We start from the raw sequence: 71,883 nt of genomic DNA on the forward strand, positions 1-71,883 counted from the left end.
CCATTGCGGCTGGCATGTGTGCCGGCATCTGGGGCAGGGTGGGGGTCCAGCCGTCCCCCGGGAGGGGGGGACCGGGTCACATGTGTGTGGGGGGTAGGGGGGTTAGTGCCAGGGGCACAGTGCTGCCCCCTCCCCCTAGCCGCTCTGAGGAGATCGTGCAGTTTTTTTCTGCACTGGCCTCCAGTCCGAGCCACCACCCGACGGCGCTGCCAGCAGCACCCACCTCCTCCCAGGCACGGCACCGGTGGCGCCTGAGGACCTCCCTCCCAGGCCGGGGTACAGCACCAGCCGCCTCTCCTCCATGGAGTCAAGGAGGGTCTCCGCCTCCAGTTCTTCACCGCGGAAGCGCGGCGCCGCTCTCTTTGCGGCCACGTTGGCTGCGATGCTTGTGTGTGGGAGGGGGAGAATCCCTTAAGTGCGGCTGCAGCTGTGCGGCAACCACGGAACCAGCGAATCTGCCGCTGTTCTGCTTCCAGAGTGTGGCATTTCGCGTGATGCTCGTGCTAGCCCCTTTAGAGTGGCTGAATAGCCTCACCTGTGGGCCCAATTTCGCCGTCGACATACTCCACCGTTTTCACGATGGCGTCAACACCTAGTCTCCAGGATGGAGAATCCAGCCCCACATCGCTGTGTCACTCTAGTGACTCAGTTGCTGGGCAGTAGGACCTCATTCAGAACCTCCATTTCAGAGGTTAACAAATGGTTTGATCAGATAGTTAGCCTGACAGACCCAGGGACACACTGAAGATCACATCATCCTGCCAGAGGTGCTGTTCTACGTAGAGTGAAGTAATTACACTGTCACTAAAAACGGCTCATTGCCTTTGGACATACGACTCTCAATGTAGTTAATGTCTATCTAATCAAATGTTTTGATTCAAATAAAGGTTGCGCAAACATCATTAGCCAGTGCCTGAATTGATTGTACAGCAGTACTCTGTGCCTATGAGATCTCAATTTCCTCTCAGTTTTACAGATTTGTTTGCAATTCTACTAATTGTGAATTTCGTTTTTTTAATTTATAGTATCTAATAATTTTTTTTCAATTAAGGTGCAATCTAGCGTGGCCAATCCATCTACCCTCTGCATCTTTGGACTGTGGGGATGAGATCCACACAGATACGGGAGAATGTTTAGGGGCTGGTTTAGCACAGTGGCTGATGATGTACCATCAATGACCATGCGACAAATGGTGAACTATTGTGGCTGTATTGTGCTAGATGTAAAGCCTCCTGCAGCTGGGCCCAAGAATGGTGGCAGTGCAGGAGAGCGTACACATTTATACGGAGCCTGCTGGGTGGAGCCAGCAGGCCGGGATTTACTGTAATAACTGGAGTACAATGGCAATCTACCATAATACATGTAATGTATGTTCAGTGGTTTACCACATTCACCCCCTGTTTAAAAAAAAGAGTCCAGCGGGGGTGAAGTGAAGTTACAGGTCGAGTCTGTAGGGGGCTTTGACCTTCCGCCGCGATCACCTCAGCCTCGGCTGTGGTGTGGGCACCGATGCGAGTACCTGCGACTCCGGGAGCGTGTTGTCCTCTCCTTCTTCACCCAGTAGCTCAGCTGGTGGGGGGACGGGCGCCGTGGGGGCAGGGGTGGCGGTGATAGTCGCTGGTGGGGGGGGGGGGGGGGACGGTGCGGGGGGGGGGTGGCGGTGGCCGCCCCCGGAGGGGGAGGAGACGGTACTAGGTCGGGGGTGGTGGTGATGGTGGATGGAGAACCAGCGGGTGCCAGGGCCCGGAGGGAGACTGTGTCCTGCCACCTGTCCTGGTGTGCCACATAGGCGTACTGTGGGGTCACATGGAGGAGGAGGACTTTTTCGACGAGGGGGTCCGATTTAAGGCTCCTCGCATGCTTCCGGAGGAGGACGGGCCCAGGATCTGTCAGCCAGGTTGGGAGCGAGACCCCGGAGGTGGACTTCCTGGGGAAGGCAAACACACGTTTGTGAGGGGTCTCATTGGTAGCAGTGCACAGGAGCGACCGGGTAGAGTGGAGCGATTCGGGGAGGACCTCCTGCCAGCGGGAGACTGGGAGACTCCGAAGGGCCAGCAGGACAGCCTTCCAGACCGTCGCATTCTCCCTCTCCACATGTCCGTTTCCCCGGGGGTTGTAGCTGGTCATTCTGCTCGAGGCAATTCCTTTGCTGAGCAGGAACTGACTCAGCTCATCACTCATGAACGAGGAGCCCCGATCACTGTGGATGTAGGTGGGGAAACCGAATAAGGTGAAGATATTGTGTAGGGCCTTGATGACAGTGGCAGAAGTCATGTCAGGGCATGGGATGGCGAAAGGGAAACGGGAGTACTCGTCAACGATGTTGAGGAAGGACTTCCGGTTGCGGCAGGGATGAGCTAGCCGCATGTTTCGGCGGCTCCAGCTCTGACGGAACTTCGGGCTCTTTTAAGAGCCCCAACGGGGACTTTGACGGCCGAAAAACCCGGTGCGAGGCTCGAGGGAAGGGAGTCCCCCCGAACGACGGAGGGAAAAACCGGCGGCGGCGGCTGCAGCCCGAAGAATCTGCAACCAGAAGGTCAGAGGGAATGGAACAAAATGGCGGCGAAGAAACCGCAGGTGACATGGGGGCCTGAGCAGGACGAGGTGGTGAGACGGTGCGTGGACCTGCTGAAGAAGGAGGTAATGACCCTGAGGTACCCTCAATAATGATGCTTAGAGATTAAACTGTAAAGAAGGCTTTATTAGGCTAATAACTATGCTACAGATTTGGACGAGAGCTGACTGCTATACAGACCATGAGGCAGGCCTTTATGTATGGCTCCCAGATGGGCGGAGCCAGAGGCGGAGTCCCCAGGGTTCCAAGCCTGGTCTTAAAGGGGACATCACCTTACATGATGATAAGGCATTAACCGTTCATCACATTCACCCCCTGTTTAAAAAGGAGTCCGGCGGGGGTGAAGTGCCATCATAGGTCCATCCGTCTCGGCGGCCGGATCGTCCTCCTCGATCTCCTCAGTTCGGGCGGTGGTGCGGCAGGCACGGACGTCCCGGTTGAGGGCACATCCGGGAGCACAGCGGTCGGAGCTTCGGTCCGGGTCGGGGCAGAGGAACTAGGCAGGGCCGGGGGTAGCGGAGCCTGCACCGGCGGGATGTGTAAAGGGGGGGCGCCCGGTAGGAGCTCACCAACGGGTGGTAGGGCCGGAAGGGGGTGTGTTGTAGGGGGCGACGGGTCCTGCAGGGGAGCGGCGCGGGAAGGGGCGTCTGTGGTGGAGGATCGAGCGGGCGCCAGATCCCGGAGGGAAACCGTATCTTGCCTGCCGTCGGAGTACTCCACGTAGGCGTAACTGGGGTTGGCGTGGAGCAGTCAGACCTTTTCAACTAGGGGGTCCGTTTTATGCTCCTCGCGTGCCTCCGGAGAAGAACAGGTCCCGGAGCCGTCAGCCAAGGTGGAAGCGAGACCCCGGAGGTAGACTTCCTGGGGAAGAGAAACAATCGCTCATGAGGGGTCTCATTTGTGGCCGTGCAGAGGAGTGACCTAATGGAGTGTAGGGCATCGGGTAGGACCTCCTGCCAGCGGGTGGTTGGGAGATTTCTCGACCGCAGGGCCAGAAGGACAGCCTTCCACACGGTCGCGTTCTCCCTCTCCACCTGCCCGTTTCCCCGTGGGTTATAGCTGGTCGTTCTGCTCGAGGCGATGCCTTTGCTGAGCAGATACTGACGCAGTTCATCGCTCATGAACGATGTACCCCGGTCGCTGTGGATATAAGCAGGGAAACCGAACAGGGTGAAGATGCTGTGCAGTGCCTTAATCACCGTGGCTGAGGTCATGTCGGTGCAGGGAATGGCGAATGGGAAACGGGAGAACTCATCGATGACGGTGAGGAAATAGGCATAACGGTTGGTGGACGGGAGGGGCCCCTTGAAGTCCATGCTCAGTCGTTCAAAGGGGCCCGAGGCCTTCACGAGCCGAACCTTGTCTGGCCGATAGAAGTGCGGTTTGCACTCCGCACAGACCTGGCAGGCCCTGACCATGGCCTTGACCTCCTTGGTTGAGTAAGGTAGGTTGCGGGACTTGATGAAATGGACGAGCCGGGTAACCCCCGGGTGGCAGAGGTCATTGTGGATGGCTTGCAGGCGGTCCTCCTGCACGTTGGCGCATGTGCCGCGGGACAGGGCATCTGGAGGCTCGTTGAGCTCCCCTGGACGATACTTGATATCGTACGAGTAGGTGGAGAGTTCGATCCTCCACCTCAAAATTTTATCGTTTTTTATTTTGCCCCGTTGCGTGTTATCGAACATATAGGCGACCGACCGTTGGTCGGTGACGAGGGTAAACCTCCTACCGGCGAGGTAGTGTCTCCAGCACCGCACAGCCTCCACAATGGCTTGTGCCTCCTTTTCGACTGCAGTGTCGAACCTCGGAGGCGGTGAGGGTTCGGGAGAAGAACGCTACTGGTCTGCCTCCTTGATTGAGGGTAGCAGCCAGGGCGATGTCTGATGCATCGCTCTCTACCTGGAAAGGGATGGTTTCGTCCACCGCGTGCATGGCGGCCTTGATGATGTCGGCCTTGATGCGGTTGAAGGCCAATTGAGCCTCAGCCAAGAGGGGAAAAGTGGTGGTCTTTAGGAGTGGGCGGGCTTTGTCCGCATACTTGGGGACCCACTGGGCGTAATAGGAGAAAAGCCCCAAGCACCGTTTGAGGGCCTTGAGGCTGCGGGGGAGAGGGAGTTCCTTAAGGGGGCGCATGCGGTCGGGGTCGGGACCTAGGACCCCGTCTTCCATGACATAGCCGAGGATGGCCAGCCGGGTGGTGTGGAAAACGCATTTGCCCTCGTTATAGGTCAGGTTAAGGGCTCGGGCGGTCTGGAGGAACTTTTTGAGGTTAGCATCATGGTCCTGCTGATCATGGCCGCAGATGGTGACATTGTCCAAGTACGGGAATGTAGCCCGCAAACCGTACTGGTCCACCATTTGGTCCATCGCCCTTTGAAAGACGGAGACCCCATTTGTGACACCAAAGGGGACCATGAGGAAGTGGAAGAGCCGGCCGGCTGCTTCGAAGGCAGTATAGAGGCGGTCTTTTGGTCGGATGGGGAGCTGGTGGTAGGCAGATTTGAGGTCGACCGTGGAAAAGACTCGGTATTGGGCGATCCGATTTACCATTTCCGCGATGCGAGGAAGGGGGTACGCATCAAGCTGCGTGAATCGGTTTATGGTCTGGCTATAATCCACGACCATCCGTTTCTTCTCCCCGGACCGGACTACCACCACTTGCGCTCTCCAAGGGCTGTTGCTAGCCTCGATGACCCCCCTCTCCCAGTAAACGCTGGACCTCTGACTTGATAAAAGCCATATCTTGGGCACTGTAGCGCCGGCTCCCGGTGGCGACGGGCTTACAGTCGGGAGTGAGGTTAGCGAATAGCGAGGGGGGTGCGATTTTCAGTGTCGCAAGGCAGCACACCGTGAGGGGGGGCAAGGGTCCGCCGAACTTCAGTGTCAGGTTTCGGTGGCTGCACTGGAAATCCAGTCCGAGCAGCAGGGGGGCACAGAGGTGAGGGAGGATATAAAATTTGAAACGGGTGTATTTGGCACCCTGGATCGAGAGATCCGCAATACAGTACCCCGTGATTTGTACCGAGTGGGACCCAGATGCGAGGGCTATGGTTTGGGATGTGGGATGGGTGCGTAGGGAGCAGCGCCTTACCGTTTCAGGGTGGATAAAGCTCTCCGTGCTCCCGGAGTCGAAGAGGCATGCAGTGTCGTGCCCGTCGACCTGGACCTGCATCATGGAGTTCTGCAGGTGTTTTGGCCGAGTTTGATCGAGGGTGATCGCACCCAGTCGCGGGTAGTCGGAGTCGTAAAATGGCCGCTGCCGTTGGTCGCACGTGTCGGGTCGAGAAGATGGCCGCCGACCAGATGGCCGCTCCCATGATTCGCACGAGGCTGATGACGCGTCAGAAGAGGACGTGTCGGGTCGGTGCGCAGCAGCATTGCGAGGCCTGCGGGCCTGAGAGCCTGATTTTCCGGCCGGCTGTTCTTTGTTTTTCTGGCCCCTGGGTCTGGCCAGGCAGACCCTCGCAAAGTGCCCTTTCTTCCCGCAGTCGCTGCAGATCGCGGAGCGGGCTGGGCAGCGTGGGCGTGGGTGCTGGCCCTGCCCGCAGAAGTAGCAAGGTGTGCCCCCATGGTGAGCGGGTCGCCGCGTGGCACAGGCCTGTAATACGGGCGAGTCTGAGGAAGTCCGGGGGGGGCTGGCAGAGTCCGCGGGGTACGTACCCAAGTTATGTCGGGCCACCTCCAGCGAGGAGGCGAGCGTTAGCGTCTCCTGGAGGACTTTTGCCCCGTTTTCGAGCAGTCGCTGCCGGATGTAGGTCGAGCGGATGCCGGACACGAAAGAATCTCTGATGTGCAGGTTCATATGGAATTCCCCTGTCACATCCTGATGGTCACAGTCCCTGGCCAGCGCGGTGAGTTTCTCAACAAACTCGTCGAGCGATTCCCCCGAGCGCTGCCGGCAGGTAGAGAGCAGATGCCGGGCGTGCACCTCATTGACGGGTTTGACAAACCGCTTGCGCAGCAACTCAATCGCTTCCTCATAAATCGTCGCCTTTTCGAGCGTGGCGGAGATTCTGTGACTCACCCGGGCGTGGAGTAGACGCAGCTTGCGTGGCCCCAGGATGGGAGTCTCTGCGGAGTCCAGGTAGGCCTCGAAGCACCGCAGCCAGTATTTAAAAATTTCCTTTGCCTCCGGCGTTCGTGCTTCCAGATTGAGCTTCTCTGGTTTTAGGCCTGCATCCATCCTGAATCTAGTTTAGCCTAATAAATTGAGGTACCCTCAATAATGATGCTTAGAGATTAAACTGTAAAGAAGGCTTTATTAGGCTAATAACTATGCTACAGATTTGGACGAGAGCTGACTGCTATACAGACCATGAGGCAGGCCTTTATGTATGGCTCCCAGATGGGCGGAGCCAGAGGCGGAGTCCCCAAGGTTCCAAGCCTGGTCTTAAAGGGGACATCACCTTACATGATGATAAGGCAGTAACCGTTCATCACAGACCCCGTTGTTACAGGCAATTGAGGGGCTTAAGGAGACTTTAAAGACCCAGGAGACTGAACTTCGCGTGGTGGAGCAGAAGGTGTCAGGTATTGAGGACGAGGTCCTGGGCCTGGCGGTCAAGACTCAGACGCACGAGGCACTTCATAAAAAGTGTGCTGACAGGATTGAGGCCCTTGAAAATGGAGCGCGAAGGAAGAACCTTAGGATACTAGGTCTCCCGGAGGGTGTGGAAGGAGTGGACTGTGGAGCGTACGCAAGTAAGATGCTGAGCTCACTGATGGGTGCTGAGGCCCCTGCGGGCCCCATGGAGGTGGAGTGGGCAAATCGGATCCCGGCGAGAAGACCAAAAGCGGGAGAACCACCGAGGGCGATAATCGTGCGATTCTACCGCCTTAAGGACAGAGAAGAGGTCCTGAGATGGGCTAAAAAGGTGTGGAGTAGTAGATGGGAGAATGCGGTGGTAAGGATCTACCAGGATTGGAGTGCGGAGGTGGCGAGAAGGAGGGCGAGCTTCAACCGAGCCAAAGAGGTTTTGCACAAAAGGAAGGTGAAGTTTGGGATGCTGCAGCCGGCAAGACTATGGGTCACGCATCAGGAGAGACACTACTATTTCGAGACGGCGGAGGAAGCATGGTCCTTCATCAATGAAGAGAAACTGGACCGGAACTGAGGGACTGATGCTGCAGGGAACTGTTATTGTTGTTATTGTTGGTTTTTGTTAATGGGATGGTGAAAGTTAATCGAGAAGTAAACAGGGAAGGGGGGGACACTGGGGAAATGTGGGCACCGGTGAGGGGGGAGAGGCGGGACATAGTCGGAGAATGGGGAAGGAGAGGGGGAGGGGAAAGGGAGCTGCGCCATAAGAGGCGGGTCAGGTAAAGGGATGTTCCCGCGCCAGAAAGAATAAGGCGGGAAAACAGGCGCAAGGTGGGTGGGAGTACCCTCACACCGGGGGGGGTCGAGGAGCGAGCAGGAGTAGCCGGGGTCAGTTGAAGTCAGCTGACTTACGGAAGTGATATGGTGGGAGCAATCAAGCTAGATAGGGATCTAGCGGGGGGACGGGGGGGGGGGTACAACTGGGTTGCTGCTGCGGAAATCCAAAAGGAAATGGCTAAAGAGAGGGTGGTCGGGGGCGGAATGCGACGCTGGGGGAGCAAGCGGGAGCGCGGAGGCGGGATATGGGACTGGCCTAGAGAAGGTAATGGCTAGTCGACACGGGAGGGGGGCAGGTAGCCCCCCAGTGAGGCTGATCATGTGGAACGTGAGAGGCCTGAATGGACCGATAAAAAGGGCCCGAGAGCTCGCGCATTTGAAAGGACTAAGGGCAGACGTGGTTATGCTCCAAGAGACGCACCTAAAGGTGGCGGACCAAGTTAGGCTAAGGAAAGGATGGGTGGGACAGGTGTTCCACTCAGGACTGGACGCAAAGAACAGAGGGGTGGCCATTTTGGTGGGGAAACAGGTAGCATTTGAAGCAAAGACCATCGTAGCAGATAGTGGAGGTAGATATGTAATGGTGAGTGGTAGGCTGGAGGGAATGGAGGTCGTGTTGGCTAATGTGTATGCCCCAAATTGGGACGATGCGGGGTTCATGAGACGGATGCTGGGGCATATTCCGGACCTGGAGGCAGGAAATTTGATTTTAGGAGGGGACTTTAATACAGTGCTGGACCCGGGGCTAGATAGATCCAGCTCAAGGACCGGAAGAAGGCCGGCAGCGGCCAAGGTACTTAAGGGGTTTATGGACCAAATGGGGGGAGTGGATCCATGGCGATTTCTTAGACCCAGGGCTAGGGAGTATTCCTTCTTCTCCCACGTCCATAAAGTGTACTCCCGGATAGATTTTTTTGTTTTAGGAAGGTCGTTGATCTCTAGGGTGGAAGAAGCTGAATACTCAGCCATAGCGGTTTCGGATCATGCCCCACATTGGGTGGACCTGGAATTAGGAGAGGACAGGGAGCAGAGAACACTCTGGTGATTAGATGTGGGACTGATGGCGGATGAGGGAGTGTGTGCAAGAGTGAGGGGGTGTATCGAGAGATACCTGGAGGTCAATGACGACGGCGAGGTCCCTGTGGGAGTGGTCTGGGAAGCACTAAAAGCTGGTCAGAGGAGAGCTGATTTCTATTGGGGCCCACAAAAGGAAAACAGAGGCCAAGGAAAGGGATAGATTACTGGGGGAGATTTTAAGGGTGGACAGGGAATTTGCAGAGACCCCGGAGGAGGAGCTGTACAGGGAGAGGAGACGACTCCAGACCGAGTTTGACCTTCTGACGACCAGAAAGGTGGAGGTACTGTGGAGGAAGGCACAGGGGAGGAGGTATGAATATGGGGAAAAGGCTAGTCGCCTGTTGGCGCACCAACTGCGAAAGAGGGCAGCAGCGAGGGAGGTAGGAGGAATTAGGGATGAAAGGGGAGACACTGTGCGAAGGGCAGGAAAGATAAATGAGGTGTTTAAGACCTTTTATGAAGAACTGTATAGGCCTCAGCCCCCAGAGGGAGAGGAGGGGATGCGGCAGTTCCTGGACCAGTTGAGGTTCCCGAAAGTGGAGGAGCAGGCGGTGGCAGGCCTGGGCGCCGATTGAGGTGGACGAGGTTATTAAGGGACTGGGAAGCATGCAAGCAGGGAAGGCCCCGGGGCCGGACGGGTTCCCGGTGGAATTCTACAGAAAATATGTGGACTTGTTGGCCCCGTTGATGGCGAGGACGTTCAATGAGGCCAGGGAAGGGGGGACACTACCCCCGACAATGTCGGAGGCGACGATATCGCTAATTTTGAAGAGGGACAAAGATCCGATGCAGTGTGGGTCCTATAGACCTATTTCACTATTGAACGTGGACGCCAAACTGCTAGCAAAGGTGCTGGCATCGAGGATAGAGGACTGTGTCCCAGGGGTGGTGCACGAAGACCAGACAGGGTTCGTAAAAGGGAGACAATTGAATGTTAACGTGCGACGGCTATTAGGGGTGATAATGATGCCCTCAGTGGAGGGGGAGGCAGAGATAGTGGCAGCAATGGACGCAGAGAAGGCATTTGATAGGGTGGAGTGGGAGTATTTATGGGAAGTGTTAAGGAGGTTTGGGTTTGGGAACGGATTTATTCGCTGGGTTAGACTACTTTATGGGGCACCAACGGCAAGCGTAGTTACAGGTCGACATAGATCGGAGTATTTCCGATTATATAGGGGAACAAGACAGGGATGCCCGCTGTCTCCATTGTTGTTTGCGCTGGCAATTGAACCTCTGGCCATGGCGTTGAGAGACTCCAGGAAATGGAGAGGGGTGACTAGAGGGGGAGAAGAACACCGAGTCTCGTTATACGCGGATGACCTATTGCTATATGTGTCGGACCCAGCGGGGGGGATGATAGAGGTTATGCGAATCTTGAGGAAGTTCGGGAAATTTTCGGGGTATAGGTTAAACATGGGGAAGAGTGAATTATATGTGATACATCCAGGGGACCAGAGTAGAGAGATAGAAGGCTTACCGCTAAGGAAAGTGGAAAGAAACTTCCGATACTTGGGGATTCAGATCGCTAGGAGCTGGGGAACCTTGCACAGACTTAATCTGACACGGCTGGTAGAACAAATGGAGGAGGACTTTAAGAGGTGGGACATGCAGCCTTTATCGCTGGCGGGCAGGGTGCAAGCAATTAAGATGATGGTCCTCCCGAGGTTCTTATTTGTATTTCAATGTCTCCCTATTTTAATCACCAGGACCTTTTTAAATAAAATAGATAGGAGCATTACGTGCTTTGTGTGGGCAGGGAAAGTTCCGAGAGTAAGGAGGGGGTTCCTTCAGCGCAGTAGGGACAGAGGAGGACTGGCACTACCGAACTTGGGAGATTATTATTGGGCCGCCAATGTGGCAATGATACGTAGATGGATGATGGAGGGTGAGGGAGCGGCGTGGAAAAGGCTGGAGAGAAGGTTCTGTAAAGGGACGAGTCTAGAGGCGCTGGTGACGGCGCCGCTACCGTTCTCACCGAAAAAGTACACCACAAACCCGGTGGTGGCGGCAACACTGAACATATGGGGACAGTGGAGGCGACAGAGAGGGGTGCGGGGAGCCCTGGTGGGGTCCCCTATAAGGAACAACCATAGGTTCGCCCCAGGAAGAATGGATGGAGGATTTCAGAGCTGGTACCAGTTGGGAATTAGGAAGGTGGGAGATTTATTCATAGATGGGACTTTTGCGAGCTTGGGAGCACTGGAGGAAAAGTATAAGTTACCCCGGGGGAATTTCTTGAGATATATGCAGGTGAGGGCGTTTACTAGACAACAGGTGAGGGAATTTCCGCGGCTCCCGACACAGGGGATACAGGACAGGGTGCTTTCAGGGGTGTGGGTCGGAGAGGGCAAGGTGTCAGAGATTTATAGAGAGATGAGGGAAAAGGGGGAGGAGTCAGTGGGCGAACTAAAAAGAAAGTGGGAAGAAGAATTAGGGGAGGAGATAGAGGAGGGTATGTGGGCTGATGCCCTAAGCAGGGTAAATTCCTCTTCCTCATGCGCCAGGCTTAGCCTGATTCAATTTAAGGTGCTACATAGAGCACACATAATGGGGGCAAGATTGAGCAGGTTCTTTGGAGTGGAGGACAAATGTGGGAGGTGTGGCGGGAGCCCGGCAAACCACGCACATATGTTTTGGGCGTGCCCGGCACTGGAAGGGTATTGGAAGGGAGTGACGGGAGTGATTTCGCAGGTGGTGAAGGCCCGGGTCAAACCAGGCTGGGGGTTAGCTCTATTTGGAGTTGCGGAAGAGCCGGGAGTGCAGGAGGCGAAAGAGGCCGATGTCGTGGCCTTTGCGTCCCTCGTAGCCCGGCGCAGGATCCTACTCATGTGGAAGGAGGCAAAACCCCCCGGACTGGAGGCCTGGGTAAACGATATGGCGGGGTTCATTAAACTGGAGCAGATAAAGTTTGCCCTGAGAGGATCGGCTCAAGGGTTCACCAGGCGGTGGCAGCCATTTCTCGACTACCTAGGGGAACGTTAGAGGGAAGACAGATGACCAGCAGCAGCAACCCAGGGGGGAGGGGGGGGGGGGGGTAGGTGGGGGCAGGGGGGGGGGGAGGAGGCTTAGTTGAGTATAGGTCAATAGAGTACGAGGTTTTGTTACTTGTATATTATTATTATTATTATTATTGTTAAAAAGTTTTAAAAATTCTGTTTTGTTATTGTTATCGTTTCGCTTGTTTTGTAAGCGGGAAAAATGTTGCTCAGGGAAAAAAATTTTCAATAAAATATATATTTTTTTAAAAACGATGTTGAGGAAATACATGTTGCAGTCAGTGGAGGGGCCCTTTGAAATCGATGCTGAGGCGCTCAAAGGGACGGGAGGCCTTCACCAGGTGCGCTCTGTCCGGCCGGTAGAAGTGCGGTTTGCACTCCGCGCAGACCTGGCAGTCCCTGGTTACGGTCCTGACCTCCTCGATGGAGTAAGGCAGGTTGCAGGCCTTGATAAAGTGGAAGAACCGGGTGGCCCCCGGGTGACAGAGGTCGTTGTGGAGAGTCCAAAGAGAGCCTCTGAACGTTGGCTGAGGCCCGCCCCGCGATGCTCCGTCCCCGACCGGCAGACTTCCCGACGGTGTGGGTCACGTGAAGTCTCACCCGTCGGGAACTCAGCGTGGCGGCTGCGGACTCAGTCCAGCGCCGCCACAGTCAGGGGAGGGGCGATCTGCGGGCAGGGGGGGACATATTCGGGGCTGGGGCACTGTGATGGGGCGGTCCGGGGCGCACCAGCCAGCCAAAGCGGGGGCTATTTCGCAGGCATCCACCATGAAGCACAGCATGTCCGCTGCAGGCTGCCGCCGTGCGCGTGCATCCCACAGGCCCAACTCTCCAGGCCGTATCGGCAGCTAGAGCTAGCCTGCCCCCCGGAACAGGAAATGGGTGGCTGTTTCGCGCCAGTTTTCCTGGCGTAAAATGCAAACGTTTTCACGCTGGCGTGGGGACTTAGTCTCCAGAACAGAGAATCCAGCCCATGGCCTTTCATTAAGCAAACAAAAAACTCAGATCCTCTTCCAACCAGCTCCCACAGCAAAACACGTCTCCCCATTGATTAAGATCAGCGATGAGGTCCTGGAAAAAGAAAACAAAATTCATCGGGCGGGATTCTCCGAGCCCCGTGCCGGGCTGGAGAACCGCCACAACCGCGCCATGACGCCCCAACGCCGGCGCGCGATACTCCGAGAAACGCCGCCATTCGCGCCAGCGTGTTTGACGCGGCATTGGCCACGGACCGCTGGAATCGGCGGGGCCACCGATTCTCCGGCCCGGATGGGCGAGCGGCCGCGCGGATATGGCAGAGTCCCGCAGGCGCCGTTCACCCCTGGTCGCTGCCGGCGGGAACTCTGCGGGAAGGGTCAGGGGCGGCCTGTGGGGCGGGGGAAAGCGCTCCTTCACCGGGGGGGGGCCTCCGATGGGGTCTGGCCCCCGATCGGGGCCCACCGATCAGCGGCTGGCCTCTTCCCCCCCCCGGGCCTACTTTGTTACACGGCCGGCCCCTGAACACCGACGCCATGTTGAGTCGGGGCCGGCGCGCTGAAGAAGACCCTCGCACATGTGCGTGTTGGCGCGGCGCCCATTTGGTGCCGGGAAGGGAGGCTGGAGCGGCGTAAACCACTCCAGCGCTGTGCTGGCCCCCTGTGGGGGACAGAATCGGTCGTCCCCATGCCCGTTTTGCGCCCTCGTGAAACGTGCCGGCGTTCAAGACGGCGCGAACACTTGGTCTCTATTTTGGAGATTCGCCCCCATCATTCCCTGAAGCAACTGTTTCGAACTCAGTCATGGCTGGGGATTCCCAGTTTCACCACAGAAATGTAATAGCGATGTCTTCAAAGCATCCCTGAGGAAGTCAAACATGCCTGCCCACTCATGGGGGAGCTCTAGCTCTGACAGACCAAATTAATTTGGGATGGCTTCAAACACAGAGATACTTCATCAGGAATGTGCAAAATGAAGATGAGGCATCAGAAAGAGTGCACAGATTTCCAAATAACCCATCTCTCCAACCCATAAGACCATAAGGCATACGAGCAGAATTAGGACATTCGGCCCATCGAGTCTGCTCCGCCATTCCTCTGGAATAGGGAGAGAGAGGAGTTGAACATGTGGCTACAGGGATGGTGCAGGAGGGAGGGTTTCAGATTTCTGGATAATTGGGGCTCATTCTGGGGTCGGTGGGACCTTTACAAACGGGATGGTCTACACCTGGACCAGAGGGGTACCAATATTCTGGGGGGGAAATTTGCTAATGCTCTTCGGGAGGGTTTAAACTAGTTCAGCAGGGGCTTGGGAACCTGAATTGTAGCTCCAGTACACAGGAGGTTGAGAGTTGTGAGGGCATGAGTAAGGTTTCAAAGTTGCAGGAGTGTACCGGCAGGCAGGAAGGTGGTTTAAAGTGTGTCTTCTTCAATGCCAGGAGCATCCGGAATAAGGTCGGTGAACTTGCGGCATGGGTTGGTACCTGGGACTTCGATGTTGTGGCCATTTCGGAGACATAGATAGAGCAGGGACAGGAATGGTTGTTGCAGGTGCCGGGGTTTAGATATTTCAGTAAGCTCAGGGAAGGTGGTAAAAGAGGGGGAGGGGTGGCATTGTTAGTCAAGGACAGTATTACGGTGGCAGAAAGGACATTTGATGAGGACTCGTCTACTGAGGTAGTATGGGCTGAGGTTAGAAACAGGAAAGGAGAGGTCACCCTGTTAGGGGTTTTCTATAGGCCTCTGAAAAGTTCCAGAGATGTAGAGGAAAGGATTGCAAAGATGATTCTGGATAGGAGCGAAAGCAACAGGGTAGTTGTTATGGGGGACTTTAACTTTCCAAATATTGACTGGAAACGCTATAGTTCAAGTACATTAGATGGGTCCATTTTTGTCCAATGTGTGCAGGAGGGTTTCCTGACACAGTATGTAGATCAGCCAACGAGAGGCGAGGCCATATTTGATTTGGTACTGGGTAATGAACCAGGACAGGTGTTAGATTTGGAAGTAGGTGAGCACTTTGGTGATAGTGACCACAATTCGATTACGTTTATTTTAGTGATGGAAAGGGATAGGTACCGCAGGGCAAGAGTTATATCTGGGGGAAAGGCAATTATGATGCGATGAGGCAAGACGTAGGATGCATTCGATGGAGAGGAAAGCTGCAGGGGATGGGCACAATGGAAATGTGGAGCATGTTCATGGAACAGCTATTGCGTGTCCTTGATAAGTATGTACCTGTCAGGCAGGGAGGAAGTGGTCGAGCAAGGGATCCGTGGTTTACTAAAGCAGTCGAAACACTTGTCAAGAAGAAGAAGGAGGCTTATGTGAAGATGAGAAATGAAGGTTCAGTTAGGGCGCTCGAGAGTTATAAGTTAGCTAGGAAGGACCTAAAGAGAGAGCTGAGAAGAGCCAGGAGGCGACATGAGAAGTCGTTGGCAGGTAGGATCAAGGAATCGTGCAGTTCTGGTCACCCTATTATAGAAAGGATATTATTAAACTAGAAAGAGTGCAGAAAAGATTTACTAGGATGTTACCGGGACTTGATGGTTCGAGTTATTAGGAGAGGCTGGATAGACTGGGACTTTTTTCCCTGGAGCGTAGGAGGCTTAGGGGTGATCTTATAGAGGTCTATAAAATAATGAGGGGCATAGATAAGGTAGATAGTCAACATCTTTTCCCAAAGGTAGGGGAGTCTAAAACTAGAGGGCATAGGTTTAAGGTGAGAGGGGAGAGATTCAGGAGGGCCCAGAGGGGCAATTTCTTCACTCAGAGGGTAGTGAGTGTCTGGAATGTGCTGCCAGAGGTAATAGTAGAGGCGGGTACAATTGTGTCTTTTAAAAAGCATTTAGATAGTTACATGGGTAAGATGGGTATAGAGGGTTATGGGCCAAGTGCGGGCAACTGGGACTAGCTTAATGGTAAAAACTGGGCGGCATGGACTGGTTGGGCCGAAGGGCCTGTTTCCATGCTGTAAACTTCTATGATTCTATGATAACCCTAAAGCTTTCTATAGATGCGTCAGGAATAAAAGAATGACTAGGGTAAGAGTGGGGCCAGTCAAGGACAATAGTGGGAAGTTGTGCTTGGAGTCCGAGGAGATAGGAGAGGTGCTAAATGAATATTTTTCATCAGTATTCACACAGGAAAAAGACAATTTTCTCGAGGAGAATACTGAGATTCAGGCTACTAGACTAGAAGGGCTTGAGGTTCATAAGGAGGAGGTGTTAGCAATTCTGGAAAGTGTGAAAATAGATAAGTCCCCTGGACCGGATGGTATTTATCCTAGGATTCTCTGGGAAGCTAGGGAGGAGATTGCTGAGCCTTTGGCTTTGATCTTTAAGTCATCTTTGTCTACAGGAATAGTGCCAGAAGACTGGAGGATAGCAAATGTTGTCCCCTTGTTCAAGAAGGGGAGTAGATACAACCCCGGTAACTATAGACCAGTGAGCCTTACTTCTGTTGTGGGCAAAATCTTGGAAAGGCGTACGAGAGATAGGATGTATAATCATCTGGAAAGGAATAATTTGATAAGAGATAGTCAACACGGTTTTGTGAAGGGTAGGTCGTGCCTCACAAACCTTATTGAGTTCTTTGAGAAGGTGACCAAACAGGTGGCTGAGGGTAAAGCAGTTGATGTGGTGTATATGGAATTCAGTAAAGTGTTTGATAAGGTTCCCCACGGTAGGCTAATGCAGAAAATACGGAGGCATGGGATTCAGGGTGATTTAGCAGTTTGGATCAGAAATTGGCTAGCTGGAAGAAGACAAAGGGTGGTGGTTGATGGGAAATGTTCAGACTGGAGTCCAGTTACTAGTGGTGCACCACAAGGATCTGTTTTGGGGCCACTGCTGTTTGTCATTTTTATAAATGAACTGGGGGAGGGGGTAGAAGGATGGGTGAGTAAATTTGCAGATGACACTAAAGTCGGTGGAGTTGTGGACAGTGCGGAAGGATGTTACAAGTTACAGAGGGACATAGATAAGCTGCAGCGCTGGGCTGAGAGGTGGCAAATGGAGTCTAATGCAGAAAAGTGTGAGGTGATGCATTTTGGAAGGAATAACAGGAAGACAGAGTACTGGGCTAATGGTAAGATTCTTGGCAGTGTGGATGAGCAGAGAGATCTCGGTGTCCATGTACATAGATCCCTGAAAGTTGCCACCCAGGTTGAGAGGTTTGTTAAGAAGGCATATGGTGTGTTAGCTTTTATTGGTAGAGGGATTGAGTTTCGGACCCATGATGTCATGTTTCAGCTGTACAAAACTCTGGTGCGGCCGCATTTGGAGTATTGCGTGCAATTCTGATCGTCGCATTATAGGAAGGATGTGGAAGCATTGAAAAGGGTGCAGAGGAGATTTACCAGAATGTTGCCTGGTATGGAGAGAAGATCTTATGAGGAAAGGCTGAGGGACTTGAGGCTGTTTTCATTAGAGAGAAGAAGGTTAAGAGGTGACTTAATTGAGGCATACAAGATGATCAGAGGATTGGATAGGCTGGACAGTGAGAGCCTTTTTCCTCGGGTGGTGATGTCTAGCACGAGGGGACATAGCTTTAAATTGAGGGGAGATAGATATAGGACAGATGTCAGAGGTAGGTTCTTTACTCAAAGAGTAGTAAGGGTGTGGAATGCCCTGCCTGCAACAGTAGTGGACTCGCCAACACTAAGGGCATTCAAATGGTCATTGGATAGACATATGGACTATTAGGGAATAGTGTAGATGGGCTTTAGAATGGTTTCACAGGTCTGCGCAACATCGAGGGCCGAAGGGCCTGTACTGCGCTGTAATGTTCTATGTTCTATGTTCTATTCAATCATGTCCGATATTTTTCTCATCCCCATTCTCCTGCCTTCTCCACATAACCCCTGATCTCTTTATTAACCCCTGATCCCTTTATTACCTCTTCATTCACCTGAGGAAGGAGCAGTGCTCCGAAAGCTAGTGTTTGAAACAAACCATTGAATACAGGAGTTGGGACGTCTTGTTGAAGTTGTACAAGACATTGGTACGGCCACACTTGGAATACTGTGTGCAGTTCTGGTCACCCTATTATAGAAAGGATATTATTAAACTGGAAAGAGTGCAGAAAAGATTTACTAGGATGTTGCCGGGACTTGATGGTTTGAGTTATAAGGAGAGGCTGGATAGACTGGGACTTTTTTCCCTGGAGCGTAGGAGGCTTAGGGGTGATCTTATAGAGGTCTATAAAATAATGAGGGGCATAGATAAGGTAGATAGTCAACATCTTTTCCCAAAGGTAGGGGAGTCTAAAACTAGAGGGCATAGGTTTAAGGTGAGAGGGGAGAGATTCAGAAGGGCCCAGAGGGGCAATTTCTTCACTCAGATGGTAGTGAGTGTCTGGAATGGGCTGCCAGAGGTAGTAGTAGAGGCGGGTACAATTGTGTCTTTTAAAAAACATTTAGATAGTTACATGGGTAAGATGGGTATAGAGGGTTATGGGCCAAGTGCGGGCAACTGGGACTAGCTTAATAGTAAAAACTGGGCGGCATGGACTGGTTGGGCCGAAGGGCCTGTTTCCATGCTGTAAACTTCTATGATTCTATGATAACCTGTTGGACTTTAACCTGGTGTTGTAAGACTTCTTACTGTGCTCACCCCAGTCCAACGCCGGCATCTCCACATCATGGCCCTTTATTAATCAAGACCCTCTGAGTACCATGTGGCAGTTTGCATATTGCGCATTGAACTTATCAACCATTTCAGAACATATCAACTGGAGCCGAAACAAATTGTTCTCGATTCCGAGGAGTTGCCTCAGAGTGATATTGTTCCAGTGACTACTCTCCAGGTTTTCTGCAGCTTTTGAGCTGCTACTGATGTAAAATATGCGGTGTAACTGCTCAGTGATTAAAGTGTCCCATTTGTTGTAAAAGCATGTAATTCTTTCAGTTTTGAGCACCCTCTTGTATCTGTCAGATCATCACATGATGTGTCACTTTGTTAAATCAATGCTGCTCTTTCGAGCTGTCAAAGAACAAAGAACAATACAGCCCTTCGGCCCTCCAAACCTGTGTCAACCATGGCACCTGCCTAAACTAAAACCGTCTGCACTTACGGAGCCCATATCCTTCCATTCCCACCCTATTCATATATTTGTCTAGACGCCCCTTCAATGTCGTTATTGGACCCGCTGCCACCAGCTCCTCAGGCAGCGAGTTCCATATATTTATCACCCTCTGTGTAAACAACTTGCCTCATACATCTGTTCTAAACTTTTCCTCACGCACTTTAAACCTCTGTCCCCTAGTACTTGACTCTCCTACCCTAGGAAAGAGCATCTGACTATCCAGTCTGTCCATGCCACTCATGATCTTGTAGACCTCTATCAGGTCACCTCTCAACCTCCATTGTTCCAGTGAGAACAGACCGAGTTTATCTAACCGCTCCTCATAGCTAATGCCCTCCATACCAGGCAACATCTTAGTAAACCGCTTCTGTACCCTTTCCAAAGCATCCACATCCTTCTGGTAGTGTGGCGACCAGAATTGCACACAATATTCCACATGGGGCCTAATTAAGGTCCTGTACAGCTGCAACATGACTTGCCAATTTTTATATTCAGTGCCCTGACCAATGAAAGCCAGCACACCACCCTTACCTTTCATCCTCACAGGTACATGCCGGTCCTGAATTCTAATCAACTGACATTTGAAAGCCTCCCACATGCCGGATGTTGATTTTCCCTCAAACAGCCTCACCCAGTCAACACTCTCCAGATCCTGCCTAATGCTGTTGTAATTAGCCTTCCCCCAGTCTAGCAGCTTCACCTGAGGACCCTTGACACCACTCTTGTCCTTATCCATAAGCAGCTTAAAATTTATAGAATTATGATCACTGTTCCCGAAATTATCTCCTACCGAAACTGTCCTTTCACCAGATCAGCTTGGGCTGAGGTTTTTCCACTGGATCCACAATCAGATAAAGATTTCCCAAGTCAGTGAGAGAGAAGCAACAAAGGAGTGTTGGCTCGTACAAGAAACTACTGAATGGTGAAGTATCACAAACACAACATAGCCTTGGATCCTGGCACTGGTAGACCAATACAGCATTTTATAATAACAGGATTGCCATGGAGACTAATGGCAGGTGTACAGTTTGTACCCAATGTAAGTCACAGCAAAGCAACACAAAGGCAGACTACAGTCTCCAAGGCAACACCCACCAATGGACATCGGGGGCGAAATTCTCCCCCAATGGCGCGATGTCCGCCGACTGGCGCCAAACACGGCGCCAATCAGACGGGCATCGCGCCGGCCCAAGGTGCGGAATGCTCCGCATCTTTGGCGGCCTAGCCCCAACACTGAGGGGCTAGGCCGACGCCGGAGGGATTTCTGCCCCGCCAGCTGGCGGAAATGGCGTTTGTTGCCCCGCCAGCTGGCGCGGAAATGCGGCGCATGCGTGGGAGCGTCAGCGGCCACTGACAGTTTCCCGGCGCATGCGCGCGAGCGTCAGCGGCCGCTGTCAGTTTCCCGCGCATGCGCAGTGGGGAGAGTCGCTTCCCTCTCCGCCATGGTGGAGGCCGTAGCGGAGGCGGAAGGGAAAGAGTGCCCCCACGGCACAGGCCCGCCCGCGGATCGGTGGGCCGCGATCGCGGGCCAGGCCACCGTGGGGGCACCCCCCGGGGTCAGATCGCCCCGCGCCCCCCCCCAGGACCCCGGAGCCCGCCAACGCCGCCTGGTCCCGCCGGTAAATGCCAGGTTTGATTTACGCCGGCGGGACAGGCAATTTCTGGGCGGGACTTCGGCCCATCCGGGCCGGAGAATCCAGCGGGGGGTCCCGCCAACCGGCGCGGCCCGATTCCCGCCCCCGCCCAATCTCCGGTACCGGAGACTTCGGCGTGGGCGGGGGCGGGATTCACGGCGGCCAACGGCCATTCTCCGACCCGGCGGGGGGTCGGAGAATGACGCCCCAGAGCTCTATTTTTTCATCTGGTGCAGATTTCTACCTTCTCATCATTAAGGTGGTGTTGTAAACTGGATCCCACGAATTACAGGACTGAAGGGGTCATTAAATCAAATGGTTTCAGTTGAGAGACAAATTACTGGGTGACAATTTGAGTGTTACTATGGTACTAAAGGAAAGGTAACCACTTGGAAGAGGTAGCTAAATGAAAGTGGAGAGTAGGATGTGGTAAACTCTTTCAGGTTGACAGGATGTGACTACCATTGTTCCCTAAATTGGGAAATCTGCATTTCCATTTATATAAATGGTATTGCGTAAATGCGAGGCGAATTATATCAAAATTTGCTGACAGTGTCAAATTAGTGGCCCTTGCAACCTGACAAAGAGTGTAGAAGATTTTAAGACATGGACACCAAGGAGTGAGCATCAGCACTGTTGAGAAGTGGGCTAATGAATTATTTCAGTTTTCAAAAATAATTGCTTTCAAACAATCACCTGAGACCTCCTATCACTAGTATGGTTAATGCTCAGGTGCCTTTCACACAGCAGGGTTAATGCTCAGGTGCCTTTCACACAGCAAGGTTAATGCTCAGGCACTTCTCACCCAGCAGGGTTAATGCTCAGGTGCATTTCGCCCAGCAAAGTTAATGCTCAGGCACCTCCTACCCAGCAGGGTTAATGCTCAGGCACCTCTCACCCAGCAGGGTTAATGCTCAGGCACCTCTCACCCAGCAGGGTTAATGCTCAGGTGCATTTCGCCCAGCAAGGTTTATGCTCAGGTACCTCTCACCCAGCAGGGTTAATGCTCAGGTGCATTTCGCCCAGCAAGGTTTATGCTCAGGTACCTCTCATCCAGCAGGGTTAATGCTCAGGCTCCTCTCACCCAGCAGAGTTAATGCTCAGGTGCCTTTCACACAGCAAGGTTAATGCTCAGGCACCTCTCACCCAGCAGGATTAATGCTCCGGCACCTCTCACCCAGCAGGGTTAATGCTCAGGCACCTCTCACCCAGCAGGGTTAATGCTCAGGCACCTCTCACCCAGCAGGGTTAATGCTCAAGCACCTCTCTCCCAGCAGGGTTAATGCTCAGGCACCTCTCACCCAGCAGGGTTCATGCTCAGGCACCTCTCACCCAGCAGGGTTAATGCTCAAGCACCTCTCACCCAGCAAGGTTAATGCTCAGGCACCTCTCACCCAGCAGGGTTAATGCTCAAGACACCTCTCACCCAGCAGGGTTAATGCTCCGGCATTGCTCACCCAGCAGGGTTAATGCTCAGGCACTTCTCACCTGGCAGGGTTAATATTCAGGCACATCTTACCCAGCAGGGTTAACGCTCAGTCATCTCTCGCCCATCAGGGTCAACGCTCGGGTACATCTCACCTAATGAAGTAAGCACTCAGATATCCTTGCACAATTCCATTTTGATTTTAAGGTACAGCAAAAAATATGGTGGCACGCCCCTTTAAATGAAATTTCAACCTCCTTGAATTTGACTTTAAAATATTCCCACCAATAAATTTAGTGATGGTTAAGGAAGCAGTTCTCTTTCCCTGGTTAGCTGAGCTCCGAAGGGCTGGTTATCTGCAAGATTCCAAACCCCCTCCCCCCAATCACAGAGGGAGAGGAACTCTGACTCAGGCAGAGAGAGGCAGTGAGGACGGGGCATCACAGACTCTCTGCTGTATGAAATCAAGTAGCTTTCAGCAAGACAGTCAGCCAGCTCAGTCACAGCGAAGCCCTTTACTGCAGGCAGCTAGGAACACACAAAGTAAGTGTACATTTATCTGTTCCTGCGTTTAGTATTGAGTAGCATTGAGCGAGGGCGCCAGAGCTTCAACAGCAGGTTAATCGGTAGCTCATTGTTCCAGTGTGCCTACAATTAGATTTTGCATAAAACAGCCTTTTTGTTCTGGAGTGTTGCGTGTTCGACCCAGAGCTTTCCGATTGATGTACTTAGTGCATTATGTGTAGAGTGCAATCTGCGCGGAGGACTGGATCTATTCGGGAAGAATGGAACACTTCAGAGTTTTGAACTCTGAAGGTCACTGTTGAGCAGATGGGTTAAATGTTTGTTTAAGTTTTAGCTTCCTGCCATTCACTGGATTATACGGATTCACTCAATAAATCACAGTAGATCTGTTTCACTGACAGTGATATTTGGTTTGGCATGCATCAGCTTTAGATTTTTTAACTTTGGAACTTAGAAATTCCATCATTCGCAAAAAAAAGGATTAAGGAGCCATGTTGTGTGCAGCCTCGATGGAGTAGTCCATTGCACTCATATACTCATCCATCCAGTCTTGCCAATGTTGCAGACAGGCAAAATGTTCAGGAATACATGCAGAAGCACAAATGGCACACACACACTGCAGATACTTGCCCGATGCAGATATTTTGTGGAAAATGGAACACCTAAATACTAAACAAAGATCATTTTTGAAGGATTCTCATCAAAGGCATCATTTCCCGTGATTGGCATGTAACATTATTATTTCTGAGCCAGGTGCAGCACATTTAGTGCAGAGTTGGTTTAGCTCAGTTGGCTAGACAGCTGGTTTGTGATGCAGCGCGGGTTCAATTCCCGTACCTGCGGAGGTTATTCATGAAGGTCCCGCCTTCTCAACTTTGCCCCTCTCCTTACGTGTGGTGATCCTCAGGTTAAATCACCACCAGTCAGCTCCCCCTCAAAGGCGAAAGCAGCCTGCGGTTATCTGGGAGTATGGTGACTGTACCTAGATGCAGAGCAAAGATCCCTTTACAATTTACCCCTGCCCCCAAACAACACCTCCTAATATTTTCCAGTATCTACACGTTATTCCGGGGCCTCCCTGAGAGATTCTCAATAAAGATCTATCAGATTGAGGCTCTTTAAATTGTGTTGAATTAAGGATGGTTTTGTGCACTCTCACAAAACCCAGACTATCTTAAGTTCATGTCACGAAGGACCTTTTACACCTCGCAGATCAAGACCAGTTTGCACTGGATGTGAATCGCAACCAGAGGTGAAGGGCGAGTGGTGCCTATCTCACTGGCACAACACGAAAGGAACAAATTAAATGCTGCAATTCTTTCCTTTCTAGCAACACAGTAACGTACAATTCTGTGCAAGGTGTGTCCCTGTAGCTAAGAAACAAGTTATTAGGCTTGAATGTCAGACTGAAGCAGATGCACCTTTCTGAGAATTCAGCGCTGGTTGTCATGGCAACCTGTGCATACGTGTAGTTCAATTGATAAAATGCAATGTTTATTATTGACTGCCGATTAATGATAGATAATGCCAGCACAGTGCAATCATGATTTTCACTGTTCAGATGTTCAAGTAAAATATTGCCGCCGTCAGGACTTAGTAATCAAACTTCAACCATTGTTCTCATTGAATTCATACTGGGCACCTCAGTAACCCTTGGGGGGAACAGAAGATTTAAGACAATTTGCAGCTTACTCAGAGGATGCAGTGAGTTCAGGAACCATGGAATAGATACCCACTCTGCTTATTTACAATTAGACATTAGAGAGTGTTTAGAAAACCTGTAAATTACCTCACATAGGACCTTAGGAACAGGAGTAGGCAATTCAGCCCCTCAAGCCTGTTTTTAAAATTATTTTACAGGATGTGTGTTCCACTGGCTGGACAAGCATTTGTGGCCCATCCCTAATTGCCCTTCAGCCACTGTGCTCCATGAGAGAGAGAGACTGAGAGAGGGAGAGACTGAGAGAGGGAGAGACTGAGAGAGGGAGAGAGACTGAGAGAGAGAGAGACTGAGAGAGAGAGAGACTGAGAGAGAGAGAGACTGAGAGAGAGAGAGACTGAGAGAGAGAGAGACTGAGAGAGAGAGACCGAGCGAGAGAGACAGAGAGAGAGACAGAGAGAGAGCAGAGAGTGAGACAGAGAGAGAGAGAGAGAGATAGATAGACAGACAGAAAGAGAGAGAGAGAGCAGTACAGTAGCACGGTGGGCAGCACGGTAGCACAGTGGTTATCACAGTTGCTTCACAGCTCCAGGGGCCCAGGTTCGATTCCCGGCTTGGGTCACTGTCTGTATGGAGTCTGCACGTTCTCCCCGTGTCTGCGTGGGTTTCCTCCGGGTGCTCCGGTTTCCTCCCACAGTCCAAAGATGTGCAGGTTAGGTGGATTGGCCATGATAAATTGCCCTTCGTGTCCAAAAAAGGTTAGGCGGGGTTACTGGGTTACGGGGATAGGGTGGAGGTGTGGGCTTAAGTAGGGCACTCTTTCCAAGGGTCGGTGCAGACTCGATGGGCCGAATGGTCTACTTCTGCACTGTAAATTCTATGATTCTATGGTGTAGATACACCCACCGTGCTGTTAGAACAAAGAACAACGAAAAATTACAGCACAGGAACAGGCCCTTCGACCCTCCAAGCCTGCTCTAATCCAGATCCTCTATCTAAAACTGTTGCCTATTTTCTAAGGATCTGTATCCCTCTGCTCCCTGCCCATTCATGTATCTGTCGAGATACATCTTAAATGGTGCTATCGTGCCCGCCTCTACCACCTTCGCCGGCAATGCGTTCCAGGCACCCACCACCCTCTGTGTAAAGAACTTTCCACGTATATCTCCCTGAAACACTTCCCCTCTCACCTTGAACTCGTGACCCCAATAATTGAGTCCCCCACTCTGGGGAAAAAGCTTCTTGCTATCCACCCTGTCTATACCTCTCATGATTTTGTAGACCTCAATGAGGTCCCCCCTCAACCTCCGTTTTTCTAATGAAAATAATCCTAATCTACTCAACCTCTCTTCATAGCTAGCACCCTCCATACCAGGCAACATCCTGGTGAACCTCCTCTGCACCTTCTCCAAAGCATCCACACCCTTTTGGTAATGTGGCGACCAGAACTGCACGCAGTATTCCATATGTGGCCTAACCAAAGTCTTATACAACTGTAACATGACCTGCCAACTCTTGTACTCAATAGCCCTTCCGATGAAGGAAAGCATGCTGTATGCCTTCTTGACCACTCTATCGACCAGCGCAGCCACCTTCAGGGTACAATGGATCTGAACTCCCAGATCTCTCTGTATATCAATTTTCCCCAGGGCTTTTTCATTTACCATATAGTTCGCTCTTGAATTGGATCTTCCAAAATGCATCACCTCGCATTTGCCTGGATTGAACTCCATCTGCCATTTCTCCGCCGAACTCTCCAATCTATCTATATTCTGCTGTATTCTCTGATAGTCCCTTTCACTATCTGCTACTCCACCAATCTTAGTGTCACCTGCAAACTTGCTAATCAGACCACCTATACCTTCCTCCAGATCATTTATGTATTTCAAAAACAACAGAGGTCCCAGCAGGGATCCCTGTGGAACACCACTGGTCACAGTTCTCCATTTTGAGAAACTCCCTTCCACTATTACTCTCTGTCTCCTGTTGCCCAGCCAGTTCGTTATCCATCTAGCTAGTACACCCTGGACCCCATGAGACTTCACTTTCTCCATCAGCCTACCATGGGGAACCTTTTCAAACGCCTTACTAAAGTCCATGTATATGACATCTACAGCCATTCCCTCATCAATCAACTTTGTCACTTCCTCAAAGAATTCTATTAAGTTGGTAAGACATGACCTTCCTGCACAAAACCATGTTGCCTATCACTGATAAGCCCATTTTCTTCCAAATGGGAATAGATCCTATCCCTCAGTATCTTCTCCAGCAGCTTCCCTACCACTGACGTCAGGCTCACCGGTCTATAATTACCTGGATTATCCCTGCTACCCTTCTTAAACAAGGGGACAACATTAACAATTCTCCAGTCCTCCGGTACCTCACCCGTGTTCAAGGATGCTGCAAAGATATCTGTTAAGGCCCCAGCTATTTTCTCTCTCACTTCCCTCAGTAACCTAGGTTAGATCCCACCCGGACCTGGGGACTTGTCCACCTTCATGCCTTTTAGAATACCCAACACATCCTCCCTCCTTATGCCGACTTGACCTAGAGTAATCAAACATCTATCCCTAACATCTATCCTCCAGGTACTCCGGTTTCCTCCCACAGTCCAAAGATGTGCAGGTTAGGTGGATTGGCCATGATAAATTGCCCTTAGTGTCCAAAATTGCCCTTAGTGTTGGGTGGGGTTACTGGGTTATGGAGATAGGGTGGAGGTGTTGACCTTGGGTAGGGTGCTCTTTCCAAGAGCCGGTGCAGACTCGATGGGCCGAATGGTCTCCTTCTGCACTGTAAATTCTATGATAATTCTATGATAATCTAACCTCAACATAAGAACATAAGAACTAGGAACACGAGTAGGCCATCTGGCCCCTCGAGCCTGCTCTGCCATTCAGTGAGATCACGGCTGATCTTTGTGGACTCAGCTCCACTCTCCGGCTCGTACACCACATTCCTGAATCCCTTTATTCTTTAGAAAGGTATCTATCTTTTTCTTAAAAACGTTTAAAGAAGGAGCCTCAACTGCTTCACTGGGCAAGGAATTCCAGAGATTCACAACCCTTTGGGTGAAGAAGTTCCTCCTAAACTCGGTCCTAAATCTACTTCCCCTTATTTTAAGGCTATGCCCCTAGTTCTGCTTTCCCCGACCAATGGAAACAACCTGCCCGCATCTATCCTATCTATTCCCTTCATAATTTTATATGTTTCAATAAGATCCCCCCGCATCCTTCTAAACTCCAATGAGTACAGCCCCAGTCTACTCAACCTCTCGTCATAATCTAATCCCCTCAACTCTGGGATCAACCTAGTGAATCTCCTCTGCACTCCCTCCAGTGCCATTTGTCCTTTCTCAGGTAAGGAGACCAAAACTGAACACAATACTCCAGATGTGGCCTCACCAACACCTTATACAATTGCAGCATAACCTCCCTAGTCTTGAACTCCATCCCTCTAGCAATGAAAGACAAAACTCGATTAGCCTTCTTAATCACCTGTTGCACCTGCACACCAACTTTTTGCGACTCGTGCACCAGCACACCCAGGTCCCTCTGCACAGCAGCATGTTTTAACATCTTACCGTTTAAATAATAATCCATTCTGCTGTTATTCCTCCCAAAATGGATAGCCTCACACTTGGCAACATTGAATGCCATCTGCCAGACCCTAGTCCATTCACCTAACCTATCCAAATCCTTCTGCTGACTTCCGGTATCCTCTGCACTTTTTGCTTTACCACACATCCGTCATGTCCCTCTCCTCGGTGAATACCGATGCAAAGTACTCGTTAAGAATCACACCCATTTTCTCTGACTCCACGCATAACTTTTCTCCTTTGTCCTTGAGTGAGCCAACCCTTTCTCCAGTTACCCTCGTGCTCCTTATATATGAATAAAAGGCTTTGGGATTTTCCTTAACCCTGTTTGCTGAAGATATTTCATGACCCCTTTTAGCCCTCTTGATTCCTCATTTCAGATTGGTCCTACATTCCCGATATTCTTCCAAAGTTTCGTCTGTCTTCAGTCGCCTAGACCTTATGTTGCTTCCTTTTTCCTCTTAGCTAGTCTCACAATTTCACCTGTCATCCATGTTCCATAATCTTGTCATTTCTATCCCTAATTTTCACAGGGACATGTCTGTCCTGCACTCTAATCAACCTCTCTTTAAAAGCCTCCCACATATCAAATGTGGATTTACCTGCAAACAGCTGCTCCCAATCCACATTCCCCAGCTCCTGCCGAATTTTGGTATAGTTGGCCTTCCCAATTTAGCACTCTTCCTTTAGGACCACTCTAGTCTTTGTGCATGAGTATTCTAAAACTTACGGAATTGTGATCACTATTCCCACAGTAATCCCCTACTGAAACTTCAACCACCTGGCCGGGCTCATTCCCCAACACCAGGTCCAGTATGGCCCCTTCCCGAGTTGGACTATTTACATTCTGGTCTAGAAAACCCTCCTGGATGCTCCTTACAAATTCTGCTCCATCTAGATCTCTAACACTAAGTGTATCCCAGTCAATGTTGAGAAAATTAAAATCTCCTATCACCACCACCCTGTTGCTCCTACATCTTCCAATAATCTGTTTACATATTTGTACCTCTATCTCACGCTCGCTGTTGGGAGGTCTGTAGTACAGCCCAAACATTGTTACCGCACCCTTCCTATTTCTGAGCTCTGCCCATATCGCCTCACAGCTCAAGTCCTACAGAGTGCCCTCCTTCAGCACAGCTATGATATCCTCTCTGACCAGTAATGCAACTCCTCCACCCCTTTTACCTCCCTCTCTATCCCGCCTGAAGCATTGATATCCTGGGATATTTAGTTGCCAATCATGCCCTTCCCTCAACCAAGTCTCAGTAATAGCAATACCATCCCAGGTACTAATCCAAACCCTAAGTTCATCTACCTTACCTACTACACTTCCTGCATTAAAACAAATGCACCTCAGACCACCAGTCCCTTTGCATTCATCATCTGCTCCCCGCCTACTCTTCCCCTTAGTCATGCTGACTTCATGATCTAGTTCCTTACAGGCTTTAGTTACTACCTCCTTACTGTCCACTAACCGCCTCATTTGGTTCCCATCCCCCTGCCACATTAGTTTAAACCCTCCCCAAAAGCGTTAGCAAAAGCACCCTCAAGGACATTGGTTCCAGTCCGGCCCAGGTGTAGACCGTCCAATTTGTAGTAGTCCCACCTCCCCCAGAACTGGTCCCAATGTTCCAAAAATCTGAACCCCTCCCTCCTGCACCATCTCTCATGCCACACATTCACCCTGCCTATTCTTTCATTTCTACTCTGACTACCACGTGGCACTGGTAGCAATCCTGAGATTACTACTTCTGAGGTCTGACTTTTTAACTTGGCTCCTAACTCCCTAAATTCTGCTTGTAGGACCTCATCCCATTTTTTACCTAGATCATTGGCGCCTATATGCACCACGACAACTGGCTGTTCACCCTCCCCTTCAGAATGCTCTGCAGCCGATCTGAGACATTCCTGATCCGTGCACCTGGGAGGCAATATACCGTTCGGGAGTCTCGTTTTCGACCACAGAACTGCCTATCTACTCCCCTTACAATTGAATCCCCTATGACTATAGCCCTTACTCTCTTTCCCGCCCTTCTGTACAGCAGAGCCAGCCGCGGTGCCATGAACCTGGCTACTGCTGCCTTCCCCTGGTGAGTCATCTCCACCAACAGTATCCAAAACGGTATACCTGTTTTGGAGGGAGATGACCGCAGGGGACACCTGCACTGCCTTCCTGCTCTTTCTCTGCCTTTTGGTCACCCATTCCCTTTCTCCCTCAGCAATCCTAATCTGCGGTGTGATCAATTCGCTAAACGTGCTATCCACGACCTCCTCAGCATCGCGGATGCGCCAAAGAGAGGGAGTTCCAGAATTTTGATCCAGAGACAGCGAAGGAACAACGATATAGTTCCAAGTCAGGATGGTGTGTGGCTCGGAGAAGAAATGCAGGAGGCGGTGTTCTCCTGCATTTGCTGCCCTTGTCCTTCTGGATGGTCTTGGGTTTGGGAGGTACTGTCAAAGGAAATGCTCCACCATTCAGTTAGATCATGGGTGATGAACACATCAACTTTATTTACCTACATTTGTTCCATAAACCTTGTTATGCCATTTGTGGTTCAGTTAGTAGCACTCTTTCATCAATGTTAAGACGGTTGGGCCTTCAAGTTGCTCTACTTGACTTGATCACCAAAATTCTACGGTCACTCTCCGTAGGTCCTGAAGAGGCGATTTCATCTCTCTGAGGACACATTAAATTGAAGCCCTGTCCCCTCTCTCAGGTAGATGTAAAAGATTGCATTACACAATTTTGAAGAAAGGCAGGGGATTTATGTATGCCTAGTGCTCTGGTCAATATTCATCCCTCAACCAGCATCGCAAAAAACAGATTATCTGACGACTTTCACGTTGCGTTTTTGTGAGAGTTTGATGTGCACAAATTGGATGCTGCCTTTCCTAACATTGCAACAGTAACATCCCTTCAAAGATATTTCATTGGCTGTAAAGTGCTTTGGGATATCCAGTGGTTCTGAAAGGTATTATATAAATGTAAGCCTTTCTTTCTTATATTCTTACCCAGTTTTACTCCCGAACGTTCCAATGGACCCCCAGCAATGTCAGCATTTTGGCGAGGTGCGAGTTTCAGTTTACAACTGTGAAAAGGTGCTTCCTAATTTCATTCTTAAATGGCCTGGCCCTGATTTTAAGATTGTGGCGTATTTTTCTTGAGGAAATAATTTTCCCATCTCCACCAAACTGAATGCTTTTATCAATTTAAACACATTTAATTAGATTACTCCTCAACCCGCAATACACAAGGGAAAGCAAGTCCCGTCTATGCCACCTCTCCTCATAGTTTAAGTCCCAGTACCATTCTGCTGAATCTGCCAGGCCAATCCCTTTTTCCTCACAGCTTTCACATTTTATGAATGGAAATGTCAGTTTCTAAGTAACGTAGAAGCTAAAATGATCTCCTGTAATGGTGAAACCATGCTTAGCTCCCAAATTCAAACCAGGTCTGCCCTGCTGCAACTGATCTCAAGCCCTCACCCTTTCAGAATATCCAGGTATTATTTTTCCCTCATATGCTTCTCTCAATGTCCTTTAAATGCATCTATGCTATTCTTAACCACTCTATGTGGTTTTACATTCCCACCACTCTCAAGCTAAAGGTGTTTCTCTTGAATTCCATTATTTATATTTATGGCCCCTGTATTTGGTCTCTCTCAAGTGCTAACAAAGTCTCTGCAGATACTCCAACGTAATCTTAAAATAATTGAGGGCATTCCTCAACCAATTTAAAGAGCCTCAACTTTATAGATCTTTACTGACAGGTATAACCTCTCAGTTCAGCCATCATCAGTGCTTTTTTAAGGAACAGCTGTAACCATTTGCAAAAATTCTGTCACAGGAAGTGAGCGTCGCTGGCTGGCATTGATTGCCCATCCCTAATTGCCCTTGAAAAGTTGATGGTGAGCTGCCTTCTTGAAACATTGCAGTCAATATGGTGTAGGTCGACCCACAGTGCTGTTAGGGAGGGAGCTCCAGGATTTTGACCCAGTGACAGTGAAGGAACGGCAATATAGTTTAGTTACAAGTCAGGGTGATGGGTGGGTGGGCGGTAAATTTTCAGGTGATGGTGATCCCACCCATCTGCTGTTCCTGCCCTTCTAGGTGGTAGAGGTCATGGGTTTGGAAGATGCTGTCGAGCCTTTTTTAATTAATAAATTTAGAAATGGTCCCATTCCAATTAAGTGTGACCAATCCACCTACCCTGCACATCTTTTGGGTTGTGGGGGTGAGACCCATGCAAATACGGGGAGAATGTGCAAACTCCACACGGACCCGGGGCCAGGATCGAACCTGGGTCCTCGGTGCCATGAGGGTGCAGTGCTAACCACTGCACCACTGTGCCGCTCCTGTCAAAGGAGTCTTGGTGAGTTGATGCAGTGCATCTTGTAGATTGTACACACTATGCATCGCTGGTGGAGTTTATGGTCAATGGAAACCTTCAGGATGTTGATGGTGGGGGATGTAACGGTGGTAATACCATTGAATGTCATGGGGAGATGGTTGTATTCTCTCTTGTTGGAGAAGGCCATTGCCTGGCACTTGTGGATATGAATAATGAGTATGGGGTGGAGGTTAACTTTATGGGCTTCGGAGATGTTGTTTGGTGGAGTGTGTTGGACATGTTTTCCCTCTGACTATTGTTCCTTCTCATTTTCAAACAGAGTAAGAGTTATGAAACACTTTTTTATGTGAGCACTGCTGAATTGCGATGCATTCTGGTCTAATAAAACCAGTACCACGAGGGTTAGTGTTTGCGTAATGTTACTAATGAGCATCTACAGATGTCTCCAGTCCAACTCTTCAACAGCTTGTGTCTGAACGGATTCATCTTGGCGCACAAAATTGCAGCTTGCAGTGGTACCAAACAATTCAAACAAGGCCAGAATTTCACTGCAAAATCTTTGGCAGTACTGTTCCAATTCGAATTGTGTTTGTAGCGTCGACTAAACACCCCTGGGTGGAGTCTGCATTTTATTAAATAATCACTTTGAAGACAGTGATTGCCACCTCTATGGTTGTCGGCTTGGTTGTGTGGCCCATGGGTTGGGTTCTGGGAGGAGTTGTTACTCCCCAGTGGAAGAAGCTTTCTTAAAGGCCAACACCCATTTCTATGATGATGATGGACTGTGTGGGAGACACACGCATGGTCAATAACCATCCATTCCAGAGACTGTATTGAACTAACGGGCTGTTTTGCCCACCTCAGTAGAGTCTTGTGCCAACTGTTGGTGTTGCTGAGCATCTCAAAGGCTGGTTTAGCACAGGGCTAAATCGTTGGCTTTGAAAGCAGACCAAGGCAGGCCAGCAGCACGGTTCAATTCCTGTACCAGCCTCCCCGAACAGGCGCCGGAATGTGGCGACTCGGGGCTTTTCACAGTAACTTCATTTGAAGTACTTGTGACAATAAGCGATTTTCATTTCATTTCAGGTACCTAGTAGCCCAGCCAGGAGCCAGCCAGCCAGCTTGTCGCACTAGGTGAGGTGCTACTCTCGGGGGCAATATGCTTGTCCCCTATTTCCTTTGTTAGCTGCAGGCAGGTAAGTACCATCCAGGACCCACTAATCCCCTCTCCAGAAGAGTACTTGCTGGGGACATGCCTGTACTTTTGAGGTTCTGGGTGATTAAGTTCTCTTGTTTGAATGCAATTTGAATTGTTCCTCTAGAAAATCGAGATCGTCTTGTGAGCTGGATTATTAGAGCCTTGTTATTGGCACTTTGAAAACAGAGGGGAATCACAATTTAGGTGCATGGTGTTACTGTTAAAGAAATTGTAGAATTAATTAATTAATTAAATGGATGGGGAAGCTTTAACTAAATCAAGCTGCAAATACTGCAGCGTTAAATATCTAGTTCACTCCATTCATTCTGCCTTTCCCAGGGAATCATAGAAGTCCTACAGTGTAGAAAGAGGCCATTCGGCCCATCGGGTCCACACCGACCTTCTGAACAAGCACCCAATCAAGGCCCACTTCCGCATCCTATCCCAGCGACCCCAAAACCCCACCTAGGGGACATTAAGGGCAATTTATCATGGCCAGTCCACCTAACCTTCACATCTTTGGACTGTGGGAGGAAACCGTAGCATCCGGAGGAAACACACGCAGACACGGGGAGAATGTAGACAATCACCCGAGGCTGGAATTGAACCCGGGTCCCTGGCGCTGTGAGGGGAAGGTTTTTAAAAAATATATATTTTATTAAGGTATTTGAAATTTTTTATAGCAGTAACAAAAACATTGACATCAACATGGTAAAATAAACATTTCCCCCCCATCCCAATCTTCACACACCTCAACCATACACCAACAATCCCCCCCTCCCGCTGGAATACTGCATCTGCTGACATTTTAATTTTCCCCGAGAAAGTCGACGAGCGGCTGCCACCTCCGGGTGAACCCGAACATTGACCCTCTTAAGGCAAACTTTATTTTCTCGAAACTGAGAAACCCAGCCATGTCACTAACCCAGGTCTCTACACTCGGGGGCTTCGAGTCCCTCCACATTAACAAGATCCGACTCCGGGCTACCAGGGAGGCAAAGGCCAAGACGTCGGCCTCTTTCGCTCCCTGAAATCCCAGATCTTCCGACACTCCAAAGATCGCCTCCTCCGGACTCGGCACCACCCGTGTTTTTAGCACCGTGGACATTGCCTCAGCAAAATCCTGCCAAAACCCTCTAAGCTTCGGGCATGCCCAAAACATGTGGACATGATTTGCTGGGCTTCCCGCGCACCTCGCACACCTATCCTCTACCCCGAAAAACTTGCTCATCCTAGCCACTGTCATGTGTACCCGGTGGACTACCTTAAATTGTATCAGGCTAAGCCTGGCACATGATGAGGAGGTATTAACCCTGCTTAAGGCATCCGCCCATAGACCGCCTCTATCTCTCCTCCGAGCTCGTCGTTCCATTAGCCCTTAAGCTCCTCCGCCTCCGAAAGCTCCTGGTAAATATCCGATACCTTCCCCTCTCCCACCCAGGTACTGGAGACTACTCTATCCTGTATCCCCCGTGGCGGCAGCAGCGGAAAGGCCGGCATCTGTATTCTCAGGATGTTGCGAACCTGCAAATACCTAAAACCATTCCATGCTGGCAATTTAAATTTATCCTCCAAAGCTTTCAAGCTGGGAAAGCTCCTATCTCTAAACAGATCCTTCTCCACAACCATCTCTACCACCACCTCCGCCTCCTCTCCTTCTGAGCGCATCATAATAACATTTAGAAGCCTTCGAACATTGGCCTCGAGTTACCTGCCCTTAACAAATCCCGTCTGGTCTTCTCCCAACACCCCCGGGACACAGTCCTCTATCCTTGTTGCCAGTATCTTAGCCAGCAGTTTGGCATCCACATTCAGTCAAGAAATCGGCCTTATGACCTGCATTGCCCCGGATCCTTCTCCCGTTTCAAGATCAATGAAATCGAGGCCTGCGACATTGTTGGGGGGAGGACTACCTTCTCTCTTGCTTCGTTAAATGTCCTCACCAGCAGTGGGCTCAATATCACTGAAAACTTCTTATAGAATTCCACCAGGTAGCCGTCAGGCCCCGGGGCCTTGCCCAACTGCATGCCCTCCAGCCCCTTGATTATTTCCTCAATCTCAATTGGGACTCCCAGCCCCTCCACCAGGTCCTCCTCCACCCTCGGGAACCTCAAATGATCCAGAAATTGCCTCATCCAATACACCCCAGCCGGGGGTTCCGACTCATATAATTTACTATAAAAGTCCTTAAATACCTTGTTCACCCCCTTGGGTCCAGGACAGTGGGCAGGATTTTCCCCTACCCATCGGGGCGGGGGGGGTCCCGGTGGGATGGAGTGGCGTGAACCACTCAGGCGTCAGGCCGCCCCAAAGGTTCGGATTTCTCCGGACCTTTAGGGGCCAAGCCCTCACCTTTAGGGGCTAGGCCCGCGACAGAGTGGTTGCCGTCCCGTCGGCTGGCGTGGAAGGCCTTTGGTGCACGCCAGCCGGGGCCGAAGGGACTCCGCCAGCCGGCGGAGGTCCGCGCATGCGCGGGGGCGTCAGCGGTTGCTGCCGTCATCCCCGCGCATGCGCAGGGGGGTCACCTCCACGTTGGCCATGGCGGTGGCTATGGCCGACGCGGAGTGGAAAGAGTGTCCCCAAGGCACAGGCTCGTCCGAGGTTCGGTGGGCCCCGATCGCGGGCCAGGCCACCATGGGGGCACCCCCCGGGGCCAGATTGCCCCGCGCCCTCCCCAGGAGCCCGCTCGTGCCGCCTGGTCCCGCCGGTAAGGGAGGTGGTTTAATTCACGCCGGTGGGACCGGCATTACAGCAGTGGAGCCATCACGGGCTGGAGAATCACCCGGGGGGGGGGGGCCCGCCGACCGGCGCAGTGCGATTCCCGCCCCCGCCGAATCTCCAGTGGCGGAGAATTCGGCGGCCGGCGGAGACGGGTTCCACGCCACCCCCCGGCGATTCCCCAACCCAGCGGGGGGTTGGAGAATCCCCCAAGCATTACCGTCTCTACTCTTTACTTTACCTAGCTCCCTGGCCACCTCCCTTTTCTGGAGCTGGTGCGCCAACATTCTGCTTGCCTTTTTCCCCGTACTCATAAATCGCCCCCCTTGCCTTCCTCAACTGTTCCACTGCTTTCCCTGTGGTCAACAGCCCAAACTCCGCCTGTAACCTCCGCCACTCCCTCAGTAGCCCCGCGTCCGGGGCCTCCGAGTATCTCCTGTCCACCTGGAGTATCTCCTCCACTAATCTATCCCTCTCAGCCCGTTCCACCTTTTCTCTGTGGGCCCGTATCGAGATTAATTCCCCTCTGACCACTGTCTCCAGAGCTTCCCAAACCGTCGCTGCGGAGACCACCCCCGTATTGTTTGTTTCCAGGTCGTTCTGGATGGACTGGTTAACCCGCCCACAGACCGCCTCGTCCGCTAGCAACCCCACATCCAGGCGCGATTCTCCCAGCCGTGCACTGGGCCGGAAAATCGGCGCAACTGCGCCATGCCGCCCCAACTGCGCCATGCCGCCCCAACTGCGCCATGCCGCCCCAACTGCGCCATGCCGCCCCAACTGCGCCATGCCGCCCCAACTGCGCCATGCCGCCCCAACTGCGCCATGCCGCCCCAACACCCCGCGTTCAGCGGGCCGCCGTCCGCGGCCGGGCCGCCGATTCTCCGGGCTGAGCTGGCGGGCGGATACGGCAGAGCCCTGCCGGCGCCGTTCACCCCTGCTCGCAGCCAGCGAGAACTCTGCGCGTAGGGACGGGGGGGGGGGGGGCGGCCTGTGGGGCGGAGAAAAGCCCTCCTTCACCGGGGGGGCTTCAGATGGGGTCTGGCCCGCGATCGGGGCCCACCGATTGGCGGGCCGGCCTCTTCTCCCCCCCCCCTCCCCCCGGGCCTACTTTGTTGTGCGGCCAGCCCCTCAAGAAGTCCCCCGTGCATGCGCGGGTTGGCGCGGCGCCCATTTGGCGCCGGGATGGGAGGCTGGAGCGGCGTGAACCGCTCCAGCACCGTGCTGGCCCCCTGTGGGGGGCCAGAATCGGTAGTCCCCGCGCCTGTTTCCGCCGTCGTGAAACGCGATGGCGTTCATGACAGCCCGAACACTTAGTCTCCATTTCGGAGAATCGTGCCCCCAGTCTCCACAGCGGGCGTTGCCCTCTCTCCACACTAACCCGTAGATCCACCCAATGCGGGGCATGATCCGACACTGCGATTGCCGAGTACTCAGCATCCATCACCTCCAGTATTAGCGCCCTGCTCAGAACAAAAAAGTCGATGCAAGAGTATACCTTGTGGACATGTGAAAAAAAGGAAAACTCCTTCGTCCGTGGCCGTGCAAACCACCATGGGTCTACTCCCCCCCCCATCTGTTCCATAAACCCCTTCAATTCCTTTGCCGCAGCCGGCCTCCTTCCTGTCCTGGATTTTGACCGGTCCAATTCCGGATCAATGACTGTATTGAAGTCCCCTCCCGTGATCAGGTTATGTGACTCTAAATCTGGGATCTTACCTAAAACCCACCTCATAAATTCCACATTGTCCCAATTCGGAGCATATATGTTCCCAAGTACCCCTCGCACCCCGTCCAGCTTCCCACTCACCATTATGTACCTATCCCCCTTGTTTGACATGATTCTCCCTGCCTCGAATGCCACTCGTTTGCTGATCAAGATCGCTACCCCCCTGGTCTTTGAGGCCAGTCCTGAGTGGAACACTTGGCTAACCCACCCCTTCCTCAATCTTGTCTGGTCTGTAACCTTTAGGTGTGTCTCTTGTAGCATTGCCATGTCCGCCTTCAGTTCCCTCAAATGCGTGAACACGCGAGCCCTCTTGACAGGCCCATTCAGTCCTCTCACGATCTATGTGATCAGCCTGGACGGGAGGGGGCTTCCAACTTCCCCCCTGCTGACTAGCCATCACCCTTTTTAGGCCAGCCTCGAGCTCGCGCCCTCCGCTTCGAGTCCCCACTTGGGCTGTCGCCGTTCCCGACCTCCCATTTGTCCCCTAGTAACAGCTCCTCCCCTGTCGACAAAGCAGCTCCCCCCCCCCCCCCCTCCAGCAACAACACTAAAAACCCAATCCCCAAGTCAAGCTCCAGCTTAACACCTGTCCACCCCCACTATGCGTCCAGAAGTCAGCTGACCCATGCTGACTCGATAGCTCCCGCCCCTGGCACCAAGCAGTTTGTCTCCCTATTGTTCTCTCCTCTCTCCCCCGCACATGAATAAACATTTTAAAAGCATCACATTCCCCAGTAAACAAACAAGAGAAAAAAAACAGTGAAGAAACAATCACTTTAGAAAAATAGTCACCCAAAAAGCAGAACTAAATTCAAAGCCCCTAAATTCCTCCCCTCTAACAAGGTCCCTACAAGACAGATTAACCTTTAACCATTCACACAGCCCATTATTTCACATAGAGCTACTTAAATTTTTACAATCCAGCACCACAAATTGCTGCCACAGTACTTCTCCAAGTCTTAAGTGTCTTTTAATTCGCCTCCAACTTCCTTTCTTTAATAAAGGTCCATATTTTGTCTGGCGTTTCAAAGTAGAAGTCCCATTCCTCATGTTTGTTTCATAGAATTTACAGTGCAGAAGAAGGCCATTCGGCCCATCGAGCCTGCACCGGCTCTTGGAAAGAGCAACCCACCTAAGGTCCACACCTCCACCCTATCCCTATAACCCAGCAATCCCACCCAACACTATGGGCAATTTTGGACACTAAGGGCAATTTAGCATGGCCAATCCACCTAACCTGCACATCTTTGGACTGTGGGAGGAAACCGGAGCACCCGGAGGAAACCCACGCACACACGGGGAGGATGTGCAGACTCCGCACAGACAGTGATCCAAGCCGGAATCGAACCTGGGACCCTGGAGCTGTGAAGCAATTGTGCTATCCACAATGCTACCGTGCTGCCCCGTTTGACCCACAGACGGGCTGGGTACAGCATCCCGAACTTCACCCCCTTCTTAAAGAGGGTCGTTTTTGCCCAATTGAACACAGCTCGCCTCTTGGCCAAATCCGCTCCCAGGTCCTGATAGATGCGCAACTCACAGTTCTCCCACTTGCTGCCCCGTTCTTTCTTGGCCCACCGCAAAACGTGTTCCATGTCCATAAAACGGTGAAAACGTACCACCATGGCCCTCGGTGGCTCGTTCGCTCTGGCTTCCTCATGAGGGCTCTGTGCGCTCTGTCCAATTCCAGGGGCTGAGGGAATGCCCCAGTCCCTATCAACTTCTCCAACATGTCCGTCACAGAGGCCCTCGCATCCGATCCCTCACTGCCTTCAGGGAGGCCAACAATTCTGAGATTCTGCCTCCTGGACCTATTCTCCAGGTCCTCCAGCTTCTCCTGCATTCTTTTCTGGCGGTCATTCATCATCCCCACCTTGCTTTCCAGCACAGTTATATGCTCCTCGTGCTCGGACAACCTTTGTTCCACCTCCTGCATCGCTCTCCCGTGGGTTTCCTGATTCTGAACCACGTGATCAATCGAAGCCTTAATCGGGTCCAGCGTGTCCTTCTTCATCTTGGCGAAGCAATCCTCGAAAAACTTCACCAGCTGCTCTGTCGACCACTGTGCCGTCTCCCCGCGGCCCTTGCCCTCCGCCATGCTGTCCCGTGTTACCAGCTCTGCTTGCGTCTCCCTTTAGGACTTTGTCGTCTCACAGGCCACTTCTGGTCCGATTCTCCATACACCGGAGGGGGATTTCTCCTGACTGTCTCACTCTTCACTGCTTTATCCCATAAAATCCGGGGAAAAAACGGGGAAAGGTCCATACGTCCGTTACAGGCAGGAGCTATCAAATGTGTGACCTACCCCTCCATGGCCGCCACCGGAAGTCGTGAGGGGAAGTGGTTAATGCACCAACAAGCAATTTAAATCCAGGAGTTTAGATTTCAAAATTCTCCGAGTCCTCGCCGGGTCGGAGAATCGCGGGTTGATGTGTTGGATGTTCTGGATCACATACAGGTCACCAACACTTGAAGTAGTGCAACACTATTTTATTGAAAGGTTAACTATTTAAACATACTTGAACTGTGGGTAAATACGATACTAGCTTTAACTAAAGACCTTTGCCTTGTCCTAACCAGTTGATGCACTCAGCACATGGTGAATGTCTGTGTTGCAGGCTGTGAGCTCTGTGTTCCTAGCTAGCTGCTACTTGAATGAGCAGGAACTCTGATGCCCCCTGTCTTTATAGTGCGTGTTCTCTCACTGGTGATTGGCTGCGGTGTTTTGTGTGTTGATTGGTCCCACTGTGTGTCCATCAGTGTGTGTCTGCACCATGATATACTGGTGTATATTATGACACCGGTGATGCCGGAAATTCCCGCCACGCCGCTTCGCGCCGGGATGCGATTCTCCGGCGACCGGAGAATCGGCACTAGTCGCGTGCGCGTTGTCAACACGGCGCCGGTTGGGTCCCGGCGATTCTCCGCGGTCGACCGGCCGAGTTCCCGTCGAGTTCCGCCGGCATGGTTCCAACCTGGTACCACCCGGCGGAAGCTTGGGCCCGCGGCCACAGTGGCCGTCTTGGTGGAGGGGCGGGGGGAATCAGACTCTGGGGGGGGCCTGCATGACGTCCAGGCCCACGATCGAGGGCTACAGATCGGCGGGCACGCGCGATCTGGAGGGGGCCTACCTCCTTCTGTGCGGGCCCACTGTGTCTCTACGCCATGTTGTGTGGCGCCGGCGTGGAAATGGCCACCACGCGCATGCGCCAGCGCAGAAACAGCTGCCACACACATGTGCGGAACTGTGCCGGCAGTGCAGGGCCGGGTATCGGTGCCAGAGCAGCACACAGCACTCCGGCTCCATGCTGGCCCCCTGTGACCCACTGAATCGCTGGGCCAAGAGGCCCGTTGACGTTGGCGTGAAACACTCCGGTGTTTAGGCCGGCGTCAACACTTGGCCGGGATTTTGGAGAATCCCGGCCCTGGTTTTTATCACTGGGATGGCTCCCAAATTCAAGCCTTCAATTCAGATTAACTGGTCAATTTGACATGAGGGATCTCTCAGTGACCAGTGTCACCTCTGACCGACCAGTAATCTCTGAATGACCTTGTGATAATCACAGCTCCCCATTGCTAATTAGGCCAAGATCAGCACAATAAGTTTGCTAAATGTATGCTTCATGTTTGTCTTCTGACTCCTTTTTAAAAACATGGTTTGAAAACAAAACAAGGCATTGAGTGAAGTGTGGTGCATAAGCTGCAGATGTCCTATTCCCACTTTCTGCTTTTTAATTATCCTTTGCCAGTTCGGATCAAAGCAAAAGAAAAAAGTGCTACTTCTCATTTCTCGACTGTGACTGCCTCACAGATGAAAGGAAAAGGCTGAGTGGGTACAAAAAAATCATTGAGCTGATTATTACTGGAGTTAGTACATTGTTCTCCAGTCACTGCTTTCTGAAGTGATTGCTGCATCAGCAGTTTGTGAATGACTAGAGCGCTCTGGGATGTTTCACAAGCAGAATATTACTACAAGGTAAGAACATAAATAATGGGAGCATTCCATAGGGACCATTCAGCCGCCCCCCCCCCCGAGCCTGTTTCACCATTCAAAATTAACATGGCTGACCAATGCCTCAACTCCACTTCCCGTCTGCTCCCCATATCCCATGATTCTTCAAAATACCACATTTCTGTCTGTCTCAGCCTTAAATAAGCTCAATATCCACAACCATACAAACATAAGAAGGTGCAAATTTGGAGCAAGAGTGGCCCCCTTGGGCATACTCTGCCATTTGATAAGTTTAGGGCTGATCTTATATCCTCTTTGACTCCGCTATCAGTCAAGAAGCTATCTAACTTGACCCTAAAATTATCCAGTGAACTTGCCTCCACTGCTTTCCGGGGAATAGAATTCCAAAGATTACTGAGCCTCTGAGAAGAAAAATTCTCCTCATCTTAGTCTGAAAATTTTATTTTTAAACTGTGCCCCCTAATTCTAGACTCACCCACATGGGGGAAAGCATCCACCTTGTCAAGCCGACCGAGGACCTTTGTCTGTTTTAATAAGATCACCGTCCATTCTTCTGAACTCCACTGGATACAAGCCCAAACCATCCTTTGGTATAAGCAATTCTAAATATTAACAGCCCTTTGAGTAAAGACATTTATTTTCATTTCAGCCTTTGAACCCTTATTGTGAGACTGTTCCCCCTCCACTCCCCGTTCTAGACTTGCCAACAAATGGACCCATGGAAACATCTGACAGCACCAGGTGCACAGGGAAGAGGAGCTGGAACCAAAAAATGCCAAACACAATGACACACACAGCACTCTGAATCCAACAATGGTGTATATTTATTCAACATCTTTATCAAAATAAAACATCTCAAGGCGTTTTACAGGGGCATTATAAAACAAAATATGACACCTAGCCACATTGGGAGATGTGAGAGCAAATAACCAAAAGCTTGGTCAAAGAGGGGTTTTAAGGAGCATCTTAAACGAGGAAAGTAAGGTGAAAGATGGACAGTCTTTGTGAGGGAATTCCAGAGCTTAGGGCCCAGGCAGCTGAAGGCATGGTTAGCATTGGTAAAGTGATTAAAATCAAGGATGCTCAGTCGATCAGGATCAAAGGGGTGCAGATATCTTGGAGGTTTCTGGGACTGGTGGGAATTATAGAGATCAGGAGGGGTGACTACATGGGAGAGTTTGAAGGCAAGGTTGAACATTTTAAAATCGATATGTTGCTTAACCAGGAGCCAATGCAGACCAGTGAGCACAGTGGTAATGTGTGAAGACTTAAGTGTGATTTAGGATTCAGGCAGTAGAGTTTTGAATTAACTCAAGTTTATTGGTGGTGGAATGTGGGAGACTGGCCAGGAGTCCATTAAAGTAATAAAGTCCGGAGGTAACAAAGCATGGATGAGGATTTCAGCTGCAGAAGGGTTCAAATAGGGGTAGAGATAGATGATGTTTTAGAGGTGGAAATAAGAATATAATAGTGATGGCATGGATATCTGATTGGAATTAATTTTGGTGTCAGATGTGACACCAAGTTTGCAAGCAGTCTGATTCAGCCGCAGGCTGTTGTCAGGGAGAGGGATAGGGTCAGTGGCTCTGGAGTGGAGTTTTCAACAGGACTAAAGACAATGGTCTTCCTAATATTTAATTGGAGGAAATTTCTGAGTGTCAGACAAGCAGTCTGTCAGTTTAGAAACAGTGGAGGAATTGAGAGAAGTATTGGGTGTTGTCAGGGTACATATGGAAATTAATGTTGCTAAGGAGCAGCATTTCGCTGAGAAACAGAAGGAGGCCTTGCAGGTTACAAGAGGAAACTGTGCAGGAGCCTGACTTAGTCCCTGAATCAGCTCATCTGCTCCTGCAACCCTCATTCATGACTTTGTTACCTCTAGATTGGGCTACTTATATGCACCCCTGGCTGGTCTCAAATTGAGGTCATCCAAAATGCTGCTGCCCGTGCCCTAACTCACGCTAACACCCTTTCATAAATCACCCCTGTGCTCACTGACCTACATTGGCTCCTGGTTAAGAAATGTATTGATTTTAAAACTTTCATCCCTTTTAGGCCTATCCCCAAACTATCTCTGGAATCTCTTCCAGACCCACAACCCTCAAGATGCCTGCAATCCTCTAATTCCAGCCTCCTGTGCACTCCTATTTTTAATGGCTCCAACAATGGTGGTTGTATCTTCCGTTGCCTAGACTCAAAGCTCAGGAATACCTTCAGGACATCTCTCTGCCTTTCTACCGCGCTTTCCTCCTTTCAAACATTGCTTAAAACCCACCTCTTTGAGTAAGCTTTTGGTCTTCTGACCCAATTTTCCTGATGTGGTAAACTGTCATCATGCTGCTGTGAAGTGCTTTGGGTGATACGTTAAAGGCAATATATAACTATGTGTTGTTGCTGTTATCGCGGTGCACAGAAGATTTTAACTTAATTGTACAAAGAGCCAATGGGTCAGAGAATGTAGGAAAATTGAAGGTATATTTCAGTAGCTATTTAAGGGAACGAATATAATCAGTGACTCGTTTATGAGACCACCGGGGTTTAATGTTATATTTTTTCTGATCCAAAACACACCCACATTCTTCATCAAAGACTTGAATTCTCCACCCCGCCACATTTCTGTTTCACCCCGTTGGTGGGATGCTCCGTTGCGCCGGCTGGTCAAAGGGGTTTCCCATTGTGTGGCAGTCCCACGCCGTCGGGAAACCTCCGGGCTGCCGGGAAAACGGAGCCTCCCGCCGTGGAGAATCCAGCCCTTTGTCTGACACCCTGGGCGGGATTCTCCAAGCCTCGGCGACGAAATCAGGCTGGGCGCGAGGGTGGAGAACGAGCCTCAGGGGCGGGATTACAGGCAGGAGCTATCAAATGTGTGACCTACCCCTCCATGGCCGCCACCGGAAGTCGTGAGGGGAAGTGGTTAATGCACCAACAAGCAATTTAAATCCAGGAGTTTAGATTTCAAAATTCTCCGAGTCCTCGCCGGGTCGGAGAATCGCGGGTTGATGTGTTGGATGTTCTGGATCACATACAGGTCACCAACACTTGAAGTAGTGCAACACTATTTTATTGAAAGGTTAACTATTTAAACATACTTGAACTGTGGGTAAATACGATACTAGCTTTAACTAAAGACCTTTGCCTTGTCCTAACCAGTCGATGCACTCAGCACATGGTGAATGTCTGTGTTGCAGGCTGTGAGCTCTGTGTTCCTAGCTAGCTGCTACTTGAATGAGCAGGAACTCTGATGCCCCCTGTCTTTATAGTGCGTGTTCTCTCACTGGTGATTGGCTGCGGTGTTTTGTGTGTTGATTGGTCCCACTGTGTGTCCATCAGTGTGTGTCTGCACCATGATATACTGGTGTATATTATGACACCGGTGATGCCGGAAATTCCCGCCACGCCGCTTCGCGCCGGGATGCGATTCTCCGGCGACCAGAGAATCGGCACTAGTCGCGTGCGCGTTGTCAACACGACGCCGGTTGGGTCCCGGCGATTCTCCGCGGTCGACCGGCCGAGTTCCCGTCGAGTTCCGCCGGCATGGTTCCAACCTGGTACCACCCGGCGGAAGCTTGGGCCCGCGGCCACAGTGGCCGTCTTGGTGGAGGGGCGGGGGGAATCAGACTCTGGGGGGGGCCTGCATGACGTCCAGGCCCACGATCGAGGGCTACAGATCGGCGGGCACGCGCGATCTGGAGGGGGCCTACCTCCTTCTGTGCGGGCCCACTGTGTCTCTACGCCATGTTGTGTGGCGCCGGCGCGGAAATGGCCACCACGCGCATGCGCCAGCGCGGAAACAGCTGCCACACACATGTGCGGAACTGTGCCGGCAGTGCAGGGCCGGGTATCGGTGCCAGAGCAGCACACAGCACTCCGGCTCCATGCTGGCCCCCTGTGACCCACTGAATCGCTGGGCCAAGAGGCCCGTTGACGTTGGCGTGAAACACTCCGGTGTTTAGGCCGGCGTCAACACTTGGCCGGGATTTTGGAGAATCCCGGCCCTGGTTTTTATCACTGGGATGGCTCCCAAATTCAAGCCTTCAATTCAGATTAACTGGTCAATTTGACATGAGGGATCTCTCAGTGACCAGTGTCACCTCTGACCGACCAGTAATCTCTGAATGACCTTGTGATAATCACAGCTCCCCATTGCTAATTAGGCCAAGATCAGCACAATAAGTTTGCTAAATGTATGCTTCATGTTTGTCTTCTGACTCCTTTTTAAAAACATGGTTTGAAAACAAAACAAGGCATTGAGTGAAGTGTGGTGCATAAGCTGCAGATGTCCTATTCCCACTTTCTGCTTTTTAATTATCCTTTGCCAGTTCGGATCAAAGCAAAAGAAAAAAGTGCTACTTCTCATTTCTCGACTGTGACTGCCTCACAGATGAAAGGAAAAGGCTGAGTGGGTACAAAAAAATCATTGAGCTGATTATTACTGGAGTTAGTACATTGTTCTCCAGTCACTGCTTTCTGAAGTGATTGCTGCATCAGCAGTTTTGTGAATGACTAGAGCGCTCTGGGATGTTTCACAAGCAGAATATTACTACAAGGTAAGAACATAAATAATGGGAGCATTCCATAGGGACCATTCAGCCCCCCCCCCCGAGCCTGTTTCACCATTCAAAATTAACATGGCTGACCAATGCCTCAACTCCACTTCCCGTCTGCTCCCCATATCCCATGATTCTTCAAAATACCACATTTCTGTCTGTCTCAGCCTTAAATAAGCTCAATATCCACAACCATACAAACATAAGAAGGTGCAAATTTGGAGCAAGAGTGGCCCCCTTGGGCATACTCTGCCATTTGATAAGTTTAGGGCTGATCTTATATCCTCTTTGACTCCGCTATCAGTCAAGAAGCTATCTAACTTGACCCTAAAATTATCCAGTGAACTTGCCTCCACTGCTTTCCGGGGAATAGAATTCCAAAGATTACTGAGCCTCTGAGAAGAAAAATTCTCCTCATCTTAGTCTGAAAATTTTATTTTTAAACTGTGCCCCCTAATTCTAGACTCACCCACATGGGGGAAAGCATCCACCTTGTCAAGCCGACCGAGGACCTTTGTCTGTTTTAATAAGATCACCGTCCATTCTTCTGAACTCCACTGGATACAAGCCCAAACCATCCTTTGGTATAAGCAATTCTAAATATTAACAGCCCTTTGAGTAAAGACATTTATTTTCATTTCAGCCTTTGAACCCTTATTGTGAGACTGTTCCCCCTCCACTCCCCGTTCTAGACTTGCCAACAAATGGACCCATGGAAACATCTGACAGCACCAGGTGCACAGGGAAGAGGAGCTGGAACCAAAAAATGCCAAACACAATGACACACACAGCACTCTGAATCCAACAATGGTGTATATTTATTCAACATCTTTATCAAAATAAAACATCTCAAGGCGTTTTACAGGGGCATTATAAAACAAAATATGACACCTAGCCACATTGGGAGATGTGAGAGCAAATAACCAAAAGCTTGGTCAAAGAGGGGTTTTAAGGAGCATCTTAAACGAGGAAAGTAAGGTGAAAGATGGACAGTCTTTGTGAGGGAATTCCAGAGCTTAGGGCCCAGGCAGCTGAAGGCATGGTTAGCATTGGTAAAGTGATTAAAATCAAGGATGCTCAGTCGATCAGGATCAAAGGGGTGCAGATATCTTGGAGGTTTCTGGGACTGGTGGGAATTATAGAGATCAGGAGGGGTGACTACATGGGAGAGTTTGAAGGCAAGGTTGAACATTTTAAAATCGATATGTTGCTTAACCAGGAGCCAATGCAGACCAGTGAGCACAGTGGTAACGTGTGAAGACTTAAGTGTGATTTAGGATTCAGGCAGTAGAGTTTTGAATTAACTCAAGTTTATTGGTGGTGGAATGTGGGAGACTGGCCAGGAGTCCATTAAAGTAATAAAGTCCGGAGGTAACAAAGCATGGATGAGGATTTCAGCTGCAGAAGGGTTCAAATAGGGGTAGAGTTAGATGATGTTTTAGAGGTGGAAATAAGAATATAATAGTGATGGCATGGATATCTGATTGGAATTAATTTTGGTGTCAGATGTGACACCAAGTTTGCAAGCAGTCTGATTCAGCCGCAGGCTGTTGTCAGGGAGAGGGATAGGGTCAGTGGCTCTGGAGTGGAGTTTTCAACAGGACTAAAGACAATGGTCTTCCTAATATTTAATTGGAGGAAATTTCTGAGTGTCAGACAAGCAGTCTGTCAGTTTAGAAACAGTGGAGGAATTGAGAGAAGTATTGGGTGTTGTCAGGGTACATATGGAAATTAATGTTGCTAAGGAGCAGCATTTCGCTGAGAAACAGAAGGAGGCCTTGCAGGTTACAAGAGGAAACTGTGCAGGAGCCTGACTTAGTCCCTGAATCAGCTCATCTGCTGCTGCAACCCTCATTCATGACTTTGTTACCTCTAGATTGGGCTACTTATATGCACCCCTGGCTGGTCTCAAATTGAGGTCATCCAAAATGCTGCTGCCCGTGCCCTAACTCACGCTAACACCCTTTCATAAATCACCCCTGTGCTCACTGACCTACATTGGCTCCTGGTTAAGAAATGTATTGATTTTAAAACTTTCATCCCTTTTAGGCCTATCCCCAAACTATCTCTGGAATCTCTTCCAGACCCACAACCCTCAAGATGCCTGCAATCCTCTAATTCCAGCCTCCTGTGCACTCCTATTTTTAATGGCTCCAACAATGGTGGTTGTATCTTCCGTTGCCTAGACCCAAAGCTCAGGAATACCTTCAGGACATCTCTCTGCCTTTCTACCGCGCTTTCCTCCTTTCAAACATTGCTTAAAACCCACCTCTTTGAGTAAGCCTTTGGTCTTCTGACCCAATTTTCCTGATGTGGTAAACTGTCATCATGCTGCTGTGAAGTGCTTTGGGTGATACGTTAAAGGCAATATATAACTATGTGTTGTTGCTGTTATCGCGGTGCACAGAAGATTTTAACTTAATTGTACAAAGAGCCAATGGGACAGAGAATGTAGGAAAATTGAAGGTATATTTCAGTAGCTATTTAAGGGAACGAATATAATCAGTGACTCGTTTATGAGACCACCGGGGTTTAATGTTATATTTTTTCTGATCCAAAACACACCCACATTCTTCATCAAAGACTTGACTTCTCCACCCCGCCACATTTCTGTTTCACCCCGTTGGTGGGATGCTCCGTTGCGCCGGCTGGTCAAAGGGGTTTCCCATTGTGTGGCAGTCCCACGCCGTCGGGAAACCTCCGGGCTGCCGGGAAAACGGAGCCTCCCGCCGTGGAGAATCCAGCCCTTTGTCTGACACCCTGGGCGGGATTCTCCAAGCCTCGGCGACGAAATCAGGCTGGGCGCGAGGGTGGAGAACGAGCCTCAGGGGCGGGATTCTCCGACCCCCCGCCGGGTCGGAGAATCGCCGGGGGCTGGCGTGAATCCCGCCCCCGCCGGTTGCCGAATTCTCCGGCACCGGATATTCGGCGGGGGCGGGAATCGCGGCGCGCCGGTTGGCGGGCCCCCCCCCCCCCACCGATTCTCCGGCCCGGATGGGCCGAAGTCCCGCTGCTGGAATGCGTGTCCCGCCGGTGTGGATTAAACCACCTCTCTTACCGGCGGGACAAGGCGGCGCGGGCGGGCTCCGGGGGGGCGTGGGGGCTGCCCCCACAGTGGCCTGGCCCGCGATCGGGGCCCACCGATCCGCGGGTGGGCCTGTGCTGTGGTGGCACTCTTTTCCTTCCGCCTTCGCCACAGACTCCACCATGGCGGAGGCGGAAGAGACCCCCTCCCCTGCACATGCGCGGGGATGCCATGAGCGGCCGCTGACGCTCCCGCGCATGCGCCGCCCGGCAAAGTCATTTCCACGCCAGCTGGCGGGGCACCAAATGCCTTTCCCACCAGCTGGCGGGGCGGAAATCAGTCCGGCGCGGGCCTAGCCCCTCAAGGTTAGGGCTCGGCCGTTCAAGATGCAGAGGATTCCGCACCTTTGGGGCGGCGCGATGCCGGACTGATTCACGCCATTTTTGGCGCCGGTCGGCGGACATCGCGCCAATTGCGGAGAATTCCGCCCCAGACCCGCGATCGGGTCCGACACTGCTCCCACGTATCTCCGGTCCCGGGAGAATCGCCGCCAATCAGGTGCGCGCGGTAGACGCGCCGCTGGTCGGGGGCCATTGAAAGAGGCCCCCGCAGCGATTCTCCAGGTGCAGCTGGCCGAGTTCCCGCCGGCGTGGTTCTCTCATGGTTCAACCTGGCGGGCGCTCAGTCCATGGCCATCCTGGTGGGGGGGGCAGGGGTTCATTCACCGGGGGGGGGAGGGCCTCCAGGACAACCAGGCTATTGATCGGGGGCCATCGATCCGCGGACGCGCGCGATCTGGGGGGGGGGCTATCTTCTTGCTGTCGCTCCGCGGTGTGAGTCGGCCATGTCGTGCGGGGCGGCCAACACAGGCCACCGCCGTGCGCATGCGCGGACACCCGGCCGGAAGTGCAGGGCCCCGTATTGGCAGCCGGAGCTGCGAGGAGGACTCTGGGGCCCTGCCAGCCCCCTGGAAATCGCAGAATCACCATGGACTTACTCCTGGTAAGTCCAGAGTGATTCGCGCGTGTTTTTCCACGGGCGTGGGGACATAGCCCCATTACTGGAGAATCCTGCCCACAGAAACACGACTCTGAATTCATACTGTCGCCATGGTATTTGGACACTGTCTAAATTCTCCTTCCCACTTAAAAAAAGATCATTAACTTATTTACTCTAGGAGGAGTTGGGAGAGGAGGTGGGGGCTGGAACATGGGCTGAGGCCCTGGAGAGGGTGAATGCGTACTCGTCATGTGTGAGGTTAAGCCTCATCCAGTTCAAAGTGGTGCATAGGGCCCACATCACGGCGGCGAGGATGAGCAGGTTTTTTGAGCGGGTGGAAGATAGGTGTGGGCATATGTTCTGGGCGTATCCAAGATTGAGGAGGCTCTGTCAGGGGTTCACGGATGTTATGTCAGAGGTTCTGAGTGTGAGGGTGGCCCCGATTCCAGAGGTGGTGATATTTGGTGTGCCGGAAGTACGGGGGTGGGGATGTGAACGAGGGGCTGATGTATTGGCCTTTGCCTCCCTGATAGCCCTGAGATGGATATTGTTATGTTGGCAGGACTCAAGGGGCAGCACGGTGGCACAGTGGGTAGCAGTGCTGCCTAACGGCGCTAAGGTCCCAGGTTCGATCCCTGCTCCGGGTCACTGTCCGTGCGGAGTTTGCACATTCTCCCCATGTTTGCATGGGTTTCGCCCCCACAACCGAAAGATGTGCAAGGCTAGGTGGATTGACCACGCTAAAAATTGGCCCTTGATTGGAAAAAAAATTGGGTATTCTAAATTTAAAAAGAAAAAAAAAGGTTGGCAGGACTGGGAGCCGCCGAAGGTAGGGGTATGGGTAATGACCTGGCAGAATTCCTGCAGTTTGAGAAGATCAAGTTCATTCTGCGAGGGTCAGTAGAAGGGTTCATCCAGAGGTGGAAACCATTCATTGATTTCTTGCTGAGTATCAGATTCCCTCAAAACTACCCTCCCCATGTCTAAAATTAAGATGGTGTCAGAGCAAACACCCTCCCAAATATTCACCAGAGATAAAACAAACAAAACCAGGTTAAGAAAACTCAAAGGAGACAAATGGGAATTAAAGAAGAATAGAATAAAATATGACAAATCAATGATTCATCTTCTGAAATATCCGCGAGAATCAGGAATTTGAGATAGGATGGGAATGCTGAGACAAGCAAAACCAAGTTCAAAGGGAGAGACAAAAATTGAAAACAACTGAAAACAAATTGTCAAAAGGGCAATGAAAAAAAGAGAAAAAAATTAATACCAGTGATAAATAATCACTAGGTCAGGGCAGAGGCTGGCAATTAGTAGTCTACACCCTGAGGCAATACATGTGACTCTTCCCCAACGTCATTGGGTCCTACACTGGGAGTAGGTGATGGAATCAGAATGGGATTAATTATCCATAAATGTCTCAATAGCGATGCATTTAAGGTAACCTAGGCCAGCATAAGGAGAAGAATGGGAGGTCTACGCTGGGGGATTTAGATGAGCAACGACAGGAGGAGGCTTGTGTGGAGCATTACAGCTGACATTGATTGGTTGGACTGAATCGTCTGTTTCTGTGCTGTATATAACAGCATTCTGTGCTGTTAAATAAGTTAAAGGCCTGTGGTAAACCACTGTGTTCTGATATTAGAGGTTGTACGGTAGAACCTGCACTACAGGTTCACCTGTGGCCCCTGCATGCTAGCTCCGCCCAGGAGCCGGGTTGTAAATATGCGTGGCCTCCAGCTCGCAGCCATTTCGTCAGCTGCTGTGGGAGGCCACACGTCTGATACTAATAAAGCCTCAGTTTAGATTCAACTTCGTCTCCAGCCAAATTGATCGTGCCTCAAAGCCCATGGTGTTAAGGGTAAGATCCTGGCATGGATAGAGGATTGGCTGACGGGCAGAAGGCTGAGAGTGGGGATAAAGGGGTCTTTTTCAGGATGGCAGCCGGTGACTTGTGGTGTGCCTCAGGGGTCGGTGCTGGGACCACAACTTTTCACAATATACATTAATGATCTGGAAGAAGGAACTGAAGGCACTGTTGCTAAGTTTGCAGATGATACAAAGATCTGTAGAGGGACAGGTAGTATTGAGGAAGCAAAGGGGCTGCAGAAGGACTTGGACAAGCTAGGAGAGTGGGTAATGAAGTGGCAAATGGAATACAATGTGGAAAAGTGTGAGGTTATGCCTTTGGAAGGAGGAATTTAGGCATAGACTATTTTCTAAATGGGGAAATGCTTAGGAAATCAGAAGTACAAAGGGACTTGGGAGTCCTTGTTCATGATTATCTTAAAGTTAATGTGCAGGTTCAGTCGGCAGTTAAGAAGGCAAATGCAATGTTAGCATTCATGTCAAGAGGGCTAGAATTTAAGACTAGGGATGTACCTCTGAGGCTGTATAAGGCTCTGGTCAAACCCCATTTGGAGTATTCTGAGCAGTTTTGGGCCCCGTATCTAAGGAAGGGTGTGCTGGCCTTGGAAAGGGTTCAGAGGAGGTTCACAAGAATTATCCCTGGAATGAAGAACTTGTCGTATGAGGAACGGTTGAGGACTCTGGGTCTGTACTAGTTGGAGTTTAGAAGGATGAGGGGGGATCTTATTGAAACTTATAGGATACTGCGAGGTCTGGATAGAGTGGACGTGGAGAGGATGTTTCCACTTGTAGGAAAAACTAGAACCAGAGGACACAATCTCAGACCGAAGGGACGATCCTTTAAAACAGAGATGAGGAGGAATTTCTCCAGCCAGAGGGTGGTGAACCTGTGGAACTCTTTGCCGCAGAAAGCTGTGGAGACCAAATCACTGAATGTCTTTAAGACAGAGATAGCTAGGTTCTTGATTAATAAGGGGATCAGGGGTTATGGGGAGAAGGCAGGAGAATGGGGATGAGAAAAATATCAGCCATGATTGAATGGCAGAGCAGACTCGATGGGCCGAGTGGCCTAATTCTGCTCCCATGTCTTATGGTCTTCTGGTCTTAAATCCTATGAATGCAGGAGGTTGTCACCTGAAGTGGCAATGAGGGCCATTGTGGAACAATGGAAGGTATAACTATAAGTCTGCCTTGTAGTGCTTTCCCTCTCAATTTCTCCAGCCACTATTGTGTACAAGAGACACAATGCAGCATCAATAATCTGGAGCTGTGAGTTTCTTCAACCCTCTGCTTTTGATTCTTTATCTAGAGACTTTGCCTTTTTCAGTAGTGCATGTAGCCTGGTGGATATACTCTGACTGGATATAGCTGGTGGATATCATGCTGAATATAGCCTGGTGGATATACTCTGACTGGTTGATTTTCCTGTATTCTACCTGGGGTCCAGCAGTGTATTTTGTCTGGTGGATATCTGTCAGGCAGATGTTGTCTGTCTGTATGAAAAGTAGGATATGTGGGGTTGAGGGATAGAATGAGAAAGTGGATAGGTTGAATTGAGTAATGGACTGAGTAGGTGGATAAGTGGGATTGAGGGGTGTATTGGTGGATAGTTGAAGAATATGATGAATTGCAAGGATGCCAGAAGACAACAGGCATGGCTGGCACACACAATCACCGTCAAAGTCTTTCCCTCCCTCAATTTGCTTGTCACTACCTTTTGCTTGTTGTCGAGTGCACAAAGTGCAGTTAGGTGCTGACTGAGCATCACCTCCTAATGCAGCACCCCTTTCATCTCTCCAGGGGTCGAATGGGTTTTGGCTGCGAAACCTCCCAATAGCTTGACTACACCCGCTTGTTTCCAGCCTACATGTTCTCTTCAGCAGTGCTAAGCCTCAGGCAACTTCGGAAAAGCTGAGCCAGGGAAGTGGGATGGAGATTTTCGGAAATGAGAGGAGAAGGGGATTAAGACACTAAAAGATTTGTTTCTTGGGGGTCGGTTTGCAGGATTGAAGGAGCTGGAAGCGAAGTATGGGCTGGAGCAGGGGGAAATGTTTAGATACATGCAGGTTCGAGATTTTGCCAGAAAGGAGATACAGAGCTTCCCGGTGGAGCCGGCCTCCACATTGCTGGAAGAGGTGCTTACGACAGGGGGACTGGAGACGGGGGTAGTGTCGGCGGTTTACGGAGCTATTTTGGAAGAGGAGAGGGCACCACTACAAGGGATCAAAGCAAAGTGGGCGGAAGAGTTGGGAGAGGATATGGAGGAGGGGTTCTGGTGTGAGGTGCTCCGAAGAGTGAATGCCTCCACCTCGTGCGCGAGATTGGGGCTGATACAGCTGAAGGTGGTATACAGAGCACACCTCATGAGGGCGAGGATGAGCCAATTCTTTGAAGGGGTAGAAGATGTGTGTGAATGTTGCCGGGGAGGTGGGGTTGCAAATCACATTCATATGTTTTGGTCCTGTCCTAAACTAGAGGATTACTGGAAGGAGGTTTGTAGGGTAATTTCTAAAGTGGTGCATGTGAAACTGGACCTGGTCCCTCGTGAGGCCATATTCAGAGTGTCGGACCAGCCAGGGTTGGAACAGGTGCGGAGGCAGATGTTGTAGCCTTCGCCTCGTTGATCACCTGAAGGCAGATCCTGATGGGTTGGAGAGTAACCTCTCCACCCTGTGCCCTGGCGTGGCGGGGGGACCTGCTGGAATTCTTGGCTCTTGAGAAGGTTAAGTTTGAACTGAGGGGAAGGATGGTGGGGTTCTACAATTCATGGGCATTATTCATTATGCACTTTCAAGAACTGGATAACATCGAACATTAGTTGGGGCGTGTGGGTGGGAGGGTTGGGGGGAGGGGGACTGTGTGTGTTAATGGTGACTATGGGTGATTCCTTTTTGTCATTTGTTTATGTTAACATGCTGGCTAATGTTTGGGGTTTGGTGGGACAATGGGATCGTTGTTATTGATATGGGGATTGACATTATATTCGTTACTGATTATTGTTTATTGATGGTGGGTGTAAATTTGGGAGAAAATGTGAAAAAGGGAGAATAAAAATATTTTTTTAAAAATAAAATATACAGGGATTAAAAAAAACTTCAGAAAAGCTGCAATTTTGCAATGTTTTTAGTCCTAAAATCTTTTTCGCCCCTCGTCTCCGTGCAGTCACTTACCATCAAGTGGCCACAATCTTTTAATCTTGCCCCACTCGTTTGGTATGCTGCCCTAAGTGTCTAAGCCCTTTTAGACACTGGTGGGCACGACACTGGCTGTAGCATCTACCAATGTGTTGCTAATCCCCATGGTCTCTGCACTAAATATACCCCATTCAAAAGCTGGCCTCAATACACAGCAGTATGATTGGATGGCAGAGCACGACAGAGCATTAATAATCCCACGTTTTATGGTCTCTAGGATGTTATGACACGCTGGGCTAATCCACAGTCAATTCCAGCCCCCAGGCCTCGGTGTCACAACACAAGTGAATTAACCAATATTTCTTATAGAAATACCCCAAATTTTTGACCCAGATAGAGTATAATTGCAGTCACCAGGTTTGTAAGTTTAAACACAATTACTGTTTATTTATAACAAGAAAAAATATGTAATACGCAGTAAATACAGCTGCTTGACGTCAAGCTAATACCTGACTCCCCCTTTAACTGCCCCACCCTCTACCCACACAAGACAGACAAACACAGAGGAGTGGAAAGGGCTGAAAATAATAAGGATTGAGGTCAAAAGATAAGAGTCTTTGCTTCAGAGGATGAGTTCCTTTACAGTGTGAGCCTGGTTTAAAGTCTCTGGCCTACAGCCCGTAATTATCTTCCTTGCAGTTATAATAATAATAATCTTTATTGTCACAAGTAGGCTAACATTAACACTGCAATGAGGTTACTGCCACATTCCGGCACCTGTTCGGGTACACAGAGGGAGAATTCAGAATATCCAATTCATCTGACAGTACGTTTTTCGGGAGATGTGGGAGGAAACCGGAGCACCTGTAGGAAACCTATGCAGACATGGGGACAACATGCAGACTCCACACAGACAGTGACCCAAGCCGGGAATTGAACCTGCGACCCTGGAGATGTGAAGCAACAGTGCCCACTGTGCTACCGTGCTGCCCACGGTAATATCTTACTCACATCTTTTCCAGGAGAGCTTCAGACCAGCCTTTTCTGCAGAGAGGGTTATCAGATACTGGACTCTGCTTGCATCAGCCTTGTCTGCAGAAAGAGAGTTGGTTCCCACAGTGACCTTTTGGTGAGAATTTGCTGGTTATTTCTGAAGAAAACAGAATGTGAAGAGAGAGCTTTTCTCCCTTCGCTGTCAGAGACCAAAATCTCGCCAGATCTCCGAACCATTTAATTGGGAACAGAATCAATCACCACCTGTTACCAGGCAGAGCACTGCCCTTTTGGGCCAATTCATTGGCCATCAGCCACAGCAATCAGTCCGAGTCATCACTGATCTCTAGTGCTGTTGCAATCCTCTGTTTGAATTAAAGGCACAGGCCACTATGCCTTAAAGTCACAGGTCCATTAAACATCAGTGGATCAAATATGTAACAGCAAGGGCAGCACTGTGGTGAAGTGGTTAGCACTGCTGCCTCACGGCCGCTGAAGACCTGGGTTTGATCCCAGCCTCAGGTAACTTTCCATGTGGAGTTTGCACATTCTCCCCGAGTTTGCGTGTGTCTCACCCCTACAATCAAAGATGTGCAGGATAGGTGGATTGGCCATGCTAAATTGCCCCTTAATTGGAAAAAAATAATTGGGTACTCTAAATTTAAAAAATAAATAAAAGAAAGGGGAAATAAGCAGATAAACAGGGAACAAACATAAGGGACCTTTATAAGGGAGATTAGCAGGAAGAGAGAGGGCGTACCCTAATGCATGTTGTTGGAGAGTTGCAGAGTTGACTGCAGCAAAGCAGATTGTACTCTTGCCTCTGATCTCAGAGGCTGTGGGTGCATGTAGATTCATAGAATCATTAAATAGCATGGCACAGAAAAAAGCCATTCAGCCCATTAAGTCTGCACCAACTCCTTCAAACCGCAGAGCACAAAATCCAGGCTCCAGTGAAATACTGAGGGAATACTGCATTGTTCAGAGGTATTGCCTCAGGTGAGATGTTAAACTGAGACTTTGCCCTCTTGGGTGGGTGTAAAAAAATAAATCCCATTGTCCTATTTCAAAGAGAACAGCGGGGTTCTCCTTGGTGTGTCCTAGACCAATATTTATCCCTCACCCAACATCACTAAAACAGACTATCTGGTCATTTACCACATTCCTGTTTGTGGGATCTTTGTGCAAATTGGCTGTAGCATTTTCTATCTTATTGCAGTGACCACACTGCAAACATACTTTATTGGCTGCAAATTGCTTTGGGACAACCTGAGGTAATGAAAGGTGCTATAGAAATGCAATATATAATGTGGAGAACCAATTATATTCTTCTCTCCTGTAGTGTTACCTCAGAAAGATTGGTATGTATAATGTTGCGTGACGAGTAGGAATAAAATTAACATGGCAATTACCAGTGTGCATGTGGCAGGACGTTTTAGTGAGTTTTAAATCACACTTTTTATTGAGCCAGTTTTATTGTTGGGAGCACAATTAAATGAATGACACACTTAACTTTTCTCTTGATCACATCCTGTTTCATTTATAACACACCATAATCTCTCCTCAAACATGTTTCCATCTGATTCACTGCATTACAATCAGGACAAGCACCTTGCTCTCTTTGCTGTCTGGTGCTAAAGCCCTCTTGTGGGACCTGATACATCACCCCAACATTGTATTGTGTGAGATCATAGCCTGGAATATTGTGGTGCTAGTCCTGCCCCTCCCTCAACCGTGTCTCTGTGATAGCAATAATATTATACTCCCATGTGTTTAGCAGATTGAGAGGTGATCATATTGAAAGATGTAAAATTCTGAGGAGGCTTGACAATGTCGATGCTGCAAGAATGTTTCCCCTCATGGGGGAATCTAGAATCGGAGTCACAGTTTCAGAATAAGTCTCCCATTTCAGACGGAGATTCTGAAGAATTTCTTCTCTCAGAGGGTCATTAATCTTTGGAATTCTCTTTCCCAAAGAGCAGTAAAATTGGGTTATTAAATATATTCAAGGCTGAGTTAGACAGATTTTTGATGTACAAAAGAATCTATGAGACACAGGCAGGTAAGTGAAGTTAAAACTACAATCAGATCAATCAAGATATTGCTGAATGGTGGAATGGGTTGCAGGGCCTACGGTCTTCTTCTGCTCTTATTTGTTGCTATGGCTTCCTTAAGACTGTGTACTGTGCCTGCTCAACCTTCCAGGGTTGGTTGCACTCAGGCTCAGAAAGCCTCTTCCTCCTCATAACAGGTCAATTAAAATTCAGTTGTGTCCCATTCAGAATGAATCATATTCATTCACTTATCTGAAACTGGCTTGCTTGTTCCGAAGTGCTCAAGGTACACTGACTTCCTCTTCTCTATTCTCCTTACAGGTTCTGGTTGGACCCTGAGTATCTACAACATGCGGACTCCACCTCCGATGATCATCGGGATTGTCAGTGCTCCTGTTGGGCTGGTCTTGGTGTTTGTGGCTGTGTTAACCCCGCAGTGGCGCCAAGGGCCCATTAACTTGGGGAAAAACACAGCCGTGAAGTCTGACGGTTTGTGGGAGTCGTGCCTGGAACTGCAAGACACTAAACAGTGCTGGCCAGTGACCACAGTGTACCAGCGGGATGAGATTGTGCAGTGGTCCAGGGCCCTCATGCTGAGCTCCCTCCTGGTGTGTGGAATGGGGATCATTGTGGCCAGTGTAGGCATACGCTGCTGGATGGACTTCCCACTTCGAAATGTAGCAGGGGCCAGTGGAGTTGTCATTATCCTGGCTGGATCTCTGTGCATCACCCCACTTACTCTCTACATGACCTCCATGCAAGAAATCAGCCCCGACACTCACACCCAGTACCAAAGTGGGAGCTCACTGTATTTTGGCTGGGCAGGAAGTTGCATTGAGATCTTTGGAGGAATAGCCCTTGCTTTGAGTTTCACCTGTCCAACGTTTGATAGATGCAGAGAGCCAGGACAAAATGCCAAAAGACCAAATGAGGTTGATTACTAGATCAAATCATTGGGCACCAGCCTTATTTGTCCATTTCTAAAATGCTACTTTACATTAAAGATACATTAAATGTTAGTCCCATCCAACTGTGTGTGACATCCTCATTTAGTTCATAATACCAGTATCCTACCTAGCTGGGTATTAATTGTGAATGGATGGGTTTGCCAATCCTCCACGGTTGTCCTGGATTCTCCAGGAATTTAAAAAATGACTTCTGGAGAACAAAAACCCAGGATAAAAATCATTTTGCATTCAAAAAAGAGCTTTCTTTCAACACTTCTGTTTGTTAACCATAAAAATGTTGGCAATGGATAGGAAAGTTTGATGGACTGGCAGTCAAGGATCATGCAATCGGTAATGAAGTGGTGCATCACGAGAGTAGTCAATGGGAGAAGCATAGGGCCAGACAATAAAGGGACAATGAAACTTCTGGAATGCATCCAACTAAGTTGGCAATCCCAGTGACTCAGCCAGTCCCGGTCATTATTCAGTCAGTAAGTGAAGTGCATAGAAACTGATTCTAAGCATAGCTGCTAACACCTTTTCTAGTGAATGAATTAGGCACGGCAGCATTTTCTTGAGCCAGATATTAACACCGTTGGCTGCCTCACAACGTTTATCGGCTGAACTTTCAACTGAAAGCAGGAAGTACATTGAACCAGCTGGTCTCATTTGCAGCGTATGTTACACCATAACAATTGGCTTCAGTGTCCTGGCTGAAGGAGGGGAAAATTCAAATTCTGTTTTTTTCTTATTTTCTCAAAACTCATTGACTTGCATTGCATTACAGTGCAAATTTGAAATTACCTCAGGCGCAGTAGTGTTCACTTACTGTTACTTACAATTATTATACATGTTAGATTTAAAATCTACATTCACATTTCATGTCAAACATCCTCAGGTGCATACAACGGTTTTCTATTGATTCCAACCCTTTTGTCTACTATGGCAGGAGGGCCTTAGACTGAGGCTTTTCCCCATTGAGTCTTTGTGGCAACTGCCCAAGTTTTAGTGTGTCCCTCAACACATATTCCCGGATCTTAGAATGTACCAGCCTGCGACACTCAGTCACACTGGAAGAACATCAGGTTTTATGGAAGCCAAAGAGCATCTTTCATCCAGCTGCTGGTCCTCCATAAACAGTTGATGTTTGTCTTGGTGTGCTTCCTGGAATAGTCCAAAGAGCATAGAGTTATGGAGCTGCTTGGGTTGAGGCTTAACACAAACCATTGTATCTCTTTCCAAACCTTTTTCTGTTCCATTGCCTATCTCTGATTTCTGCTGTAGAGCCTGGGTGTTAGGTGATGATAGAGTCGAGCTTAATTCTGATACCCTCCACAAGCCAAGGTGAGGGAATATCCTAATTCCACTGAACAGTGAAAAGTGTTGCAACTTCTGCTGAGCTGAACCTTTGGGGTGGGGGCCCTTTGACTTACTGCAGGCACTTTCATAATCAGCATTTTAAAAAATCTTTAGTTCTCCAATGCAAATCCCTTCTCTGTGTTTTGGTCGAAAGAGGAAATATCAGTATTGGATGTGGAACTGAGTGCTGTCCCTACTGGGAGTTGGACTGCTCCCTGTCGTGTATTCCCTTCTGCATCACCACTTCATTCATCACCATTCCTGCCTACCAAATCCCTGTGCATCATGATCGCTGGACAATAATCACCTTTACTAAGACAATCTGCCATTCAATTTCATATTGACATCAATTGGTTTTTCCATTTGCTATTGGCTCCCATTAATATAGCTAAACATCATCCCAAAACTTAATAAAGATTCCTGCAGCTCCAGGCAAGGCTCTTACTCACACTATAAAGCAAACAGACCACACTATTCCGGCATCAGTTAGTCAAACTGAAACCACTGATAGGACAGCTTGTGACAGCACATGGTGACTCTGCCATCTAAAAATGTTTGTTAAAACCTGCAGCAATTCAAATGGAAAATGGTGAGAAAGTGGAATAGCGAAAGCCTAGGAAGACCACCATGCGGTTTTCAAATTTCTGAAAGATTTTCAGAGGGTAAATAGTGAAAGAACATTTAATGAATAAGTAATGGAGCCACAAACTGAGGATTATCACTTGAACAACAGAGGGGAAGTTAGAAGAAATATTTTCTTTTTTTTTAACAAACAATTTTAATGAGATATTTTTGGCATTACAAATAGCAACAGTATAAAAACAATGTACAAACAACAACAAACATAGTGCAATCGCCAACTCCCATCCCTCCAAGACCCGCCTATTTAACCCTCTATTCTATGCTACCCTACCCCCACCCCCCGCTGAAGATTAATTCTCCGCGAAGAAGTTGATGAATGGTTGCCAGCTCCGGGCGAACCCTAACACTGACCCTCTCAAGGCAAACTTAATCTTCTCCATGCCGAGAAAGCTCGCCATGTCGGTTAACCAGGTCTCCGACTTCGGGGGCTTTGTGTCCCTCCAAGCTAATAATATCCGTCTCCGGGCTACCAGGGAGGCAAAGGCCAGAACATCTGCCTCTTTCTCCTGGATTCCCGGGTCTTCCGACACCCCAAAAATCGCCACCTCTGGACTCATTGCTGCCCTTGTTTTCAATACTCTGGACATGACGTCCGCAAACCCCTGCCAATATCCCCGAAGTTTTGGACACGCCCAGAACATGTGGACATGGTTCGCTGGTCCGCCCGCACATTTTACACACCTGTCCTCCACCCCAAAGAATCTACTCATCCGGGCCGTTGTCATGTGAGCACGATGGACCACCTTGAATTGGATCAAGCTGAGCCTTGCGCATGTAGCGGTCGCATTCACTCTGCTCAACGCACCTGCCCACAAGCCATCCTCCACCTCACCCCCAAGCTCCTCCTCCCACTTACGCTTCAGCTCCTTGGCCTGCATCTCCTCGACCCCCATAAGATCTTTGTAGATGTCCGAGACGCTCCTCTCTCCCACCCATCCCCTAGACACTACCCTATCCTGGATCCCCTTAGTGGCAGGAGTGGGAAGGATGATACCTGCCGGCGCAGGAAGTCCCGCACCTGTAAATATCTGAATTTGTTCCCTCTTGCCAACCCAAACTTCTCCTCCAGCACCCTCAAGCTAGGGAAGCTCCCTTCCAGGAACAGGTCATCCATCCTCTCAATTCCCGTCCTTCGCCATACTCGAAACCCGCCGTCCAAGCTCCCTGGAGCAAACCGGTGGTTGTCACATATTGGGGACCAAACCAATGCTCCCACTGCTCCAAAGTACCTCCTCCACTGACCCCAGATCCTCAAGGCTGCCACCACCATGGGGCTGGTGGAGTACCTCGCCGGCGAGAACGGCAGAGGTGCCGTTATCAACGCCCACAAGCTGGTGCCCCTACATGAAGTTGCCACCATCTGCTCCCAAACCGACCCTGCCCCCACCACCCATTTCTTTATCATCGCAATGTTGGCCGCCCAGTAATAATTACTGAAATTTGGCAGGGCAAGCCCCTCCTCCCCCTGATTCCTCTCAAGCATCACCTTCTTCACTCACAGGGACTTAACCGCCCAGACAAAGCCCAGAATTATTTTGTTAACCCTCTTAAAAAAGGACTGCGGGATGAAAATTGGGAGGCATTGGAATACAAATAAAAATCTCAGTAGGACCGCTATCTTAATCGTCTGTACCCTCCCAGCCAGCGACAGCGGTAGCGCATCTCATCTCCAAAACTCGCCCCTCATCTGCTCAACCAACCGGGACACGTTTGTTATGGGCGAGGCGTTTTCAGAACCCCAAAATGTATCATGGAGTTCAACCAACCTCCCCTTTAATGCTATTGTTGCTTTTCCAAGCACACGGCTTGTTCTCCAGGTGTGGTACAGCAATTATGGACAAATGGTTTTTAAACACAAAACAATGTTTATTCCATGAACTCAACTTAACTCTTTTAAATAAACATTGGATCTCTTCAACACCCCCTTACTTCAAAGATAACCCCAATAGTATTACAACACTAAATAATCCTTCAGTTATTCCTTTCAACATCCAAGAAAGACTTAACACCTTTAAACAGGAACACATCAGGTTAAAGGATTTACTTTTATGAGTTTAAATCACCCAAATGATCCAGAGATAGTCTTTCATGGCGGAGATCACAGCAAATCCAGCTCACTGCAAACACAGACACACACCCAAGCTCTTTCAAACTCAAACTGCAAAATGGCTGATCTAAAGCCCAGCTCCACCCACACTCTGACATCACTGCATTTCTTAAAGGTACATTGCTTAAACATCCATTTCTGAAAGGCACTCATGACAAGTTCAACTTGTGTAACCGGCCCTAGTCATGCGCCACTTGTATCCCTAGATACCTAAAACTGTCCCCCACTAACCTAAACGGTAGCTACTCCAGCCGACCCTCCTGACCCCTTGCCTGGACTACAAACATCTTGCTCTTTGTTATATTCAGTTTATATCCTGAAAACCGGTCAAATTCCCCCAAAGTCGGCATGATTTCACCCATCCCTGCCCCTGGATCTGCTACATATAAGAGCAGGTCATCCGCGTACAGCGAGACCCTATGTTCCAACCCCCCCCCGAACAAGCCCTTTCCAGCCCCTTGAAGCTCTCAGAGTATTTGCCACAACTACCTCAACCTCCCTACTCTCCGGGGGCATCATAATCACGTTGAGAAGCCTTATATTGGCCACCACCTGCCTACCCTTGGCAAACCCGGTTTGATCCTCCATAATCACTTCCGGCACACAATCTTCAATCCTGGAGGCCAAAACTTTGTCGAGCAGCTTGGCGTCCACATTAAGCAGTGAGATTGGCCTATATGACCCGCATAGCTCCGGGTTCTTGTCCCGCTTCAATATTAACGAAATAGTGGCCTGCGACATCGTCGGGGGCAGCACCCCTCTATCCCTCGCCTCATTGAAAACCTTGACCAACAACAGCCCTAATATCCACGAGAATTTCTTGTAGAATTCCACCGGATACCCGTCCGGCCCCGGGGCCTTACCCAACTGCATTGCCTTCAAGCCCTCAACTATTTCTTCGGCCCTGATCGGGGCCCCCAGCCCATCCACTAGCTCCCTGCCCATCCTTGGGAAGGTCAGTCCGTCCAAAAAGCGTCTCATCCCCTCTGGCCCCGTGGAGGGTTCCGAGCAATAGAGTGTACTGTAAAAGTTTCTGAATGCCCTGTTTAGCCCAGCCAAGTGCCCTACCAAATTCCCATCCCCATCAACCACCCTCTCTATTTCCCTGGCCGCCTCCCTCTTCCTAAGCTGCTGTGCCAGCATTCTGCTGGCCTTCTCCCCATGTTCGTAAAACGCACCCCTCGCCTTTCTAAGCTGCTCCATTGCCTTGCCTGTGGACAGCACCCCAAAATCAGCCTGCAGCCTCCGACGTTCCCTTAAAAGCTCCACCCCCGGGGTCGCCGGGTACCTCCTGTCTATCTGTAGGATCTCCTTAACCAGTCGGTCCGCCACTGCCCTATTCATCCTGCCCCTATGAGCCCGGATCGAAATCAGCTCCCCTCTCAGCACTGCCTTCAGCGCCTCCCAGGCCAGCGCTGCTGAGACTGCCCCTGTGTCATTGACCTGCAGGTAGTTCTGCATGCACTTCCTCACCCTCTCACACACCGCCTCGGCCGCCAACAAGCCCACCTCCAGTCTCCATTGCTGGCGCTGGAAGCTCTCCGCACTAACCTGCAGTTCCACCCAATGTGGGGCATGATCCGAAATAGCGATGGCCGAGTACCCCGTGTCCACCACCCCCACCAGCAAATCCCTGCTCAGAATGAAAAAATCAATCCGGGAGTAAACCTTATGCACATGCGAATAAAAAGAAAACTTTCTCCCCGTCGGCTGCCTAAACCTCTATGGGTCGACCCCCCCCATCTGCTCCATGAACCCTATCAGTTCCCTCGTCACTGCTGGCACCCTCCCCGTTTTTGAACACGACCGGTCCAGGCCGGGGTCGATGACCGTATTAAAATCCCCTCCCATCGCCAGCTTGTTCGAGTCCAGGTCAGGTATCTTCCCCAGTACCCTTTTTATAAATTCTGCATCGTCCCAGTTTGGCGCGTACACGTTAACCAAGACTACCTTCCTCCCCTCCAGCTTGCCGCTCACCGTGACATAACGGCACCCCCCATCTGAGACTATATTGCCCACCTGGAATTATACCCACTTATTGATTAAAACACCTCTGGTCTTGGTGTCCAGCCCCGAATGAAAGACCTGACTGACCCAACCCTTCCTTAGCCTGACTTGATCCGCCACTTTCAGGTGTGTCTCCTGCAACATCACCACGTCCGCCTTCAGAGCCCTTGGATGCGCGAGCACACGTGCCCTCTTGACCGGCCCATTCAATCCTCTAACATTCCAGGTGATCAGCCTAGTTGGGGGGCACCGCGTCCCCCCCTCCGCCGATCAGCCATCCCCTTTCCTGGGCCCGCCTCCAGCCCAGCACTGCGCCTCCATCGGCCCGCCTCCTGGCAGCCCTCACAGCCGACCTCCTCTCTGTCCCGAAACCTAAATCCCTCCCTCGTCAGCAGAGTAACTCCCCCCCCCCCCCCCCAGCAACACCACTTTGTAACCTAACCCCTGCCGTATATTGAACATATACACCCCGCCACTGTGCTTCCGTAGACTAGCTCACCCAGCTAGCCTGGTGGCCCTCGCCTCCGGCACCAAGAAGTCTCCCATCTATTGTTCCCTACTCCCCTCCCCCCCGCCCAACGAAACCACTTCCCTCATCAAACCGACCCCAAACAATCTCTCAATTGCCATAGGAGACAACCCAAAACAAAAACCCACAACGAACCCTCCCAATAGTGCAAATTAAAGTAATAAAAAGTAAAAAGCCCCCACCAGCCACCCCCACCAAAACACCGAAAACCCGTAGAACCGAATAACTTTTACTTGTCCCATCTTCACCCAAACTTAAAAGCAGAAGAAAAACAACAATCAAAGCATATAAACATCACTCAGAAAAGTTACAACTTGGGGAATTTTCGGGGTACAAATTGAATATGGGGAAGAGTGAGTTGTTTGTGGTGCATCCGGGGGAGCAGAGCAGGGTAATAGATGATTTACCGCTGAGGAGGGTAACAAGAGATTTCCGGTACTTAGGGATCCAGATAGCCAGGAACTGGGGAAACCTACATAGGCTTAATTTAACAAGCTTGGTGGAACAGATGGAGAAGGATTTTAAGAGATGGGACATGGTGTCCCTGTCACTGGTGGGCAGGGTGCAGGCAGTCAAAATGGTAGTCCTCCCGAGATTTCTTTTTGTGTTCCAGTACCTCCCGGTGATGGTTATGAGGGCTTTTTTCAAAAAAATTGAGAAGAGTGTTATGAGCTTTGTGTGGGCTGGGAAGACCCCGAGAGTGAGGAGGGTTTTTTTGCAGCATAGCAGGGATAGGGGAGGACTGGCACTGTCGAGCTTAAGTGATTATTATTGGGCCGCCAATATCTCAATGGTGTGTAAGTGGATGGGAGCAGGGGAGGGAGCGGCGTGGAAGAGACTGGAAATGGCGTCCTGTAAAGGAACCAGCCTACAAGCATTGGCGACGGCGCCGTTGCCGTTCTCCCCGAAGAAATACACCACAAGTCCAGTGATGGTGGCAACGCTGAAAATTTGGGGGCAGTGGAGACGGCATAAGGGAATGACTGGTGCCTCGGTGCGGTCCCCGATAAGGAATAATCATAGGTTTGTCCCGGGGAGAATAGATGGGGGATTTAGAATATGGCAGAGAGCAGGGATTGTGCAACTGAGGGATCTGTTCCTAGACGGGACGTTTGCGAGCCTGGGAGCGCTGACGGAAAAATACGGGTTGCCCCAGGGGAATGCAATTCGGTATATGCAATTGAGGGCTTTTGTGAGGCAACAGGTGAGGGAATTCCCGCAGCTCCCGACGCAGGAGATTCAGGATAGAGTGATTTCGGGGACATGGGTGGGGGATGGTAGGCTGTCAGATATATACAGGGAAATGAGAGACGAGGGGGAGATCATGGTGGATGAGCTGAAGGGAAAATGGGAAGAAGAGCTGGGGGAAGAGATTGAAGAGGGGCTGTGGGCAGATGCCCTACGCAGGGTAAACTCTTCGTCCTCGTGTGCCAGGCTTAGCCTGATACAATTCAAGGTCTTGCACAGGGCGCATAAGACCGGAGCAAGGCTCAGTAAATTTTTTGGGGTAGAGGATAGATGCGGGAGATGCGCGAGAAGCCCAGCGAACCACACCCACATGTTTTGGTCATGCTCGGCACTGCATGGGTTCTGGGTGGGGGTGGCAAATGTGCTTTCGAAGGTGGTGGGGGTCCGGGTCGAGACAAGCTGGGGGTTGGCTATATTCGGGGTTGCAGAAGAGCCGGGAGTGCAGGAGGCGAGAGAGGCTGATGTTTTGGCCTTTGCGTCCCTAGTAGCCCGGCGAAGGATATTGCTTATGTGGAAGGAAGCTAAACCCCCGGGCGTGGAGGCCTGGATAAACGACATGGCAGGGTTTATAAAACTGGAACGGATAAAGTTCGCACTAAGAGGTTCGGCTCAAGGGTTCACCAGGCGGTGGCAACCGTTCATTGACTATCTCGCAGAACGATAAAGGAACTGGGAAAGTAGCAGCAGCAACCCGGGGGGGGGGGGGGGGGGGGGGAGGGGGGGGGGGACAGGGCTCGGATGGGTCCTCAGGGGTGTTTTTGTATGGATATTTTTACTTGGATATGTATATTGACTTGTTTGACTTTATTATTTGGGAGAGTTAATATTTTGTTATGGCAGTTGCCATTTAGTTTATATATTATTTATTTATTTGTTAAAAACGGTCACTATTATTTATATTATTTTATTGTTGTAAAAGGGAAAACATTTTGTACTGTTTTGTTTGGCCGAAAATTTTTTTTGAATAAAATATATTTAAAAAAAAAGAAAAGTTACAACTTAAAACCAAAAAGTTCTCAGTTCTGCACCAGCCCTTTCTTCTTGGCAAAGTCCATCGCGTCTTCGGGCGACTCAAAATAATGGTGCTGGTCCTCGTGCGTAACCCAAAGACGCGCCGGGTATAGCAGCCCAAATTTCACCATCTTCTTAAACAGGATCACCTTCACTTGCTTGAAGCCTGCCCTCCTCCTGGCCACCTGCACACTCAGGTCTTGATAGACACGCAATATGCTATTGTCCCATTTGCAGCTCCGCGTACGCTTGGCCCACTGGAGAACACACTCCTTGTCCAAAAATCTGTGGAACCGGACCACCATCGCCCTTGGGGGGTCCCCCAGCCGCGGCTCCCTCGCCATCGCCCTGTACGCCCTGTCCACCTCATACAGTCGGGGAAAAGCCCCCTCACCCAGAAGCTTCTGAAACATACTCGCCACAAACGCCCCAGCATCAGCCCCTTCAGGGAGACCTACAATTCTTAAGTTCTGCTGGTGAGCACTGGGGCGTCATTCTCCGACCCCCCGCCGGGTCGGAGAATCGCCGGGGGCTGGCGTGAATCCCGCCCCCGCCGGTTGCCGAAGTCTCCGGCACCGGAGATTCGGCGGGGGCGGAAATCGCGCCGCGCCGGTTGGCGGGCCCCCCCGCTCGATTCTCCAGCCCGGATGGGCCGAAGTCCCGCCGATAAATTGCCTATCCCGCCGGCGTGGATTAAACCACCTTTTGAACGGCGGGACAAGGCAGCGTGGGCGGGCTCCGGGGTCCTGGGGGGGGCGCGGGGCGATCTGACCCCGGGGGGTGCCCCCACGGTGGCCTGGCCCACGATCAGGGCCATGGGGGCACTCTTTCCCTTCCGCCTCCGCCACGGTCTCCACCATGGCGGAGGCGGAAGAGACTCTCCCCACTGCGCATGCGCGGGAAACTGTCAGCGGTCGCTGACGCTCCCGCGCATGCGCCGCCCGGGGATGTCATTTCCGCGCCAGTTAGCGGGGCAACAAAGGCCGTTTCCGCCAGCTGGCGGGGCGGAAATTCATCCGGCGCCGGCCTAGCCCCTCAATGTTGGGGCTCGGCCCCCAAAGATGCGGAGCATTCCGCACCTTTGGGGCGGCGCGATGCCCGTCTGATTGGCGCCGTTTTGGGCACCAGTCGGCGGACGTCGCGCCGTTTCGGGAGAATTTCGCCCCTGTTCTCCAGATCTTCCACCTTCTCCAGCAGCCACTTTTGCTGATCTTTCAGCATCCCCACCTCTAGCTCGACCACCGTTTGGTGCTCCTCCTGGTCCGCCAGCGCTTTCTCCAGCTTCTGAATCGTCTGATCCTGAGTATCCAGCCTGCGCTCCAGCCGATCGATCGACTCCTTTATCGGGTCAAGACCGTCCCGTTTCTGTCTGGCAAAGCCCTCTTGGATGACCTGCATCAGCTCCTCCGTCGCTGGATGGGCCATCACAGCAGGGGTCCGAACATCAGTCATGTTGTCTTCAACCGCAACCTCCACCCAGCCCTTGCTTATCTTTTTATTTCTTCCTTTTCGGTCCCTTGGGGTTCTCCGTTCCATGCACCAATGTGTGGATCCAGAGCCAAATTATCTGCGCCTTCAAAGCCAAAACTTAAAACCACAAAAAAGTCGGGTAAAAGGGTCCAAAGGTCAGGCCAGAGCGGGAGCCACCAAATGTGCGACTTACTCCCTCATAGCCGCCACCGGAAGTGAGAAGAAATATTTTCACACAGAACATTCATGGAACAAGGAAATATTTTGTGACAAGGGACTATGGAAACAGAAACTGGAAAATTATTGAAAAGGACATTGGATAAATGTTTGAAAAGGAAGAATATAAAGAAAAGGTGATTTTGAGTAAAGAGCTCCAGTTGGAAAGCTAGCACCAGCATAGATCGAAGGGCTGAATAGTGGCATAGCGGTATTGTCACTGACTAGCATTCCAGAGACCCAGGGTACTTTTCTGGGGATTCATGTTCGAATCTCACTACGGCAAATGATGAAATTTGAATTGAATAAAAATGTGGAATTAAAAGCCGAGTCATGGCCATGTTGATTGTGGTAAAAACCCATCTGGTTCACTAATGTCCTTTAGGGTAGGAAATCTGCTGTCCTTCTCTGGTCTGGCCTACATGTGACTCCAGACCCACAGCAATGTGGTTGACTCTTAAATGAAATTAGGGATAGGCAATAAATGTTGGCTCAGCCAGCAATGCCAATGTCCCATGAAATAATTTAGAAAATTATGTTATTTTACAAAAACACCAATAACAGATCTCAAGGAACTTCACAGGAGCATTATCAAACCAAGTATAATCCCGAGCCACATAAGGAGGTATTCGGTCAGATGACCGAAGATTTGATCAAAGAGGTAAATATGAATGAGTGTCTTAATGGAGGAAAATGAGGTGGAGAGATTTGGGAAGGAAATTCTGGAGTTTAGGGCTGAGGCAGCTATGGCATGGGGAAAGGGGAGAAGTTGCTCAAAACAGAATGAACGCATGACCGGGGTGGGGGGATTAGGGTTTCACAAGAGGGAAGAGGTACACAGAGTCTTATGACTGGGCAAGGTGAGTCCTAATGGAAGTGGGATGATGGGTGTCAGTCATAATCCTGGGATTGAGGCCAAATGGTCGTGGTGACAGATTAAAGGCAGTTCTGGGCTCTGTGGATCACATTGTTGGGGTGAGAGATTAAAGGCTATGCATGGTACACACAACGTTGTCCTGATCCAGGGAGTAGCATGGCCTGTCTGCCCAATGGGGTTGTGCACAGCATGGCTTGCAGGGTATTGTCAATGCCTCACACATGGTGGTGCTAGGGTTGGCTGGTTCAATTCTGGGGTGCAGGTGAAATAGTCATGGTCAGGGGAGGCATCTGCAGCCTGTAAACAGGAAAAATATAATACAAGGAGTGTAGCCGAAGCTCTCATGGGGAGGGCTTGCCTCTCTATGTCACTCTGCAGACAATCTCAAGATGGGGAGGGGTGAAGTCCATGTGGGGCATGGGGACATCCACAGTCTTGTCAGGGGTAAGGCAGAGATACCAACAACAATCACAGTGAGCTGCAGGGATATTGGGGGAGGCTGGAGAGTCACTACAGGGAGATCTACATGCACGTCATGGGGTTTCAGGGGGGTGAGAATGGTTACCGGGGAAGGGTTAAAACTGGTCTGGAAATAAAAGTGCAGCACCATGATGTTAAGACCCCGAATCAATGATGCAGCTTAATAAATAATACTTGAAAAAAAATCACCATGGGAGGGGGCTGAGGCAGTGTGGGAGGAATCCATGGCTTGACTCCCGGGTCCTTTCAAGAGACAACCTCATACTTATCCAAATTTCCACATGGAGATGAAAAGTAGGTGTCCACCAGAATCAGAAACATCGATCCCAAAAAAGCTGGGACGCGATTCACCACAGAGTGGAGAATCGGCACCATTGGCGCCAGCGCAGTGCCGGCCGGGGGCAGCTCTACGGAGCCCCCCCCCCCCCGGCGATTCTCCGCCCCGGGATGGGCCGAGTGGCCGTACCA

General features: G+C 50.5%; 1 protein-coding gene across 1 annotated transcript; it reads left to right on the forward strand.

Annotated features, from left to right (window-relative positions):
• The first annotated feature begins 22,505 nt into the window (after positions 1 to 22,505).
• cldn23l (claudin 23-like) lies at positions 22,506 to 59,552 on the forward strand. Its single transcript, XM_072517180.1, has 2 exons — positions 22,506 to 22,689; positions 58,844 to 59,552. The coding sequence occupies exons 1-2, from the start codon at positions 22,605 to 22,607 to the stop codon at positions 59,464 to 59,466; spliced, it is 708 nt and encodes a 235-aa protein (XP_072373281.1). The 5' UTR covers positions 22,506 to 22,604; the 3' UTR covers positions 59,467 to 59,552.
• The last annotated feature ends 12,331 nt before the right edge of the window (positions 59,553 to 71,883 follow it).

The sequence above is a fragment of the Scyliorhinus torazame genome, chromosome 1, assembly GCF_047496885.1.
Source record: "Scyliorhinus torazame isolate Kashiwa2021f chromosome 1, sScyTor2.1, whole genome shotgun sequence".
Classification (NCBI taxonomy): Eukaryota; Metazoa; Chordata; class Chondrichthyes; order Carcharhiniformes; family Scyliorhinidae; genus Scyliorhinus; species Scyliorhinus torazame.

Excerpts from the sequence above, each read along its gene's own strand:
- cldn23l (XM_072517180.1), top strand. The coding sequence starts at position 22,605 with ATGAAATCAAGTAGCTTTCAGCAAGACAGTCAGCCAGCTCAGTCACAG. Across the intron at positions 22,690-58,843 it reads GGCAGCTAGGAACACACAAA|GTTCTGGTTGGACCCTGAGT; the intron begins GTAAGTGTACAT and ends TTCTCCTTACAG.